The 60,985-nt window shown below is 35.3% G+C and overlaps 2 protein-coding genes and 2 non-coding genes across 4 annotated transcripts; 3 read left to right on the plus strand and 1 right to left on the minus strand.

The window, feature by feature from the left end:
- Positions 1-2,324: 2,324 nt before the first annotated feature.
- Positions 2,325-37,800, minus strand: LOC115442262 (organic cation/carnitine transporter 7). The gene is made up of 12 exons (XM_030167273.2): positions 37,723-37,800; positions 25,337-25,466; positions 12,313-12,474; positions 10,041-10,203; positions 8,960-9,081; positions 6,341-6,585; positions 5,643-5,794; positions 4,096-4,225; positions 3,801-3,935; positions 3,294-3,439; positions 2,794-2,921; positions 2,325-2,422 (listed from the first exon to the last, which is right to left on the minus strand). Exons 2-12 carry the CDS (start codon positions 25,386-25,388, stop codon positions 2,355-2,357), a joined length of 1,503 nt encoding a protein of 500 aa, XP_030023133.1. The 5' UTR covers positions 25,389-25,466; positions 37,723-37,800; the 3' UTR covers positions 2,325-2,354.
- Positions 37,801-43,284: 5,484 nt separating this feature from the next.
- On the plus strand, positions 43,285-59,508 carry LOC115442261 (chorion peroxidase). The gene is made up of 15 exons (XM_030167271.2): positions 43,285-43,483; positions 47,912-48,079; positions 49,302-49,477; positions 49,831-49,969; positions 51,379-51,525; positions 51,983-52,156; positions 52,413-52,609; positions 52,872-53,058; positions 53,587-53,784; positions 54,185-54,329; positions 54,662-54,821; positions 55,527-55,685; positions 56,838-57,042; positions 57,891-58,005; positions 59,256-59,508. Exons 1-15 carry the CDS (start codon positions 43,384-43,386, stop codon positions 59,323-59,325), a joined length of 2,340 nt encoding a protein of 779 aa, XP_030023131.1. The 5' UTR covers positions 43,285-43,383; the 3' UTR covers positions 59,326-59,508.
- Positions 53,150-53,222, plus strand: Trnak-cuu. Its single transcript has one exon. It is a non-coding gene; the product is annotated as a tRNA-Lys (tRNA).
- On the plus strand, positions 53,309-53,381 carry Trnak-cuu. The gene has a single exon. It is a non-coding gene; the product is annotated as a tRNA-Lys (tRNA).
- Positions 59,509-60,985: the final 1,477 nt, after the last annotated feature.

Raw genomic sequence — 60,985 nt, forward strand, 5'->3', positions numbered from 1 at the left:
TGTAACTACTGCACATAATGAGACGTAACATCTCATGTCTCAGCATGGCGAGCGCAGTGAAATACCAAATAATATTTTGTAGTTCAAGGTGTTGGATGGTTTTTTGCTGATTATGGGCGGTCGGATCGCTTACCATCAGGTGAACGGCAAGCTCGTCTCGTCATTCAAAGCAATAAAAAAACACGATTCTTATAACTATTACATTAATTAGGTCTTGGGTAATAAAAGACCGTGCTGAAAATAAATAATCCAAAATATTATCTATCACATCATTATGTTTTTTCTGCAAGAAAAAAGGTTTTTTTAAGGCGAATAGTATGTAAACATTTTTCGAAATTTTGTGATATATATATGTTACAAAAACGACAATAGAATAACGAAACCAAAATAAATATGATATGAAATAAAAAACAAAAATACCTACATTGTATGTATTATACCTTTATTTATACTTATTAAATTTATATTAAATTATTATGAGTCGTTTCATTTGCTTAAGTTTATTTAACCCCAATTTAATTCGGAATTCAAACAAAATACACGCGTACTCAAAATAGTCATTTAATTCACATTTAAATTAAAAAGTAAGTCTATATTTACAAATTATTTATCTTAATTTATTATTTATCTAATGGCGTATTTTAATTAATTACAACAATAATTAGAGATTATAATTATTCTATACACTTACCCCCTTATTCATAGATGTTATTTATCTAAGGACGGAGCATTGCTGTGATAACAAGTCTGTTTCTCAGCTTCGTTTATCTGACGGATTGCTGTTTGTTTAGCTTTGTCTATCTGACAGCCAAATAGATTCAAGTTGTATCTCAATATTAGCCAATCACAACAGCCCTATGTCTACGCACTGCGAAGGCTGCCATGCCGTCACCACTGAGAAACAGACTTGTTATCACAGCAATGCTCCGTCCTTAGATAAATAACGTCTATGCATAATGGGGTTAAAGTTTACATTTATTTTCTATAAGTAGTGAAGTTATTCAAATTATAATAATGTTGATTGTAATGACAATGACATTTGTATTCTTTAATGAATACAACAAAATATTATATTAAACAATCTAATATAAAAAAAAGTATGAACGATAAATTTATAGCTTTGTGATCACAAGATTTGAAATATATAGATTTATTAATAAAAAATAAAAAGATACATTTTTGAAAAATATTGTTTTAATAAATACCTAATATAAATATATTATAAATGCAATTGTTGATTCAGCAATGATAGATCTAGGACAGGTCATTTAAACTATGCAATGTTCAGATCTAGACATAACATTAGATCTAGATTTCTATAAAGCTAAACGTCACAGAATAATATACTATCGAGGTATATTACCATACTGTCATTGAAATATGGGAGAAAGTCGTCAACATAAAACATTGATGTCTCAGTTATTTAAAGCGCAATTTAAACCCTGCGATTAAATAATAATAATATCAGCCCTGTATTATATACTTGCCCACTGCTGAGCACGGGCCTCCTCTACTACTGAGAGGGATGCGATTAAAAAGTCGCCAAAAGACAGATTTTAAACTGTCGATTGTAAATTTTACAAGTTCTTGTTTTAATATAATGGACATAAGACTCACTGTAAATGAATAATGAAGAAAGTTTTTTTTTTATGCGGGCACGGAAAATTGACTCCACTGCACCTGATGGTAAGTGGAGTGGGGTCCAATAGAATGTCGACTGACGAGAGATGATTACCCCTTGACAGTCGACACAATTATGCCGGCCTTTTGAACCGGATATACACAGGATGATCCTGGAACGCGACACTTACGTGGGCCAATATGGCGGGTTTTGACACCTTGAGTACGGTGATCGCTATATGGTGAGATATAAAATATATCCTACCAACTGCAAATAATAACTTCTGGTTTAGATATTTGGCCGAGTATACACGAATAGCCACGAACATAAATGTGTGAACAGCTTATTTGGGTGTACTCGTAATTCACAATACATAGTCATATTCATGCACGTATTAAAATATCGTGTTACTACTACCATCTATCAGAAGTTGATAGTAACAGTGTGACATTTTAAAAGTGTTTAGTGAAGTCATATACGTCTTTTGGAACACTTTTAATGCGAATAGTCTTATAAAATTGCAACTAGAAAGTGTAACAAATACTTCTTATAAATACGAAATATGGCTTATAGAACAGAATAAAATATCTCCTCAATCCATTGTAAAGTTAAACAATTCTTGCGAATTACTAGTGATCTTTTGGTTACCCAGGCTATTTAAAATAACAAATTGGTGTCTCAGAGATCACACGGTTTTTGTTTGTTCAATTTGATGTACTAAGGCAATACTAGACTATATTTTAGTCTTTTGATTGAAGAGACTTGGATCAGCTGGTAGAAGTAGACCGATGACACCACCAGCTGAAAAAATTTAGTATAAATTTTAGTATTTTTATCTGGTTAATTATTTCCGAAACAATCTTTACTTCATCTTTGTTAAATTTAATATTTTTTTTTATTGTTTGATAAGATTACGTTATTTTTCAATGTGTCTGTAGGTGGAAGATATTAATTGTGCAGTTTTTATGTAACTACTCCGTAGTTTTCTACGGAATAATAAAACAAATCACAAAGGCAAGCGTTAGATTGCATGCATCATTATCAGCATCGACTGGTAGACACAAGATTTTTCTAAAATCATTGATGAATTATCCAGCTACTGAAAATCTACTACTGTCTACCTCTGGAGTAACTTCTATATTAAATAAATTGCTTTACCACATAAAACTTACCAATAGTGACTCCGCCGAATATGTAGAAGGCAGCTTCACAGTTGTTTTCTATTAAGTTCTTGAGAACATTGATGCCGAGTATAGTACTACCTCGTCCCAGCATCACCATTAGGCACACGGCCTTTGCCCTGAAAACACAAATTATCGTGAAGGTACCAAAAGCAGTCCATTACTATATCAGACTGTTCCATTGTTGTCAAATTTATTGGTTCTATGAAATGTATTGATGATCATGCTTGTAATCTAGAATTGTTTCTAATAACAATTAGCTGAATTGAAACAAAAGTATCAGACATCACTCCGTTTAATAACTCTCAAAATCCTTCTTGAAAATCAGCTATAATTCTGAGATGATTGTAGACGGTAACGGTAGATGATAATAATATTTTCAGGTAACATATATTTGACCTTATTACTGCTTAAAACTAAGCAGAAAATAACTAAACACGATACTGTTTTTGTGTAATCGAGTCGAGCCCAAAATGTAGAACGGTACTTACTTGACATAAGTAGGGTAGAGGTCAACAGCGAAAGCGGAGAGGAAGCCGAAGTTGATGACGTCAGTGAGAAGCATGATGAACAGGACAGCGCTGAGAGGCCAGATAGAGCTCACGTTGATCAGGATACCTGCCAATCCTGATAGAATCTGAAATAGAATAAAGAAACATTGAGTCATGTGCCAGGTGATTGGTTTCTCTTAAACAAGAGTTCGTCCTGATTATTTACTGCACAGTTTATTGCATCAGTTTGGTCTTTCTGTGCTGCCAAGTGGCAGAGTGCTAGTATTGTTGTAATAAGATTACAGGATACTCATATCAGTGTTTCTACAGAGTTTTATGAGTCAAAATATTTAGGATGAAAAGCCTAGTTCAGTAATACAAAGCGTTGTAATCCAACGCTCTAGAAAGCGTTATTGCTATACGAATTATTTGTTGGAGTAACAGACAATGGCAAAAAAGGAATTTCTATTTTCTTCAATATTTAATTGTAAATATTAGCTACCTTACCTGGATGCCTATGAACAGCCGCCGTTTTCCGATAAAGTTAATGACTCCGCTAGCCACAGCGTTCAGAACCGCTAGCATGATGCTGATCCCAAACACCATCGTCATCGCAGTTCGGTTCATCGTACAGGCGGTGTTCTGGAAGTAAATCATCGCGACTATTATTAGTAAAAGTTTTGTTAGACCTTAAATCGAACAAAAAACTACCCAATTCGTCATAATTGCTATTAGATGACTGAAGGAAAATTCAAAATAGAATTTGATATATAGCTGGTATTCTTTGTAGAGTGATGTTTACCTCTTCAGTTTGCGTGGAATTCCTAGCCAGCCTGATCATTTCGCACATAGTCATTTCAGTGAATCCTTTTTCCACCGACGACATGAAGGCGTCAACCATGAATGGCAGCCAGACAATGAACGAGTTGATGCTGGAAATAAAATGATTATTATAACCTGTTTACTCTGCGAGAGAAAAGCCGAGATAAAGTCCCATAATAATATTATGATAAGGACCAGTGATGTGATATTGGCTATTGATTATTATGCAAACAATTTAGCAACTGAGAGTATACTATACTCAAAGAGAAACATTTTTGCCCACTTTAATCACGCGATATAATTCGGGTGATATTCCAAGGGGGCTACAGATATTCAAGAATAAAAAGATTTAGGCTTAATATGAATACCTAATGAATCTACCTATATGCTTTCCAGCGATAAGCCTCCTAGGGATTTTAATTAGTCAGTAATAAATCCTTTCCGCAGCATGCATAAAAAAGTAGGATGATCATGCCTTAATTCTGATCACTTTGTTGGGGTATATGGACACAGGAAGGGTAATTAATCAGCATGTCCTGAAAGTGCAGCATATGCCGACCGTCTTACCATCAAATTAAGAGATGATTTTATGGAAAAAATATTAAAACAAAATATATCACGCGATGCGGTAACGTTCACTATATAAATAATGCGCACAAATTATTTGTTCTTTATTTCGAACGTCATTGTAGTAAACGGCTATCTACATCAGGCGGTAAACAGCATGAATCAAACACAGATTCGCAAATAAAGAATCGGGTGGGCATCGCGTGATTTTTGTGTAGTTGGTAACTAGTTTAATTACAGCGCAACCAAAATACTGAACACTAGCTTTTACCCGCGGCTGAAACGTCCCCTGAAAAAGCTTATTCAGGATAAAAAGTATAGCACTTAGGAGTAATGTAGCTTCCTATTAGTGAAAAAAAAAACAAAATCAGTTTAGTAGTTTCTGAGATTACCGAGTTTAAACAAATAAACAAACTTTATTTATTAGTACTTTTTACTAAGTACCTTTTCGCTTGTATTGAGGCAGACTATCATCTAACAGGATTATTAAAAATCGAAGCTTAGACAGTGGTGTCTAATAGAATGTCGAATGACGAGAAATGATCACGCCTTGGCAGTCGACACAATTATGCCGGCCTGTTGGAACCGGATGTACGCAGGCTAATCCCGGAACGCAACACACGTGGGCCACCATGGCGCGTGTAAACACCTTTTTATAATACCATTAGATTTCTCAGGACCAAAGACATTTAACAGTATAGTTGGTTGATAGATCTATTTGGTTAGGGCCTAGAAAAAATCTGGAACTATTTTTTTATTTAATATTTTCCCGGGGAAAAAACGCGTTATCGCTACCGTCACTTGGGGGCTGAGTGGAACGGATATGTTGGTTTCATCGGTCTTACAGCCCAATATCGACACACAGGAGTATTGCAAGGCCTAGAAAATATCTTGACCTAGAGTTGGATATTAAAACAATCGTTCTATTGAGATATCTGCTTTCTTTCCTGCGTTTCTCACCAAGTGAAGACTAAGATGAACATGAATCCTAGGAGTAAGGTGTTCTTCAGTAGAGGAGGTTTGAACATCGGGAAGATCTGTGCCGCAAGAGTTGCCAAGAAGCCTTTGGAAGTTGTTGACGCGTTGTCCTCGTCGAGTACCACTGAGCTAACCTAAAAATAATGAAAATTAATTTGATGTTTAAGCTAAGAAGTCAATGAATATTCATCGGTGATAATTATAAACAATAAATATTATGATCATATGTGGTAAAAAAAGGCTTCTTAATGCGAAATGGCGATCGTCATGTATAGTTTAGACACATTTTCGGTTTAAGTTGAGGAACATAATATTGCGTTGTCAGTTTATAATAATAGTTTTATAAAATCGTGTTATTAATAGAACAAAGAAACGGTTACAATAATGTAACGCTTAAACGCTCACTTCACGCATTTATCTCCGAATGGGTATGGCAGAGGCGCAACCAGGTTACCCACTTTTCGCCAAGTGTGCTCCATCCCATGATGTGATAGGGGGCACAAATTTCAGATTTCGGGCAGATATTGAGCAGAAAAACCCAAATATCAGTTTGCCCGACCCGGGATTCGAACCCAGGACCTCAGAGCGCTGGCGTACCGCGGATGCAGTAGAACTATGCCACCGAGGCAGTTTACTACTAGATAGTTTAATTGCAAACTACTGCCATAAATGGCACCAACCTGATACAGATCACCACTTTTTCCGCTGTTCATTTCAAAGATTCCCTTCAATATTTCTAGGGCTTTCTTGTCTTCGCCTTTACTTAGCAAGTATTTAGGACTTTCATAGGCACAGACGACTCCAAAAGCGTTCAGGAGACACGGCAAGCAGAAGATCAAGTTCAGAAGACGCCAGGAGTTGAAGTGGATGTCCAGGTAAGGAATGTAGAATGCGAACTTCATAGGTAATATTGGTATTGATAGAACTGGAAAGAAAATAAATGCATATTAGTATAATTAATATTTTTTCTGATTGTCGTCATTAGCATTGTATAGTTTGAGTCGGTGGTGTACAGCTGGTCTTTTGTTCCAATTATTGTAGTAAGTATAGAATCAATTAGCATCATAATAAGTATTATAATCCTACTAGTCGTGTATAATTATAATTTTGTATCTATAGACTGATACTAAATAGCTAAACAATAATATTGCTACAAAATAAGTTAGCGTTATAGGCCATTGATGTTATTTTTGTCTGAGGTTAATTACTTCTACTTGGTTAATACCAAGGCATAATTGCCTTTCGCTTTGTTACGAAGGAAATGAAACTTTCCGTTCCATACTCGTCATTATAACTCATACAAGCTAGATGTAGAACTGGAATACCATACAGAATTATAGCGAAACGTACTTGCTACTATAGGGGAAGCTGACATTTTCCTTGGTCAGCAATGGAGATAAATTAAACAGACAGATAAGGAGAAATGTGAGGTAAAAAATATTCAATTCGTTTAAGCAGAGCGAGAGAAATCACTCATAGAAACGTAATTGATTAAAATTGTTAAGTTTTTATCATAAAAATTTACGTGAAGCAAATAGTTTGTTTCAAACCAGATCAGCTAGATACGTTGTAAAGATGTCTATTCTATTCTCCTTCTACAGTTTTTTCTTATTTGTTCATTCAAGTAGTCCGAATGACTTAACGCTAGAAATGGCACTTCTATACATTGTTTAGTTTTTTGAAATCGTTAACTATGATGGAAAGTCATCTTGTCTTTTCTTCTGAGTTAAATTTAGCGGCAGACGGCAAAACTAAGAACTCTCAAACTTTGACGGGGTTCATCGTTATTATCAGCCGCAGGATGTCCACTGCTGAACATGGTCCCCCCCCAAAGATTTCCAGATCGACCTATTGGTGCACATGTCCACACTATCCACATTTCGTGGATGGTTAAGAGTTGTAAAGTTTTGAGCGTGTTTTAAAGCTTAAATGTCAATAGCGTCGTGTTTCAGAAATGGTATGTTAATGATAAAGAAAAAAGATTATGTCCAGACAAAATTTAGTAACTAAACAATAAAAACACATGATACTCTTTAAATATTCAGTACTATATACTTTTATGGAGCAATCATAAATCATAACTTATTTCTTATCTTAATAATATTATAAATGTAAATGTTTGCCAGAAATAAAAACAGTAACCGCTGAACGATTTTCGATGCAGGTTGGCACACGGAGGAACCATTTCCTGGATTAATATATAGGCTAATTTATAACCCGGTAATTTGTAAGAATGGGAAGAATTTGAATTTTTAATCTGATTTTTAAATAGATGTCGTTGGTGTCGTATAGATGGCGCTATGCGTTACAGTGATTGGGACCCTATACTGGGAAAGGCTTTATACGCGGTCAAAGCCGCGAGCAAACACCTGTGATGAATATATTTGTTTTATAAAATATATTACACTATCTAAGTTCAATATTGATACAAAGCTACGATGAAAGAATGAAGGAAAATAATATAATATGAAATGCAAAGTAACCAGTGGAAATGTTTATCTGATCGTAAATCAAAAGAAAGGTCTCATAAAGGTTTATGAAAGATTAATTTATGTATGCATTTATACTGCAAATATTTAATATATAGATAAATATTTTATATTACGTTACAACGAGTTACTGGGGCAGTAGGAGAGACTATTGTTCGTATTTAGATAATGTAAAAAACTATGGTGAGTAAAGGCAAAGGAAATGATCTCGTGTATGGAAACCTGTCCGTCAAAATGCGTAAAATTACGGTGGCGCCACGGTAGCAAGTGGTTAAATTTGGAACATAACGGCAAAAGTTTAATGAGTAGGATAATGAATTAAACAAGAAAATGGCTTCCGTTTTGAGTTAGTTGAGGTTGCTAATAAACCACATTGGTGATTCCGTTTGCAACCGCAAACTTCATGTCACACCCTCATGCTACCTACGCTAGCGCTATTGCCATAAGTAATAAAGATATAGGAATTGGCGACATATTCGCTTTGTTACTTTTGTGTTGGTGTTGCTCAGTCTATTCTTTATGAATCGGAATTCAAATAATTTATAACATTTAGGGTTCAAATAAATCACTTTATTTCATTTAATATCTGTATAGTAAGTTGTGTTAAGATGTCACTTCTCTTACAATCATTTAAGACAACTGATTCAGAGGGCTTTATTTTGGCAATTAAATTAGAAGGTATTTTTAGAGCTTATACCCATTTTTGTTTATCCTTATAACGGGTTATATTTAAAATTTACGGTCCACGTTTCTTCACATCATATTACATATTGTGTATATGGGTATAAAGGTAGTTGAAGATGTACTTACTCGCCATGATTCCAGTGCAGGACAGGAACGCACTGGTGGTCAGTAACAGCAGTGTACTTCTCCTGGATGCTGGTGTGCATTCGCTGAGTAGCGCGAGGGCGATTGCCGATGACCCTGACACTCTGAAAAGGTTTAATTAGGTTTTCATGGACAGCAGATATTTGGATTATGTTTTTTCTTTACGACTGTAGTGGAATAATATCTATTGTTTTTAGAACTATGTTACTTTTATTCTATTTGTACAGTTGTTTCCTCAATAAACAGCAAACGTTTACGAATTTGGTATTTTCGTTATACTATTATTGATATGCGGCACATTTCTATTTGTTTACATACCGACACATATATCAATTAACTTTCCGTTTTTTGTTGTTATGCGTGGGTAGTAATGACTAATGACATCATCATACATATTATAAAACAAAGTTCGCTTTTTTTGCCTGTATTTTATCGATTTTCTCAAAATCCACTAAACGGATTTTTATGAAACTTGGTATGGAGATAGTTTAAGACCCTGGAAAGGTTTTCTTTCTATCCCGCGAAAATATATAGTGGGACTTTTATCCTGGACAACTCTTTCACGCAGATGAAGCCGCGAGCTGAAGCTAGTATAATTATAAACAGATTCCTAACAGACTAAAATTAATAATATCAGCCCTATATTATATACTGTCCCACTGTCGGGCACGGGCCTTCTCTACTACCGAGAGGGAATAGGCCTTAGTCCACCACGCTGGCCTAGTGCGGGTTGGTAGACTTCACACACCCTCGAAAATTCCTAATAGAGAATTTGTCAGACATGCAGGTTTCCTTCACCGTTAAAGCAAGCGATAATTCACAAAGAATACACACATATTTTTTTAGAAAAGTCAGAGGTGCATGTCCTTGGGATTTGAACCTGCGGACATTCGTCTCGGCAGTCCGATCGACAACCAACTAGGCTATCGCCGCTTAATACAATTGATTTATGTAAAAGTCTAATTATTTACGTTCAGCTCGCGGAATGATTAGATTAGATTATGCGGAATGAAAGAGTAAAGAAACAGAGTTCAGTGGTTTTAAGTCTGATCGTGATACTTACGCGGCAGAAGATAAGAACTTGAGGATGCTCAGGACTATCCAGTTGGGAGATAGTGCTGCTGCAGCTCCAGCCACGAAACCAATGGTCATAGAGACGCACAGGATCTTCCTCCTGCCCCTGGTGTCAGCCAGGTATCCCCAAATATGTGATGTGGTTATTACACCTGTAATTTATTGATGTTTTATATATTATTCTTTCATTGCCAGGGTAACTACTGGACATAATGAGACTTAACATCTCATGTCTCAGTTGAATACCAAACAATATTTTGTAATTCAAGGTGTTGAATGGTGTTTCTACTGTTTATAGGCGGTCGTATCGCTTACCATCAGGCGAACGGTAAGCTCGTCTCCTCATTCAAAGGAATACATAAAATATTTATTTGCATTTTCGTCCATAGTAGTATACGAGCTGTGGATTAGCAGGTCCTGCCCTCTAGGTTCGTCGAGCTTCATTGATCGGTGTCATTAAATGCGTGCCACTGCTGATCTGTTCTTACAGGAATTGTAGCTGTGGGTGTGAGGGCGAGAAAGTCTCTCGCAGGTCCTATATTTTAAATACGGGCAAGGCAAAGTAATCCCACGGCATCTGATGGTAATTGGAGTGGGGTCCAGATAGGGTATCGACTGACAAGAGACTGAATCCTCGTCAGTCGACATAATTATGCCGACCTGTTTTAAATCGGGTTTACACAGCCTAAACCCGGAACGCGGCATATTTATGTGCGCCATTATAGGAGGTTTTAGGTCTTATTTTAGTAGAGATATTTAAATGTTCGTACACAACAAATAACAAAAATAAAGTTTAGTACATAACACATTGTATTGTGTAAAATGGCCACTGGCCAACAAAATCGGTGATATACAGAGTTCATTGACTTTGTAAATATTTTTAGTTAGTAAATATAATTCATACTTTATATTATAAAAGCGAATATAGCTATGTTTGTCTACGTTCTCACGACTGAACTAATGAACTGATTTTGATGAAATTTGGTATAAAGATCGATTGAGAACTTCGGGAAGATCACTTTTATCTCGGGATAATATGTAACGGGATATATCCTGGAAAACTAAAGGACGCGGGAAGACTTGCAAGCAAGAGTTAGTAACATATATTTTTTTGGGAAATGTTCTATGCTTGTGTCTATTAACATTTTCAAATTCTAAATCCCAATTCTCGTCTCGAAGGTCTATTTGCTATTCTTGAGTTAACGTTAAGAGTTCTTAGTCACATATGGCCACGATTGTATCTTGGACATTGTCATTATTTCAGACTATAAATTCATTTAAGAATACTTTTTATTTCACGTTTCCATTTTCCCGCAATCGGGTTTCATTTTTAACTATTTTTTTATTGTTATGAAACTATCAGGACAGAAATTATGAAGGAAGCAAATACACTGCTCAAATCATAACATTAGTCTTTACCGTAAGTCGGAAACTTCACTTACAGTTTAGTTTTGACGGATTACTCTACACTGGCGCGTGTAAAACAATGAATACAAGCTTACTAAATAGTGTTAATATCAAAATCAACCATGTATATCCTACTGCGTAACCATATCTACATATTTGGGGTACGTCATAATTAATTTGTTTATTTTATAATTTTCGTGTTATTGTTAATGGTCGGATGTTGACACAAAGTGTTTTTTGTTTTAAACAACTTTAAGTTTTTGTTTGTTTATTTCCTTATTTTTTTTTACATCAGGGTGCGTTTGGGTAAAATCGGATCTTTTCGGCGTGTTAAACAGTTTGCGAATATTTTTTATCAAGAATTCTATAGAAGTAATCATCATTAATAATTAATTTGGCTATGGTTTATTAATATATCTAATATAAAGTGTTTTTTTTTAATACATGTCGTTCCTATACAATTGTTTTTTTATTGCTTTGAATGACGAGACGAGCTTGCCATTCGCTTGATGGTAAGCGATACGACCGCTCATAAATAGTAGAAACACCATCCAAAACCTTGAATTACAAAGTATTATTTAGTATTCCACTGCGCTCGCCATCCTGAGACATGAGATGTTAAATCATGTTATGTCCAGTAGTTACACTGGCTACAATGTCCTTCAAACCAGAACACAACAGTGACTACACACTGCTGCTTGGCGGCAGAAGTAGACATTGCGGTGGTACCTACCCAGGCGGACTCTCACATATAAGAGACCTACCACCAGTATGTTGTTCCTATATATATTTTTGTTTTCTTATAGTGTTAACTATTGTAGGAAGGTTGACTACGACTCTTGGTGTAACATTACCTATTAAAGGCAGTCCAGCCATTAGCCCCTGCTGGGTGCTGGTAGTGTCCAGCTCGCAGACGCTGGCTGGCACCAGGTAGGATACGGAGTATATCTCGAACACCATCGCGACGATCACGCTGCTGCACAGCATGAACATCAGCAGGTTGAATTTGCTGAAGCCTGTGGAGGAATCATCATCATTAGTCGCAAGATGTCCACTATTGAACATGGGCCTCTAAAGATTTCCCGATCAACCTATTGGAATAGGTACATAAATTAATCAAATTGTGTGTTTTTGATTTTTGTTGGAAAATTTGAGGGTAAGATTATATGAGGCTGTGAATGCTACTAAAGTTTGAACATGACGTTTTAATCGTTCTTTCTGCTTGTATGTTTGTTTGAATGCAAGTCATTTTGACACTTTTGTTAGTAAGCAGAGAACTCAGACGGTGTAGTCTATGTTTTCTTACATAGTATTTTAAAAGGGCCCAGTCACGAGTATATCTAATGAAATGAACAATTGATTATTGTAATACTAGTTTTTGCCTGCGTTACCATCCTCGTGAGAAAGTTTTTTATGAAATCATTTTCACGGGATAAAAAACCTATAGCACTCAAAATTAATCTGGCTTCCTGTTACTGAAAAAATATTCAAAATCGGTGTAGTAATACTTGAGAATAGCGCGTTCAAACAAACACTCTTCAGCTTTCTAATATTAGTATTGTTAGGAAATGAAGTGATTATGATAAAATAAAAAGAACTATCACTGACTACAGAAATACTTTCACTAATATTTAACCAACCAACCGACTTATAGGACTTGTCAATGACCAACTTCTTCGGTCTGACGCTCAGTGTTTTTATACAAATACCGTCACAAGAAATTTTCGTCCTAACTGTATAGATTTATAGACTACTAGCTGACCCGACAGACGTTGTCCCGTCTTAACTATGAATTTGCAGCGCGCATTCTGTCAATCGCTGACAGTTATTTCAAACAATTGACAGTTATATAAAATTAATATTTTCGTTAAGTTTTCTTAAATTTTCTAACTTTCCGCGCAATTTTTTGAATTTTTCCTTTCATAAGATCCTTCTCCTGACATTAACAAACACAACAAAAAAAATAGTGAAATCGGTCCAGCCGTTCACGCGTGATGGCGTGACCAAGGGAAATAGGGATTCATTTTTATATATATAGATAAACAGAGTATTCTAGACAACGGCTCTGAGCTGGCGTGATTTAGCTTTTACTTTGTTTTTTTATGTCATCCTCTGCTCTGTGAATACCAAGTGGGTGAGCGGCGCATCTTATATGCAATCATTGAACTTGGGCCAGGTTTTTGGCGCCAAATATTTAAGGTTATATTATTGCTCGTATTTGCTCGTGGATTCGATCGTAAATAAAAGTCATAATGTGCACTTTTCCCAGACAAAAAGAAGCCTATTAGTTAATCTATACTTTTTTTAAAAAGCTGAAGAGTTTGATTGAACACGCTTATCTTAGCAACTGTTAAACGATTTTGAATTTCTTTTTTTCTAATAGATAGCTACATTACGCTTGAGTGCTATAGGCTACTTTTATCCCAGGAAAACTTTTAACGCGAGCGGCGCAGTAGGCAAAGTCAAATATTATAAACCTACAGCCGTTTATCTACTCTACCTTCTAACGTACATACAGACATCTTCGCAATATTTAGATGTATGTTAATAGTAAGATTATGATGTTTTATCAATTTTAATATTGAGAATTACATTGATGGTAGGTCTCTTCTAGTGACCATTGCTGTCTCTCTTCAACCGACATTATAACTTTGTATGCTTAAAGAGCCCTGTTGTTGATTTAATATTTAGATTACGACACCATGACATAGTTTTAATTATCCTTTAATCTAAACATGTCATAAAACAAAGTCCCCAAAAACTGTCTGTCTGTGTGATTTTCTAAAAATGTACTGAACGGATTTTTGTATTGTTTTTACTAAAAGATAGTGCAATTCTTGAGGAAGTTTTAGATTAATAGTACAGGTCGCGTGGTTATAAAAAATCTCGTGGGTCGGGATTTACGCGGGAAAACTTTGCTACACAATGATTACCACGTGAGCGAAGCCGCGGGCACAGCTAGTCGATAATAATTTACTCTCATGGATTCATTCAGTTGTACATAATTTGTATGCAAAGCTAAAAATAAACGTAAAGCAATAATGCAAATACGCATAAATGAAACTGGAATTTTCGTTTTATTAATGTACTTAATTACCAAGTTGCATGTGCATACGAATGACCCGCAGATGTGTTAGGGCTGCCTTAGCTTCGAAATCAGTGGTCATATTGCATCAAGAGTCCAGTTAGACTAGTAGGCAAAGTATATCATATCGGGGTCAAGAAGGTATCAACGCTAAATTTTTTAGAAAATATGTTATGGTTGTCAATCATAATGTACATGTTGTTATGGCATAAGTATATAAAAAAAATCACATTATAGTTAAGAGGCCCTATTCCGTCTACGGGTCAGATTCGTCTTTTACCGATTATGGGAATTCAAGAAGAACAGCTTTGGTAGCTGTATCACTAAATAGGGCATTTTTTTACTCTTCTACCTAAATTGCAAATTGCAAAAAGATGGATATGTACCCACAGACGGAATACTACAAATTATATTAGGTAACAAAAGGTAATACTATTTTTTACTTTGTTGATCCGTGAGCATTCCGTTGTCATGTCTGTCATTAAAATAAAACTCTTTTTTAATTGTATCGCATTTTTTAAATTATGATTTTCTGTCAACGTTCTTAAGACTTTGCAGCATTTGGGGGGAGTCCCCCAATTATCATGAGGGTTGCTAAAATCCGAAAAATTCTTTTATACAATATCTAACATTCAAACATAGGAGATCATTATGATGTCTGACATATATTTATTTATTTACACACGCACTACTCGAACGCGTTGTACGCGCCAGCCTTAATAATCAACCCATATTTATGATATTTCCTCCGATAATATTACTATTGAATTAGAATTTGGTATACAACAAAATATATGATCAATAGACTAAGACATTACTATCATCTATGGCGTTAATCTGGCCTTGTAATAAAATAATAAAATTCCTCCGTCGTTAATAAACTTGGCAACCCTAAGTACAGCATTGAAAAACTGCATTGAACAGATAAGCACCTATATAAAGGAAACCTTAACGAAACTGTGTCATCAGCTTATATAAACAGGAAAAATTATTCAAATTTTATTCCTTTCTGCCTATTAAGGCGATGCTGGTGACCTTTAGTTACCGTCACCCATGGGCTAAGCTACGGTTGTAATGGGTGACAGTGTCATGCAGTGCTTTTAGCGTTTAGCATAAAGCATAAAGTTCTGTGTTTGTAATGGGTGACAGTACCAGTCAGTACTTCAGCACAAAGTTCTGTGTCATGTTTTATTTACAACACGTCTGGTTCTTTCCTATTACGTAAATAACTTGCATATTCAATTAGTTGTTTAAGAAACAGCAAATGTAAAATACTGAATTTGGTAAACCAGATAAAAAATATTCTCAATCATTATAATATTAGATTCAAATTAGATTTTACAATTTGAATTTTTGAATCAGAAATGGTTCAAATCAAAATACTATGTTATGTATGGTTATATGTAAATAAGGTATTATATTTATTATATGCACAAAATTAGAGTCCGATTAAGTTATTAATGCGTATAAATGCTGGTCAGGCCTATAAATTTTCTTTCCTTCCTTTTTTAAATATCGACACACACACGCATATACTCACGCACCCACTCACGCACCCGCGCACACGCGCATACGTGCACGCATCCAATTCCTTTAGGAAGGTGAATGTTTATGGGTCATGGTGATCACTTATGATAAGGTGATCTACCTAAAAAGCAAGAAAGCCATTAGTTTTTCTGATTAAAACATGTAATTATCATTCTATAATATATTCATGTCACCAAGCTATAAACGTGTTCCAACACGTGATTTGGTGCAACGAACGCCAATGACACCGGCCTCACGTTTTTGAGATATTTGTAAAAGTAATCCAAAAATGCTTATCAAGTTAATACAATCTGGCTTGTAGCATATTTGGACATCTTCTGGACTATATGAAGCGAGAGCTACTTGCACTATGCCTTAAACGTTAATTGCAAAAGTTATATTTTCATTTCCGTAACTGACTAGTGACTTACTAGTATTTGATGCCTAAAATTGTGAAAAGTATTAGATGGTTGTATGTTTGAAGGAAATGCCAAAACTGCTTAACGGATTTGGATTAAGTTTAGCACAGATAAAACTTGTCCTGAATTAACATATAATTATAGGCAACATTTTGTAAAAATTAAGAAGGTTTATTAACGGCTTAGCGGCTCCAGTGCACCTGAAAACTCCCGGAAAACTCCTTCATGCAAGCGAAGCTTCGAGAAAAAACTAGTCTTCAATAAAAAAATCTATAAACCTTTCTATTAGCAAATTTCGAACACGCGACCAGATGATGGTCGAAGCGCTGTCAGATCATTTAGCAAATAAATTTTTCCTTTTAGAACTGGTTGGCGGTGAGATAAATTTGTAAAGATTGGGCGATGGACGTCCTCCGATGACCTTTACATCTTCATCAAATTTGATTTCTGCGGTTATAGTAATAAATGTTATTTATGAACGACAAGTTTGCTTGAGATTTCGCCGTGAAAATAATTTTAGTCAAGGACATGGTCTCTGTGGCTAATTAATTTCAAATCAAAACAATGGTAACAATTCGTCACAGTAATTCATTAAGGCGGGGTTCTGAATTCATTCAGTCTACAACTAGCATAGGACTATAATATTTTTAGTAATATTGGACAACATTATATTTAAACTGCGTTCTTACCCACATTCCCATATCAGCTTTGAGTCGAATCTCAAGTAGGCGTTTAATGTATTAAAGTAAACTTAGCTGTCACTTAAGAGCTTGTTCTCAGCTGAGTCGGGGCTGTTAATTAAACAAGACTCAGTTTTTTTTATTGCATTGAATGACGAGATCAGCTTGCCGTTCGCCTGATGGTAAGCGATACGACCGCCCATAAACAGTAGAAACACCGCCCAACACTTTAAATTACAAAGTATTGTTTGGTATTCTACTGCGCTCGCCATCCTGTGACATGAGGTGTTAAGTCTTATTATGTCCAGTAATTACACTGGCTACAATGTCCTTCAAACGGGAACACAACAGTAACTACACACTGCTGCTTGGCGACAGATATAGACATAGAGGTGGTACCTACCCAGACGGTCTCTCACGTATGAGAGATCTACCACCAGTAAACGGTTGTCAAAATCCATTACATATTGTGACTTAAGATATCATTGAGCTGATTTTAACATGGGTTTACTAAACAGTGACTGTCTTAAGATGCCGTCTTTAATTTGACAGCGTCTCAATTAATATCTCACTAGACAGAAACTGAATAGTATCTATTAACACCGTTTTTAGTCACTGCGTCTATTCTTAGGGACTACTGATTCGAATTGAAAAATTCTAAAATGTTAGATAGCCCATTTATCAAGGAAGGCTTTAGGCTATTAAACATCACGCTATGATCAATAGGAGTGGAGCATTCATGAAAATTAAATTATATATGTCATTCATACAATATAATAATGTCAAAATGTGTACATCAACACAATTTATTTAATAATTTGAAATAAAAGGTAAGTAAAATTTGCATGAACATAAAAATAACTCCTGTATTGCAACCAGCAGTGACCAGACGGCTAACTTGCTCATTAACTCGCTCATTGCAGCCCACCTATTACGGACCGGTGTGGCGCCTCCAAACCAGTATCGACATTATGTTTTTCTACATAAATTCTTAGATTGCTTAGAGAAATTTTATGCTGTGTGAAGGGATATTCTTGGCGCAAATGGTAACAAGAAGATCTTTGATCTTTCTTGTCTTACATTATTACGGTTGAAGCCGCCAATGATCGCGGTGTATTGCTGTCTCGTAGATGTTAAAATCAATATTACATAAAAAGGTCATAATATTAAAATATCAGCAATTTTTTATAAAATGTACAATGATAACTTATGTAAATTCCGATTATATTATTTCAAACAAGCGCGGTTGAACTTCAATTTTTTAATGGAGGTAGCGCTATGACCAATAGGAGTAGAGCAGTAATAAAAAATGTTGCAAAAATGAGGAAAATTGATTGCTTTTGAGAGCTTCCGTTGCCTGCGTTGGGTAAATGGTTAAAGTTACGGAACAAATTTGTATGACGGAATTGTTCCTTTTGAATAGTTATGAAAAATATATTATAAAATAAAGTTCTCCACTGCAGCTGTAGCACAATAGAATCGAAAACTACCGATCGTATTTGAATGAAATTTAGTGGGAAATAGTTGAAACCCTGGGACAGACGTATGCTACTTACCATCCTGGAAGATATATAGCGGGTCTTTTATATCGGAAATCTTTTTCACGCGGGCGAAGGTGCGAGCAAAAGCTAGTAATATATAAATAGTTTTTTGTGAATAATGTAAAAAATATTTAAAATATGGAAGAACATAAAAATGAAATTATTCCGCATGTGAGAATCTTTAAACATAAATAACATCTTTGTTTATCACGTAGGCGATTAAAGTTGCACTTATGATATAAGAAATACCGTATAATAATATACCAGTTATAAGAATAGTTATTATTACTAAAATACACTTAAATCTATAATCCAACTACATAAATTTTAAATTAGGGATAAAATTATTTTAAAAAAGCACGGGGTAAGGGGAAATAAACAGATAACGCGTCGCGATCCTCGCCGGTGAGGACGATATGAGCCCTAGCCTAGCTACCCAGCCAGCTTTTTACTAGATACCTCAGTGATGACTACCCGAAGAATAAAGGAAGGATGAAACTCCTTACTTGGAGGAAGTCCCGCTATGCGTTTTCGGGCTGGAATAGCTTAGATATTAATCTAAGACTTGGTCTATCTGTTTGACAAATTTTATCCTTAACCATGCAGCAATTTTCATGCTTACTTTTTCGCACATAAAAATAATATTAACCAGAACTTTGATTGAATTACTGCATTGTATTCCACAGCGATCGTCATCCTGAGACATAAGTCTTGTAATATACAATGAAATCTTTTAATTATTTCGCGCGTATATTTCCACCTGCATGTCAATAATATGGCGTAACATTTTAACGTGTTTTGTGACCTCTCAAGGTCTTTAAAAAAGGAGGCTACGTAAAAACGTTTCTGCTATCAACTAGTTTTTATTATTACACTTTATATAATTAAAAAAATGATTGTACTAGAATGTTTTTTCCAGTTTTTTGTTGCAACTACTTGAAATGTGCAGGGAGTAAGTCTTGGATGCAGTTCATCAGGGTGGATAGAATTGCATTGTCTATTTTTACCGTTAAACAATTTGTAAGCGTTGTTGGGTTTGTAGCTGTAGATGATAGTACAATAAAGTATTTTGTAATCCGGAATCATTGATGGCGCTTCGCAAGAAATATAGGAAAGAAAACTTAGTATTACAAGATTTTATCGCGCTTAGAAATGTACATTTTTTTATATTCGTTTTGAATGTTCGTAATATTTAAGTGTCTAAAAATAAACGGAACATTTCAATGGGTGTAAAACATAATTCATTAATAGTTTTGTTTCATGATTGTGATTTATAATATGAATGTGATTGGTGTGTAGTCCATAAACTTAGCAATTAGTTTATTTATTGCATTATTTAGATGATCAAAGATGTGTTACTAAAAGGACTGTAAAAAAGTCATTAAAATACGTTTTATATTATGCTTTAAGATTTAGCTTTTAAGGTATTTAACACCGTTCTGTCAAAAATTTTATAAGCCGACACTTGCCAGGGTACCAAACGTATTAAGTTAAAAATAATACACTTCTAAGACTGTTGTAGTAAATATTCGGTTACTACAATGCTACGTCTGCCTGAAGTCAATCTTCGAGCGATCCAAATCCGGTCAAAACGTGTCAGAAAAACTTGAATGAATGAATCCCCCTAGTCGAATTTCGGCCACGGCGGCCAATCTTAACAGAGATCAGTCAGGTATGCAGGAGATATGATAGTGCACAATTGTGTGCGTTATACAAAGTAGTCTACGTTCCTTCACTCTCATAATCTCATAGTAGGTGAAAGATCAGGTACAGGACCAATATCTTTGAGTGTTTTCTGACACAGAGTGGCATTACACCGCCAACTTCCTGACTCCTTCCTGCGACTGATTAATTGTTAAGATGGAAACACTCAGTCCCAATTATTTTTAGCACGACCTGGGTTGCGAATCCAGGATCTCAGCGCGATGGCCGTACTCGCTACGTACATAAAGGTTTTCCGACGTGTGAATTGTATCCAGCAGCTAAGTCTCCAGCTCATATACGCCACTAAACAAACAGCATTATAACAAAAAAATAAAAGATTTGAATTATAAAGTGTTATGTATAAATAAGGTGTTGACAAAATACGTAGAATAATATTTACTTTTACTTCATTCTTTATTTACGCCGCGGTGGCGTAGTTGTGTTACGGTACTAGTCCAGTGCTCAGGTCGCGGGTTCGATCCCCAGGTCGGGTAGTAATGTTTTTTCTATTTAGTATCAGCCCAAAGTTTACAATTTATGTCCGATATAATTATCATATCATGGGACGGAATACGCGCGACGAAAATTGGGTGCATTAGTTGCGGGGGTTTCCAATTCGCCGCATTACGAAGACTTTACAGCCTTCATTTGTCATAATATAATAACTGCGATGAAATCCCATAAATTGTTTTATTTCAATATCAAACATTCGCGTAAACATAAGAAATCATTGTGACAATCATATTCTAAGTCAGTTGCAAGTTTTTTTTGTAGTTAATTTGACGGTTTTGGTTATAACTGAGGAAATTGTTATCGCATTTCGTGTAATGTCGAAAATTTATAATAACTAGATATGCGTAGTGACATGAAATGAACTGCTCTAAACTTTTTTTTTCTCTTCTCACTTTATCATGTAGTCTTTACCGTGAACTGATTGAATAGAGCAACACCAGAGTTTCTTGCCCGTTCTTCTCTGGTGAAAACTGCTTTCCGAACTGGTGGTAGAGTTAATATTGACGGAATCTAAATAATGTATAACATTTTACACATTCAAATAAATCATTTCATTTCATTTCATGGAGGATGAAGAGGTGTAAAAACATGTCTTGAAAATAATTGCAGGATTAACATTAATTTTATTTTATTTTTATATGTCTCATTTTTTTGTTTTCTATTAGCGTTAACGATTATAAAAAGCAAAGACATTAAACTATATTAAGTAGTTATAGGCCGGACAACAGGGCCAAATTTTTGCTTCAAAAGTTATTAGCAAATGGTAATAAGTCGCTGTCTTATTTAAATTTTCGGATGACAAGATGTCACTCACACAAAATACTATATTTACAGAAAATAATATTCGCATTAAAAACGTGCAAATCATGGAAAAAATAAGAAGTATTTTACATTGCTGTTTTACTTTTTCACTGTAGATTGAGTAACCAGCGCATGAGTGCAAAATTTTTGTATAAAAATCTTCCCAATGTCTATTTATTTATTAAATAAGGTACACCAACAGCATACATATCCTTAAATCTAAAATAAAAAAGTATTGCGTGTTGACAATTGGCTGATATGCATGCCACTTACAGGTATACACAACGTTCACAAAGTAAATATAATGTGACTAACAAACATGAATACTTAGGAGGAATAAAATTAAAATTTTATAACAACTTAAACACAATAAGAACTTATAAATAAATAATAAACATTAAACAAAGATATTAACATGTGTCCATCATTACAATGTCCGCTCTGTATAATCTTATAAGTCTTTGGTAAAAAAGCATTTTGGCTACGGCCTAGGGTTTTATTGCACAGTCCGGTTTCGAATCAGTCCAGCGCTATGGTCGTAATGTTTTATGTATTAATGAATCCCATAAGTAATATTCTGTAATTACGATTAAAGCATTCTATTCCTGGACTCATAAAGAATGTCGAGATATATAAATTACTTTAGTTTTTATCGCACGGTAATACTAGTGGCATAATGTGTCTGACTAGGGATGGGCTGTAATTATTAATGTCGATGTTTTGTAGTTGATGGTATTTAAATTGCTGTTATCGCAACTGGATGATGAGTGGAGTTGCTTCCCTGATATCAAACACTTGAAGAAATTTCAAAATTGCTATTAAAACAATAACAATTTGTTTGCAAGGTGCTTTGTGGTTCGAAACGTTTCTTTCATATCGAGATACCTATTACAATTTAAAATCATGACATAAAACAAATATCACGGATTTGTCCTTTTGTCTGCGAATAGGTAGGCAGAGGTGCAACCAGATCATCTACTTTCGCAAAATGTGTAAAGGAGATAATCTTTGGCCAAATAGGGTACAAATTCCAGATAAAAATCTGAACAGAAAAACCTAATATCACTTTGCCCGACCCGGGATTCGAAGTTGGGTCTTAGCGATATCGTACCGCGCACATATACAACTATTCCACCGAGCCAGTTAGAGTTAAAATCTTATTCCAAAGCTATTATTACATTGGCTGTAATATAATTTAAATTAAAGCGTTATTACTGCTGGAACACTAAAGGATGCAAAAAGCAACTTCCAAGATGAAGTTACAAAGATAAAAATAAATGACTACTTAGTAAAAATAGTAAGTATAATGTTTTATCGACACTTAGCGATATTCTTCCCATCACTATAAACTACAGGTACGAAGGGCCGGTGTTTTGCAATGTATCCAAAGTAGGGACCTGGTCAATGGACTGCATCTAACTCCGATTGCACTATCTGAAATCTCATTATCTCACTCTATCATCCAGAATGTTTAGCCGTCAGAAAGAGATGGGTTCATGTTTGACAGTCCTAACCAGCCTGGACAGGATTTATAAAATAAAACTATGAACAAATACAGGTTTTTAATCTATTTTTGTTATCATACGTGTATATGTTATGTCTTTTGTTAAATACTTTGTCATTGGATGTTTATTATTGTCATAATATGGAGATATTAAAATTTGATCAGTATATTTTTTACGATCCATGCATTGATATAACTTTAATTAAAACGAGAAAGTAGTAAAATTATATTGAATGTCTTTTCACTTAAAAAAACTTTGATAATACGAAACGTTATGTGTAAGCAGCATTAAATTGGTTTAGAAATAAAGAATTTATTTATATTTTAAATATTACCGCGAGGATTGAGAAAGGGCGGGTGCGTAGTCTTGCTATCTCGCTATCTCTCTTCGGCTACATGGTTATGTCTGGTGACGTCATGATGAACTACGTGCATCTCTTTCTCTTTATTTGACAGTTATTCTAAATATAATATCGAAAGCTATATTTCTATAAAATTCTCTGTTTAATAGATTTAAAATATTAAAAATACCACCTACTCAAAGTAATGTATGAAACAAAACATAGATATTACATTGCCATGTTAGATGGTTGTTGTTTAACAAGTTTTATTTGGGCGATGCCTAAGAACAATACTTTATTTAGCGAAGTATTTAATTTCGCAATATTAACATACGTTAAAGATCAAGGACACCAGTTAGTCTACAGTTTCCACTTACAGATCATAAACAATTTATTTTTTTATTTGCTCATCAGTTTTTGTCATCGCATATTGTTATGCAATCTGGTTTTTAGTTAACTACCAGATTGATTTATTATTTTATTTATAAAATAAAATGTTAGCTCATTTCAAATATACGATTTGGTATTAGCACAACAAATAAAATTTTCCTAAACTAGGCGTTACGTACGGCTCCATCTGACTAAAAACTTTTCTGAGCTAAAGTCCCTTTGTGTACCTAATTTTTTTCCATTAAACGAATGTCATTCTTTATTGTTTAGCTTATAGATAAATATGTTTCGCTTAGAAGTGAGAGGGGAGATGTGGATACGCTTTTTGATACGTAATTAGCCCCCTGTGTATCTTACTTTAGCAGAATAAAAATAGTGTATACCCTATACGCTGATATAGGATATGGTCTATCCGTGTGCTAAATTTCATCCATAACTGGTTTCTACATCTATTTCAAAAATCATTGAAACATCTTCCAAATTTTTTTGCATTTTTAGTAGATTGTAAAACTGCGATGAAAAACCGGAAAAAATGCGACCCCACATTAAAGTGGGGTAAAGGGAGAGAAATGACTAGTAACCAGTGCTAAAGGTCAATTGTCATTAATAAGGTCATCATTAGCATATTTTAATTTTATTTTTCAACTAGATTTGCTTGCGGCTCCTTCCGCGTGAAAAAATTTTTGTCGTGAAAATCATTTTACCGGAACAAAAAATAGCCTATAGCAGTCAGGGTTAATATAGCTTTCTATTAGTAAAAAATACTTCAAAACCGGTTTTGTTGTTCCCTAGATTAATGCGTTTAATCAAACAAACTCTTCAGCTTTATATTATGAGTATAGCCTATTTTTTTTTAAATATAGCTTATACAACTCAGGGAGTATAGATTAGTCTGTTTTTTGAAAAATCATAGCTTATAATAATAGTCAGGGATAAAGCAATATTGAAAGAATTTACAGAAATAAAATAACAACTCCAGAGACGTTCAAACAAACAGACAAAAACTACAAGATTATATTAGTGTAGATAAAAATAGCAGAGTATATTGACATCTGCGTGAATGTTGTAGGCCTTAGGAATATTCTGTTAAGTTCGATGACTATTTCGATAAATGGGGTTATTATTATTAACATTTATGTTTAGAAGCTATTAGCATAACAAAGGCAAAAAAATATAGTTAATTTAAAATGTTTACTAAAATTACTTTTGAATACATTGCTCAGTTATTTAAAATTTTTTGTTTAATTTATTTTTGAATCACATAAAGCTCAAGCATAAAAAAATACCACGCCAAGGTATAAATTTATACAGCCAATATGAAGTAAAAAGGTACAAATATATACAGCCAATATGAAATAAAAAAAAAAACTCACCCGTCATATTAAGGGCTTCCTCGAAAGGCACTTTGCTTATTTTCACCACCATTGTCACTGCACGGCTCACTGGTCGAGTACACAACACGCACTGGCACTCAGGCTCGCGAGCGCGCTCGACGCGGGAAAGCTGAAAAATTATCAATTGATAATGACGCGTGATCAGATGAGTCTATTGTATTTGATATGGAATTGCCCTTTAGAAGGGAAAATTGAGTGCACTAGTTGCGCCTCTGCTTACTTTCGGCGATTAAAAATAAGATGCCGGCCGGCCGGCAAGACGCGCGGATTCAATTACATTTATTCCACGCCAATATGTTTGATCTCGCGTTAGTAATAACTAAGTTCTCACGAATATATTATCAATTACTTGAATCACGATCGCATCATGCGAATGTTAATTAGGACATCTATTTAACAGACTGTTTGATTACGGATTCGTACTTTTTTTTTGCTTTGAATGACGAGACGAGCTGGCCGTTCGCCTGATGGTAAGCGATACGACCGCACATAAATAGTAGAAACACCATCCACCACCTTGAATTACAAAGTATTATTTGGCATTCCACTGCGCTCGCCATCCTGAGACATGAGATGTTAAGTCTTATTATGTCCAGTGGTTGCACTGGTTACAATGTCCTTCGAATCGGAATTCGCGCGAATTTGCGATGATCGTGTAGTCGCGTTGTATAAGAACGATGTCTAATATATAGGTTAAGGTAAAGGACTCGATTTATATTATGAAAAACCAGCTGATCATCATAATATATAGATGAATTCTAAACCCAACCAAGTTGTGTTTATTCGCATCAAAATCCCATAGATTTTGGGCTCAGTCTGGAGATAGAACAAGAAATCCTATTGATCAAAACATATACCTACTGCTGGAGATAAAAAGGTAAATAAATTTGTTCAAACTAGGTATAATTTAAACAAGCATTCGTTACTTGACATTTCCTGCCTTCGATGAGATAACACAAAAAATTGTGTATTGTAACACGAAAATACCAGTCATTAGATTATTTATTCCGCACAAGTATTACCTACAAGGTCTTGTTTGTAAATGGTATTAACATGTGATTTTATGTAATAACTAGTTGACCCGACAGACGTTGTCCCTTAACTATAAAGGACAATGCCCAAAACCAGGCTATCTTTGCGTCAGTCATGCGTCTTAACCAAATATTCACGAAAAATCATCATTTTAATTATTTCTTCATTTGTATTTATTTCAGTCATAAGCGAATGGGGGTTTAAAAGATATGAAAAAAAAGTTGTTTAATTGTTGCAAATGAAACACCGGATAATGTACTGCCAATATGGCGAATTGATACCAATTCATAACAAATTCCCTTTTTAAATGGAATAAAAAGTAAATATTATGTACAATAAATGTGCCCGTACTTGAATCTATAATATATGTATTAAATATATTATTCATCTCAAATATATTGTTATAAAATAATATATTTTACTTAATAATTATGACCAAACTCCAAATAGCGGGTAAAAAAGAGAAAATATTAATTGTTCCAAAAACAAACAAATAGCGACTTGTATTTGCATTGACAGAAATACAATAGTCGGCTAAAACATGTCTGGACTTTATTTTTAATTAATGAATATATGGGTACAGATTTTTATTACACTGGCAACATAAATAATAATAATAATAATAATTTAACTTTATTGCAACAAAAAGAACACAGAAATAATAACATTACGAAGTACATAAACAGTAATTGGCATATCTGAGTTTAAGCATTTCAATTATTGTCAGGGGTCCCCAAACTAGGCTATGCCTGTATCTTGGGATACCTATAATGAGAGTCAAAAACTCATGAGTAGCCGATAATGCAAATTACAGACAAATAAAAACAGTTATTCTAAAAAAATTATAATAATAATAAACAAACTAAAATCTACAAACTCTTTTATATAACAAAGAAGAAAGAATAAAAAAATATAATAAGTATCTCTATACAAACTTGGCAAACATAGGTACTTGGGTAATTATACAAATTCGAAATTTAAATGAAAAGAATGCATGAAGTTTCAAATAAGAAAGATACAAAAAAATAAAATAATAATAACATAATAATAATAACTTTCATTGGTATTTAAATGCCATGCCAGCCATGGTTGCCAAAGAAAAGAAATAACCAAAGGGAAACAAAATTTTTTTAGATAAAATGAGATCAATTTATATAAATTAAGTAAGTAAGTGAGTGGTGCCCCGCATCGGGTGCAGCAGCGGTAAAACAACAAGCAAAAAAAAAAAAAAAAAAAAAAAAAAAAAAACAGTTAAAACTTAATAATGACATTTTGACATTTTAGATTTGTTTGAATGTTAAATCATTAAAATATTTTAATATATTTTATCTTACTAAAGATCGGAGTGTATTTTAATGTTGAGTTGAAAAATCCTCTTTTAAAAAACATAGTGTATAGTGTGCGTTTCGAACTTTTAGACGGAAGGCTTTTAGTAAGCAACACAATGTCGTCTAGAGCCTAGATCCAGGACAGTTAATCGAGACGGCATATCCCGGCGGTGTATTGACTGCACCTTTGCGGCGCCACAGCAAAGACAAGTATATTCCTTGGACGAGCTGTCCAGTTTGTAAGTTATGTAGATTATTATTAACATACCCACATTGTCGGAAATATTTTGCCAAAGTTAAAGACAACAGTTTAACAATAATAATAATCTGAACATGTTTACTCAACTTCTACATTATATTTTAGGTTTCAAGGCTGAAATGAATTTATGCTGCCTGCTGGAGATCAGCTAATAGAGAGGTTTACAGACAACAACAACATGGCATGACCCGACCAGCGCTGCAAGAAGTCATTCACTCACTTCAGGAGTATATATAACCGTGCTGCGGCTATATTAAATTCTTGTTTTTATTTTGGGATGCCAAGAATATATATATACCTCTATTAAAAATATATATCTATATAAAAGTATGCATCGGATTTCGTATTTCTGGTTTTATTTTTTCTTTCCCTATGACAAATAACTATTAGCCTAATCAGACTGTGAAGTGAGTTCCTGGGTTCGATTTCCAGGCCAAGCAACATTTTATCTCGGTATTTTTAACATGAGTTGCCTGGGATCGGAATCCTCCAAATAGGGTTGGCGTCAGGCATGAGGCCGGCCATAAAAACTAAGCTGGATCAATTCTACAATATGTGTTGACGCCATATTAGAGTGAGATAATGGTAGGTGGAAATAAAAATTAGGTAATCCATTTAATAGAATAAGTCGTAAGTCAGAAAAACATATACACAAAAGGTCAGGTAACATATGTATGCTCCGTGAAAAAACTAATATTCCGCTATAATATGTTAGAAGTTTTATTGGAGTTTCCTCTTATCAGATATTTTAGGACCTATCAGTTGCTTATGAGGGCGATTAAAGCTAGGTGAAAAGACCGTCCACTAATCGCTTATAGCAATAACCAGTAGGTACTACAATATTGAGCTTAATCAGGCACATAGGTATTTTCTACCTTACATTATTGCAGTCCATACTTAACCTCAAAATAACCGCCCTATAAAAATTCTGATTACTCCGAACTCCCATCGAATATCTAATTGTTTTCAATTTGTATAAAAATTAGGATATATTCCCCATAGTTTTGTGAAGGTTTTGTACAGACGCAAGCATAGCCCAACTCTCATACAAAAATGGGCATTCTCCTTTGCAGCGCGCATTCTGTCAATCGCCGACAATTATTTCAAACAATTGACAGTTATATAAAATTAATATTTTCGTTAAGTTTTCTTAAATTTTCTAATTTTCCGCGCAATTTTTTGAATTTTTTCTTTCATAAGAACCTTCTCCTGACCATAACAAACACAACAAAAAAAAATAATGAAATTGGTCCAGCCGCTCACACGTGATGACGTGACCAAGGGAAATACGGATTCATTTTTATATATATAGATTGCTATTAGAAGTTATCAAGCTACGTTCAATACTACGACCCTTCTTGTGCGCTTGGTCTCCACACCGAATGCACGGGGGGACATTTGCCGCGGCTCTAGGCACACAGTCCAGTGTTTATACCTCATGCTTGCCAATTCGCATTGAGACCTATTAGGACTCGCGAACTTTCCTGGCCTGCTCACCTCCTAAGAGGTTTTCTCATCCTTCCCCCACTCTTCCTTCCCAGCTATCCCCTCCCAACTTTCCTCCAGGACCGCAGTCGCTTTGCCGGGATTCCAGTACCCCATTCGCAGTTTCCCACCGGTGTTGGTAAAAAAAGAAACTAGGACCCCAACTATCAACGATTCGCGATACCTCACCAATAGACTAGATAAAGAATTGATCTAGGTAGCGTCACGAGATAATTTCTACAGTCCTTTGGTGTCCGCGTCGAGACTCATTTCAAACGAAATTATTTATGAATAAAAAAGTACAGTTACGAAGTAATTAATATAACGTTTTTGGCAAGGAAGCTACATTGGCTTGCGTTAAAAAATAAATTTCTCCTTTTATAATTAATCGATGTTTCTCCCAAACGTATTTGGTGAAAGTAGTCGACTATAGAGAATTAACAAAAAAGGCGCCACTGCGGCGCCGAGTGCGCATGTAAGTATACTAGCTTTTGCCCGTGGCATTGCTTGTGTGAAAGTCTTTGTTTGCGGATAGGATATATTTTACATCCGCCCGGATAGCGACCTCTAAATAGGTGTGAAAACCCGCCATAGTGAATAACGTAAGTGTGTCGCGTTCAGGGATCGGCCTGTGTATATCCTGTTCCAACAGGCCGGCATACCTGTGTCGAGTATAATAATAATAATATTAGCCCTGTATTATATACTGTCCCACTGCTGGGCACGGGCTTCCTCTACTACTGAGAGGGATTAGGCTTTAGTCCACCACGTTGGCCTAGTGCGGATTGGTAGACTTCACACGCCTTAAAAATTCCTATAGAGAACTCAGATGTGCAGGTTTCCTCACGATGTTTTCCTTCACCGTTAAAGCGAACGATAATTCATAAAGAATACACACATGATTTTAGAAAAGTCAGAGGTGTGTGCCCTTGGGTTTTGAACCTGCGGACATTCGTCTTAGCAGTCCGTTCCACACCCAACTAGGCTATCGCCGCTTGTCGTGTCGAGTATCGAGAAGTAATTATCTCTTATCAGTCGACATTCTAGTCACTCAACTTACCATCAGGGGAAGTAGGGTCACTGCCGGTCACTTATAAAAAAATAATAATGCTATCAAATAATGTATGATTTTCGGAATCAGTAGAGTACTTCCAAAGATTATTTCACAATATAAAAACTGGACAAGTGCGAATTGGAGTTACATACCGAAGGTTCTCTACAAACTTATAGGTAAGTACATAAGTACATATTTTCCTGTTTTCAAATTTTATCTTTGAAATGCACTGTAAGACATTACCTCTTGGCAAATTTCATGATTCTAGGCCAACGGGACGTATTTTATATATTTTGATTCTTGTAAAATCGCAAAATATGAGAAAATATGTGACATAAACAATCATATCCTTTGATCGCGTTGACTTAAAACTTTGATTTTTTCACTGAGAACGTAGACCGGACTACAACCGACCCTGAGCAAAAGGGTTTTTACAGACAGACGGATAGTAGATTTATAATGGTTTCTTTTGAGGTACGGAACCCCAAAAGTAACCAATTTTAGAACGTGTTAAACGAAAATATACGCGTAGACACAAATGTACAGTTAAAGGTAAAAATTAATTAATCATTTGGTATTTATAATTATCGTAATTACTAAGCCGGTATCGATGCGGTTTTAATGTTTTTGATGTAACAAGGAAAGTTTTATGCGTAATTAATCAATAATTAAAATATTTTAGGTGCCGTTATTTGAACATATTAAAGGATAGTAGTATTACTATTTTTCGGATTTTATCGCGGTATTAATATTTTAGTGTTCTTCCGACGTTTCAAAGACTTGCAGCCTTCGTGATCACTCTTACGTAGTATATTATTTACTCTATGGTGTTCACGGGGGGGACTGAGGTGTTGTTTATCCGCAAAGTCAAAGTTATAATATCTACCTACATTTTACAAATATACAATTTATAATTTTTTTAGCTGTTGGTGGTCCGATTTACGCAAAAAATCTCTCTTCGGGAGAAAACTAAAATATTAAAACCGCGACAAAATAAAAAAATAGTTTAATATTAATGTCTAACATTCGCGTAAACATAAGAAATCACCATTATTTATTTATCAATTCATAATATTAACAAAAATATAAGTTACTGCCATTTTATATTTAACAGGCGTTTATTCATTATGTCCGCTTCCAAAAAGCGTCGTATTAAACTATTGAGTTCGATTAGTAGTTTCCGAAATTAGTGAGTTGAAACAAACATAAATTCAAATTGATAGTGTAGATTAGCTTTAAACCGTCGCGTCGTTAGAAATTTCGATAAAAATTCAAACTCAAACAATGATTGCTTGGTATTAAAATTAGTGCTATATATGAGATATGGCGGTTTGCAATATGGCGGATTGCTTTGGCCGATTTACGTTTTAGGCCGCATATAAAGGTGTAGGTGTACGAATGACGTCTCTGCCTTAGTCCTCGCGGATAAACGCCTTAATATATGTATTAGCCAACACTAGAAATTATGAAATGGTATCCATGTAGAGTTGTTATTGTCTTCGATGGGGAAATTTGAGTGATCACCTATTATGGCATTTTTGCAACATCCGCGAACTTTATATGGCGTTCTGTCAAAATATTAAGCAGTCTATTTTTCCCTATTAGATATAGAGAGGCGATTAACTTGTTATTACGTCTTTGCTTAAATACTATGCAGTTATTTGGATATTTGATTACGGTGGTGACATATTTATTTGAATAAGAAATCGATTAGTATTGTCGATTTTTGGATCTCTTATTTACTGACTACACTATACACAGCAGTAAAATTGACGCTTTGCATTGATTTATTTATAGATGATGTTCTGCCGGTAAACAGTATTTTGGATTGAAGGACCCATTTTTATTGGAGACCATAGTTTTATATAAGACTTTTAGGTTGGCGACAGTGCAATCTACAGTGTGAAACAGTGCTTTCTTATTTTAAATTCTGGGAGGTAGTGAAATGAAATAATTTATTTGAACATGTAAAATATGTTATGATTTATTTTAATTCTGTCCATATTACTCTACTATCAGTTCGGAAGGAAGTTTTCACCGAAGAAGGGACAAGAAACTCTAGTGTAAGTATAATTAATGATGGATTAGACATAATACAAACAAACATACGGGTCAAATACAGATTTTCCTTTTTTGATTTCGGTTAAAAATAAACAATCAATGATCGTCTTCATGTAATTATTTAAGATTAAAAAAAGGTGATCTATTCACTGGTTTTCCTTTTGTCATTTGTTACTTAAGCATAAAAAAGGAGAATGCACAATGTAGTTTTGTGATTCCGTATCCAAATGGGAGGTATAACGGAGCCTTGTATCCGAGCATTATGGAAAGTTCTAAGAGAATTTTGAACTAACTTAAAAATTTGGACTACGAATCTACAGAACATATTCTAAATTATTGTCACAAAAACAGGTACTAATTACGAACTAAATATTAATTCTGTTAGGAGCATTGACGTATATTCTATAGACACGAACTTCCATATAAACTATTGGTTCAAAATCTGATCCAAAATGGCAACCAAAACGTCACTGTTATAACCTATTTATTCACTTGAACAACAAATAATTTTACATATTTGACTAATATTTTTTATTCAAATCAACTTGTCAACTTCACTCCATAGCAAAGCGGGAGACAAAGAACTATGAAGGCATTTTAACCGTAAGGATAGGGATTTTTACAACTCGATAAGCCAGTTATAATGCACCAGGGATAAAATTTAAAGAAATATAAAAACACAGTATTTACGGAACCTTAGAAGTTCATGTCGCGTTCGTACGTCGACCGTTTTTTTATTATTTATATCGCCTAGGTTCCTAGTTGCCTAATGCGTTCCATGTTACTAAGACTTGTGATCTGTGTTATTTTTAAAGCTGCAAAGGTCAAATGAACATTATTGATTTGATGATAATTAAATATTAATAGTTTACCTACTACAATCATTCTTAATTAGTGCATTGTGTTTATTGTAGCACGTATTTTCTAATAAATTTTGATTGGGTTTAGATCCCAGTGAAAATGTTTGAAAAAAATTACAACTTCTAAGTAATGGCGAAACAATATCTTAGGAGGGTTTCCGGCGATATCTTGTGTTAATTGCAGGACACGTTGGAAAGGTCAATATATGCCAGATACCTACAGCTAACTTCGATATGTTAATTCCTCCAACGGTTCCCAATAATAAAACTGCTCCAGCGTTTGTCAGGAAATATTTAATTGTAATGCACTTATACATATATTTTACATAAATTGCCAATTACGCTTAAGAATTAGCTGCACCCAACATCTATTCATCTTACGTCTAGACAGCAAATGCCTCTCAATTTTTTAAACCTTACATGAGGAAAATAACAAAACTAAAACTCTGAAACTATTTCTCAGGGATTTGGAAAGTGGACTGCTCCGGTGGCGTAGTTGTACTGCGTGCGCGGTACGGTAGCGTTTTGAGATCCAGGCTTCGAATCCCGGTTAGGGCAAAGTGATATTTGGGTTTTTCTGCTCAGTATCAGCTCGGAGTCTGGAATTGTACCCGATGTGGCGATGGGCTCGCCATCGCTCGGGACGGAACACACTTGGCGAATGGTGGGTGCCCTGGTTGCGCCTCTGCATGCCCCTTCAGGGATAAATGCGTGATGTGTGTGTGAAAAGTAGTACTTATCAGGCGGTATTCTCACTCATTATTTAAATTAAAACGAAGATATTTTTTTCCAGCAATAGGTAGAATTGAATTTAAACCTGGGGCCAATAAAGAACCAGTTATTACTGTTTACAGGTAGAGACGGTTGGCTGTATCGTTTATATTATACATTTGTATGCTGTATGCGCTGTGCCTCCGTGCGTCATCAAGCGGTACCTAATTTTGAACTGGTACCAAGAGGTCATTCGCAAAATTAAGGGTTTGTGTCTTTGCTCGGCATCTTTGAGGATTTTTGTGAGAAATATGAAAGCCTGCAGTAGCGAACGGCCATTTTTTTATTTATTATTTTTTTGCGTACCTTTGTAAGTATTTATTTCCAAAAAAAATTATGTATACTTACTAATTATACCACATATCTTTGTACTGCCGTGTACCTATGACTATCAGCCATCTGGTCCAGAGACAATGGTCAAATAAAGATTTTTCTTTTCTCTCTTTCTTTCAATATAACCAGAATCCTACGCGGTTTCCCTTTCATTACTTATGTAAAATTTGATTATAATTTAAGGAGTTGCAAACCGCATTTATGCATATTATTAATACTTTATATTGTCTCGGGTTCCCATTCAGAAAATGTAATTCTTTGCCACCGATAGCCTCTGTCCTTTCATAAGGGTTCAGGATTGTTATGTATATTCTGCTGGTTGCAAGATATATTTTATATCCGCCCGGATAGCGACCACCGTACACAAGGTGTTAAACCCACTATAGTAGCTCACGTAAGTGTGTCGTGTTTCGAGATCCGTCTGTGTATATTCGGTTCCAACAGGCCGGCATAATTGTGTCAAGTGTTGAGGGGTGATCATCTCTCGTCAGTCGACATTCTATTGGACTCCACTCCACTTTCTATCAGCTATAGTCGGGTCACTTTGTCGTGCCAGAAAAAAAACTATTTAAAACGCAATTATCAATGGTTTGCGTAACAGACGGAAAAGTATTATTGCTTTTATAATATTATGAATATGTCAGATTGCTATAAGACTTTTACAAAACAGATGTTGTGTGAAACATTCAGTCCTACTTATAAACTTGTTTTTGCGTTAAGATGTGGTTAAGGATTGCTTAAATAGCTGTCAAAATCACCGGTTTCCTAGTTTAAACCTTATTCAGAGGCAAGATGTTTTTGACTTACAGCTGATCAGGTAAATTTGTAATTTAACTAAGCATAGCTTTGCCAATTTTTTATTAGTAAGACTGATTATGTTTAGCGATTTCTCATCAATAGCAAATGTTCTTTACGATCGTTAACTTATTTTGCGTCTAGTGTCCCTGCTAGTGTGCATATATAAAATAATACATAGCGAAGACGATACTCGATATAAAATTACAAAAACCAATAAGGAATTAATGTTTGATTTATAGTCAATTAGGATTTTAATCAGAATTTATGTTAATGAAGGAATTTGCGTGAGAATTTGACATTTCGCGAAGCTTGTTCCAACTCTATACTTTATGGTTTGATTATCTTTATGTGAATGTTTTAAATACTGTATAATGAGTAATAATACCAATTAATATCAATGATTGTCTCGGTGGCGTAGTTGTATTACTGGTGGTATGTCTCTCATATGTGCGAGTCCGCCTGGGTAGGTACCACCGCAATGTTTATTTTTGCCGCCAAGCAGCAGTGTGTAGTCAGTGTTGTGTTCCGGTTTGAAGGACATTGTAGCCAGTGTAACTGCTGGATATAATGAGACTTAACATCTCTTGTCTCAGGATGGCAAGCGCAGTGGAATACCAAACAATACTTTGTAATTCAAGGTGTTTGATGGTGTTTCTGCTGTTAATGGGTGGTCGTAACGCTTACCATAAGGCGAACGGCAAGCTCGTCTCGTCATTCAAAGGAAAAAAAAGTTGTTTTACGTGCGTGGCTAGTGTACGCACGTAAACGTGTACTAGAAGGCTCTGAGTGGCTCGAAATTGTTTTTTTGGCTCGTATTCTTCATGTGATGGGATGGAATAAAAGCGACAAGTGAGTGCCCCTACGGGGATAAAAGCATGATGTGTGTATGAATCATGTGATTTTTTCTAGTTCAATCCTTGAGACCGGTTGAATTATATTGGGGGTTTCTGTTCAGTATCTGCCTGGAGTCTAGAATTGTGCCCACTAAATGTCACCACAGTTGCTCTCTTATAAAAGAACTAACATAACTAGTGCAAAGGTATATTCTGCTTACCCATTAACAGAATATACTCATGATGCTATGCTTATGTCTTTGTTCGAGGTAGGCAATTGCGATGTAAGAATAAGTTTATTCTCGATGGGGCCCATTTAAAATGACATCTTATAGTTGCCAAAAATAGGTTAGATAACTTACGGGCTGGTTAGTGGGATTCTGGAATGGCCCGCCCATTCCAGAATCCCACAGAAACAATACTAGGATGATTCGGGAATCGAGATTATTTTCATCCCATTGTGATATGTGTAATATCTTTAATATTTAGAGGTTAATTATGTATTTGTTTTATTACGCGACCTTTCTACGAACAGTCGTTTTTTTTGCCTATTAGAAGAGGTCAATGTAGTCTTTGGAGTTAATAAGAGCAATTCAAGACATTTACATTTTTTAATTTGTTTAAATATTCGACTGGTCAAACAATTTAATAGGGTCTTATCGTTACTAAAACTTAATAGTGTTTTCGCGTAAGATTTGTGAATAGTTGTCGAAGAAAACCGAAACTATAACTGAGACATTAACATAATAATACTAATAACATTATTGTATTATATACTGTCTCACTGCTGGGAACAGGCTACCTCTATTATAGAGAGGGATTAGGCCTTTGTCTACCATGCTGGCCCAGTACGGATTGGCTTCGTATACCCATAAAATTCTTAGAGAATTTTTCAGGTATGCAGGTTTCCTCACGATGTTTTCCTTCACCGTTTAAGCTAGCGATAATTCATAAAGAATATTCGCATAATTTTAGAAAAGTCGGAGGTGCGTGCCTTTGCGTTTTGGACCTGTGGACAGTTGTCATAGCAGTCCGTTCAACCAACTAGACTATCGCCGCTTCGTTATACTGACATATTTTGATGTTCTTTTATACTTGTATGTTATGTCTTTTGAAACAAAGAATACATGAAGAACACCAAACTTTTCATGATTTCTGCTTATTGGCATGTTATTAAAATATAAATACAGTCTCTAAATAAATTTGTCTAGTTATTCTCATTACGAAACATTTTATAATGGCGGAAATTTTATGGGTTAGTAAGGAATTAATCAGAGAGTATCAAAGATCGAAAAAGCAGTTTTCGCAGACAGTCATGAAAAAATTCTATTCACAATATTAATTTTAAAAAAACATTTTATAATATCAAATATAAGGGCCGATTTTGCAATCGTCAGATAATTTTCCATTTAATCAATTATAATATGATCGAAATGAGCAGTCAAGCAATCAATCTATTTTATCTATACAATTGCGATTTTTAAATCGTTTGTGATTTCCACGAATAACTTATCTGGTGATTGAAAATCAGCCCTAAGTAGCAATACGTACGTCATATATTTTATTGGTCACACACAACACAGACACGATGCTTCAAACTCACTCGCAAGACTGCGAAGCGGGCCCAAATCTTCGAGTAGTAGTGGGGTTCCTTTAACGAAATAACTGTCTTCTCAAAGGGTAATAGAGCTGATTATTGATTAAACGACTCTATTTGCCGTTGGAATAATATTGGACCAGATTACGCCGAAGTTTGCGAACCGGTTACTTGGAATGTATTCGCCTTTTTTGTCAAGAAATATTTGAAATAGATTTTATATTAATTCTAATATAAATAATTTAGGTACTTAGCCCTGAGAGGTTTATGAATCAATTTTACTTGAACCAAAGATTTTGTTACAAATAGTCTTGACCGTAATTTCATTACAATCATAAACGTATCGTTCTTAAGCTAAAGGAATGAGGATTTGGAACGGAACATCGTTGTTTAGTCAGCCAGATCTCGCACTTTCTATATGAAACGGAATAAGCAGTCACTCCAGTTTTCTGGTAAAATAATAATAATATCAGCCCTGTATTATATACTGTCCCACTGTTGGGCACAGGCCTCTATTACTATTGAAAGCGGTTAAGCCTTAGTCCACCACGCTGGCCTAGTGCGAGTTGGTAGACTTCACCCACCCTCGAAAATTCTTATAGAGAATTTCTCAGGTATGCAGGTTTCCTCACGATGTTTTCCTTCACCGTTATAGCAAGCGATAATTCACAAAGATTACACACATAATTTTTTAGAAAATTTAGAGGTGTGTGCCCTTGAGATTTGAACCTGCGGACATTCGTCTCGGCAGTCCGTTCCACAACCAACTAGGCTATCGCCGCTTTTTTTTCTTTTCTGATAGTGGTAACAAACCAGTCGTACCGAACAATAGCCCGGCTACAGAACTCTGCAGACAATTACGTCTTGCCCGTAGTTCTACCACATTATTTAGGTTTTAGTTTAATTATTTGGGATAACTTACAGCAGTAACAATAAGCGTAGATGACTTAGATGGGTGTGGAACGGTCTATTTACTTATACAGCCATCAAAGCTGTCCTTTTAATATAATGTATATAATTGCAAAAAGATGTATACGCCTTAGTAGACGATTTTTTTAATATAGGCACGGCTGAGTGACTTCACTGCATCTGTTGGTGAATCGAGTGGGATCAAATATAATATCAACTGACAAGAGATGATTACCCCTCGAGATTCGATACAATTATGCCGGCCTGTTGGAACCAGACATACACAGGCTGATCCCGGAACAGGACACACTCACGAGGGCTATTATGGCGGGTTTTAATACCTTGTGTACGGTGGTCGCTATCCGGGCGGATATAAAATATATCCTACCACCAGTAAAAACAGTATAGGGCCTCTTAACTATATTAAACGTAGATCAAGTAGGTTGGTTGTTTAATGACACCAACATATTGGTAACGTTTGCCAAACAAATCAGTATTACGTGCATTTAACTGGTGTAACTAGTTACAAGTATGCCACAGATTGTGGTTATTTGTTTATTACGTTTTCGCTTATATTTAATGAACTTTTTACATGTAAATAAGGTTGATAACGTTCATAGTTATTTCTCCTAGTGGCGATTCCTTTAACTATTTGCGTAGTATGCGAAAGAGCTGGTGGTTTCTGTTCAATTCTCGAGATTGGATATTTGTTGAATATCTGCTCTTAGTCTGGTATTGGCTAGCCCGAAACATGATCTAATATAACTGACAAAACAGCGTGATTACACTGCCGACACTTAGAAAAAAAGCGTGATGCTAAGTTTGTAAACGAGTATTTTTTTTTTCTTTTTATTGCTTTGAATGACGAAACGAGCCTGCCGTTCGCCTGATGGTAAGCGATACGACCGCCCTTAAAGAGCAGAAACACCATCCAACACCTTGAATTACAAAGTATTGTTTGGTTTTCTACTGCGCTCGCCATCCTGACATGAGATGTTAAGTCTTATTATGTCCAGTATTTACACTGGCTACAATGTCCTTCAAACCGGAAAACAGCAGTGACTACACACTGCTACTTGGCGGCAGAAATTGCTGTGGTACCACATTTGAGAGACCTACCACCAGTAAACTGGTTTGTATCAGTATAGACTGGAATATTATTTTCAGAATGTCGCGCTTGGTATGCTATGACTGTCCACAAACCTTTTCTAAATTGAACTTCGAGACTTTAATAAAAACATGTGATATAAATGTATATCGTAAATTGTTGGGTGAAAGATTTATTGCACAATTTACGAATGGAAAATACGTCTTTGTTTGGTTTCAGCCAACCAAGTCAACTTAGGTTTTAGTTGAAGATTAAGTAGTTAGTCAGATGGCATGGTAAGTTTCCCTATTAGTTGCATTAAAGGATTCATATTTTTATCATCTATTCGGGCAGGAACACGACACATTAGTTGCATATAAAGGATGTTATTCATCGTACTATCATCTATTCGGCTAACAACAACAATGTAATAAGGCAACAATGTGCAATCAGCACTTCGTTTTCATAAAATTGTAATTGATCTGACAGGTTGGTCCAACTAATTGTTAATTTAATTTTTTAGGATTCCCTCTTATATTTCCGCACATGCCCGAAAATTTCGGACATATAGCAACCCTAGCTAGAACCATCTCTTTATTTTAAATACGCGTATTTTTATTTTATTTTATTTTATTTTAAGTATTTATTTGGGATAAAAAACAATTGCACAGTAAATTATATAAAAGTGAAGTTACATATATATCGGAGATAATTGTACAACTAACTACATTATCCACAGTTTATATATTCATATTAACGGCTATTGGGATTACGTGAACACAGTTAAACATAAAATTCTAAAAAAAACAGTTACAATATTTGCAATTCGAAATTGCAACTAATAAGTATGAAAGAGTTTTGGCGTATTTTTGGAAGAAATGATAGATCATAGAAGGTATTGTCCATTTTGCTAAATCTAGGGCAGTAGGCTGTGTTCTAAAACCTATATTTGAGATATAATGTATCGGGGTCTTTGTACTTGAATATGCAAATGATCGGTCAAGTATTTGCTCGCGTTTTCGATCCTAATTTCTCTTATTGATGTGCGTAGAATTATAATTCATGTGGTCTGTTACCAACAACATTGAAGTTAACAGTCAATTTTGATGTGAGCGTCTATCTCATTTCATCCATGCATAATATTTGGAAGTGAATATTTGAAAACTAAAACTACGTCATGTTCAAAAAATATTTGCTAGAATGTCACCTTGTGATTTCCAATCGGCTTTTGGTGTTAAAAAGTATTGGCAGGAATGTTAAGTAATTTTTAATTTCCAATCCAAGTTAGGTGTTCTCGATGTTTCTAGGCTGTGAAGGTCACTTAAAACACATCATCACGTCTTTTACCCTTTCTTGAGATTCGCGACAAAATTCGGCGAAATTACCCCTTGACCGTCGTAACAATTATGTCCGCCTGCTGGAACCGGATATACACAGGCTGATCCTGGAACGCGACACACTTACGTGGACCACTATGGTGGGTTTTAATACCTTGTGTACGGTGGTCGCTATCCGGGCGAATATATAATATACTACCACCAGCATAATGCCTGTTATATAGCATGTTCTAGAATGTAAATATTTGCTTATCAAAGCCAAGTGTAGTGCCAGCATAATGTCCAGGAAGCGAAGATATATACGCATTCAAACACACATATTACACTAACAAGTATCATTAACAAACATCATTGAAATAAAACTATTGCGGACTCCGACCCGTGACCACGATAGCTGCAGTCTTCGAAACATTGCGAGAAAATCACAATATATTACCGCAATAAAATTCGTAAAATAGTTTTATTTTAATGTCCAACATTCGCGTAAACATAAGAAATCATTAAACACATCATTATTTAAAAATAACACCTTGGTCCGCTTGCTACGGTTATAATTTTTTTCTTTTTGCGATGCGAAATTGCCGGGACTAAAGCGGTATATTTAATTACTTTACAACATAATTTACTGCCTCATTTTATTAATGTCGGTGTCGGATTGATTTTAATATTTAAGTGGCAAAAATATATAAATTATTTGGAGTTACAAATAAATTCATGCGAATTACAAATAAATGTGTTTACGCCAACTGAAAACATGAAGGCGCATGATCGATTTTGTTAAATTAATTAAAAGAAGGAAAACATCGAGAGAAAATACGAATATATGAGAATCGTTTACAATTTTTTTATAGCTTTGTATGACAAGACAAGCATGCCGTTCGCCCGATGGTAAGCGATACGACCGCCTATTAACAGTAGAAATACCATCCAAAACCTTGTATGACAATGACAAGTATTGTTTTGTATTCCACTGCGTTTGCCATCCTGAGACATGAGATGGAAAGTTTTATTATGTATGGTAGTTACACTGACTACAATTTTCTTCAAACCGAAACACTACCATAACTACACACTGCTGCTTGACGGCAGAAATAAACATTGCGGTGGTACCCAAGCAGACTCTCACATTTGAGAGGCCTACCACAAGTATGTTTTATTATAGCGTTAACTGGCTAAAGATAAAAAATGAGCCTTAATGATCAAAAAGCATTTGAAATAAAATACAATATGCTTTATTTAAAATATGAAAAGATTAAATACATGTATTTCAAATATGTGACATATCTAGTAGACGGTACGGAAAACTATAAATAAAGACAAGTCATTTAGTATGATTTAAAAAATCTAAATAAAACCATAAATCATCTTTTGAGTGCATGCCTAATTGCTTTATCGTGTTTTTAGTGTTTACGATGTTCGAAGCCAAAGAGTTCTCTGTTATTTTATAGAAAAACCATTGGAAAGATTGTCATTAAAAAATTTGCGCATGCGATGCAATGGTTACACAATCTATCGTAAAATACCAATACACTAATGTAAAATACTACATTATGTCTCTAATATCATGATTTGCACGTTTTTAATACGCTTATTAGCATATTTTCTGGAAATATATTATTTTTGTATCAATACCTGGTTCTATTAATACCTAAGGACGCTGTGACATCTTGTCACACGAACATTTCTAACAAGACAATGACTTATTGGTAAAAATTTTAGAGCACTAATTTGGTCCTGACCGGTCAATAACTATACTGTTTAATGTCTGGTCGAGGCAAATCAAATCTATAAATATTTGCATAGTTTACAACTTTTCGAAAAACGCATATTTGCCATTCTGTTACCTATGTTGTGCAGTGATGAGTCGGCTGTAAAATACGCAGCTGCGGGTTCGATGAGGTTAGTTTGAGAATAAATTATGTAATAAATGTATGCGATTTTTATTGGATATTCCAATCCGAAATCAAGTGTATGTACTTAATAAATCCACGAGTAATTTTACTTCGTTCATTTTTCTGTTGACCAATTACATTATGTGAAACGATTACATTAAAAAAATGCATACTTATAACTTAGTCGAAAAAGTTTATTATATTTGTCATGTTATCAATTTTTTCCCATCTACCTTCAAAATTTTAATATTCTCTGTACTTCATTATTACTTCAATCTACCCTCATTTTCATAATCCTTATGTCTTATGCCTGTATTTAATTTCCATTGAGCCGGCAGAGGTTGCAAGCAAAATGTGTTAATTTATAATATTCGTAAATAAGTGGCCAATATGATAGATTTTAATATAATATTACTATATATGGTGTTAGTTTGTCCGTTAGGGGTTTTTTGCCATGGAATGAAGAACTATGGGCCACATGGTGAAACAGGTGAGGTTATTTTCATATAAGTATTTCTATAATATACGGGATATCTAAAATAGATGAACGCAGTGTAATACCATGCAGTGATTTGTTATTCAAATATTTGGATCTTTTCACTAGATAAGGGTGTTTTGTCCTGTGTATTTTTTTATTAAATAATTAGAAATATTCCAACGCCATTGTATGCGAAATGGTAACTATAGACAATTTAGTTAAGATCATTCTAGAAATAATTTTATAAGCAAGGCAAATTCACTACCAGGCGATATATATATTACGAGGATATAGTTTAATACCATGCCATGATTAATGTGATCGACACGCCTTAATTATATAATCACAAAATTTTACCAGTGGATTTGCTATTAAGATATATAAAGTAGAAATACTTCCTGAAGTCCTTTACTTGTCAAGGCAATTCTTGTTATAACAAAGCGAAATTCTATTCAGAATATTTTTCAAAATTTGCATCGACCCCACATACACAAGTGGAAGTAAATCTTCAAGCTGGTTAATAATATACAATGTATTAATAGATTTCTAACCAAGATCTTAGACTGCTAGTTCTCTCTAATCTAGGCCACAAATATTAACTTAACCCAGTTATTCAAGTACGTATAATTACTAAAAATGATTCACGTATTGCGTTGAAATAAATACATACTTACTTAGAATTATTTATAGTTCCTCACGCAATATTACAATGCAAGGGATCGTGACCTTCGACATGAGAAATCATAGTGGCATTTTGATCATTAAGATGGTTTAAGCAGGTGATTTTGACAGAATGGTAAATTGATTTCTTCGTATTAAAAAAGAAAAGACTTGGTTATCATTATGAGACAGAACTACCAGCGTAAAATGATAGAAATTAAAGAAAGGTATATTATCGGGATAATAACAGCATAACATGTACAATAAAAGGAGAAAAAAACAAAATATATAAAGAAATATAACATGACTTTCGTCCAAGGAACAAATCGTCGAACGACGTCATACTGACCAATACTGCTTGGTACTCCAACCTCGTGGCCTCGGAGGTGAACTTCGGTCGGCAACAAGAATTCGCACACGGCTGGCACAAGATCCGTAACAGCTCGCCGACAAGGGAGACTACGTCGGCAGACTTGGAGACGAGATAGGTCAGCAAACCCCAGAAGGGGACAAAGGACGAAGAGTAATAACTTGTAGGTAGACCGAAGAACGGGCGCAGCGGAGTGCATGCTGCCTAGCAGTCGCAAAATCCCCGCGGGCGTCCCCTGAGATTAGGCGCCATATAATTACAAGATTGGTTGGGCCATGAATTAGTGGTGTAATTTGACCAATGAAGAGTGTGATCATTACTTATGCCTTTGTTTAATTCCGTAGGGATTTAGTTGGGTTTAAACGAACAAATTTGACCTCTGTGTGTTAACCGGCAATGTGATTGACATGGTGATAAATTAGAAATGCCAGTAAATCCACTTTCACTTCAGTTACTTCTGATTAACTGCCTCGGTGGCGTAGTTGTAATAACACTGCAGTGTTGAGTACGGGATTCGATTCCCTAGTCGGGCAAAGTGATATTGGATTTTAAGTTCAGTATCAGTCTTGAATTTCTGCCTGATGTGGCGATAGGTTCGCCCCCTATCACATCATGGGACAGAATACAAACAGCGGAAGATAAGTGCACCAGATGCACCTCTACCTATCCTTTTGGGGATAAAAGGTGTGAGTGTATTACTTCCAATTTAAATGTATGCATCAATATATTCTATTTATTTGTACAATTGTTTCAGACTGCAACCAACTATTATATTAATGTATTATATTATACTCAGTACATTATCTAGAAGTATATTACGTCAATGACATACGCTTTCTGTACATATTATTATATTTGCCTTTTGAAGGGAAGGAAAGAATAAAATGTGAACAAAATATAACTCTTTAAGTAATATTGTCTTTAAAATATTATTTTTTTTGGACTTAGTACCAATTTTAATGGAAGTTGCGGAAAATGTAAAGAACACTTCGATGTATTTTCAAAGTAGTAAGGCTTTGTTTAAATTAAAGCAATATCAACACATTTCCACAATCATTTGCATAAATAAAATTAGGATTTTTACCAAAATATCATAAACCTAATTAAAAAGATAATCATATTATAACACACGTCATTTACTTTCATATCCTTAATTTACATCTTTACATTAAAATTGACATAAAACTATTTTGCGGACTTTATCGCGGTTTTGACATTATAATTTCCTCCCGACGTTCCGAAGACTGCAGTCTTGGTTTTATTTCACTGTCCAAAATTCACGTTAACATAAGAATCATACTTACATTTGAATGCTTTTAGTCCTAACTGTGCTGTCAGCAAATATGTAAATTGAAGTTTGATTACATTGTAAACTAGCTTTTGCTCGCAGCTTCGCCCGCGCGATGGAGTTTTCCGGGATATTTTTTTTCCGACTTAATTGATATATTTCGTTATATTATGACCAAATTACAGAAAATCATTATAAATTGTAGCCTATGTGTTATTCTGATGTATAACTAATATTACTGAAAAGTTTCATCCAAATCCGTTCAGTAGTTTTTTCGTGAAAGAGGAACAAACATTCATCCAGCCTCACTAACTTTCGCATTTATAATATTACTAGGACGATAACCCTAGTAAATTAAATAACAGACGCTACTATAATAGTTAGTAGTAACTAAAGACTTCAATTAGTATTAATTAGGATTTTTGACAATAACATAAAGGCCAAAGTAATGCGTATATCCACACGACCTTGCCTCAGGATTCGCAATAGCCTCTTATTTGTATATATTTGTTTAGTCGTATTTGGAGAATGATGTCATTATGTGACGTCATAACATGTTTTGAAACTTGATTGGTTTATATAAGTGAATACTAATGTTAATATGTATGAGAATGATATTTGTAACAGCAATGGCCAAAGGATTTATTGATAGCTGGTTCGCTTTACTCTGGGTGGTGAATTTTTGAGTCTGTGTACAAACCAATGTTTATTTTATTTGGGATTGCGGATCCTCAAGGTGCTATCTCCAGCAGAATGGCGCGCTAGTCATATTTTTAGAAGCTATTTACTTGAAATTTCTAGAATATCGAAAACAATAAAAAACATTTTCTACAATATGTTTTCTTAACTTTGGTAGTTTAAGTCTTTTTATAATGTGGATATTGTGTCATTAATTTCACAATAAAAATGCCACTAAAATTGTTGATTCCGTGCATCTTCCGTGCATTTATTTTACAACCTACACTATTAACTAGCAAACTTATTATGGAATATTTTATTAGCTAAATATTTTCAAAAATATTTAAAATTATTGTGTTAAAGAAATTATTCATGGTCTTTGTAAATTCCCGTTGTAACCCGTGCGCTAAAAATGGATGGGACGAATGTTCAAGGCCGCTTGCTTGGGGGAAGGTCTTAATAGAATCAACTTTCTTTGGATGTCAGAATAACTATTTCATCGTAACATTACTTAATGACTAATATTATAAACTAGTTTTTGACCCTGACTTCGCCCGCGTAAAGGAGTTTTCCGGGATAAAAGTACCGCTATAACCTTCCCGGGGTCTTAAGCTATCTCTATACCAAATTTCATAAAAATCCGTCCAGTATATTTTGAGAACATCGATAACATACAGACAGACAGTAAAGAGGACTTTGTTTTGTAATATGTATAGATAAATAATTAAGTTGTCGGACTTCCTACGTTAAGCGACGCGTACTTAGAGAAAAAATACTGCCGATAAACCTATAACCTACCTCTGTCTATCATGTTTTATCAGACTTTTAAGTGTTTTTTCGTGATGTGTTATGTCTAAACTCAATACCAAGTATTGCCAGCCTTTATTGTTTATACCTGTGGGGGTTGACTCTGTTACCTATTTCTTCTAATTATATATATTATGTAGGCGACAGGCTCAGTGACGTGTATTGAGTGCGCGATTCGATACCGCCCTGTTGTGTGTATAGGTGAAGGTGTAACATCGTGGTTATATAGATATTTTTTTGTTAGAATAAATTCTTGTGTGACTCATTTTTCTTGTTTTATATATACTACGTTTATTATAAGTATTTTTAGGGCTAAAATACAAAACATTCCGTCATCTACATTTATATCTCTAAAAAATATCAACAGCATATTATAAGTAACTTGCGTCCAATCATCACGAGAATTGATTTCGACAATTTTTAGGGTTAAAAATTAAAATACGGAGTGGTCTTCATCTCTACCTAGTGAGATGTTGTGAGATTTGGCTCCCCCCTCTCCCTGTCTAAATACCTCACGTAATTAAGAGACGCCCCTTAACCCAAGTTTCCAACAGATTTAGCTGTTCACCGGCACAATCAAGTTTCCACCAGCTAAATCTTTCATCAGCTCAACCGACATCTACTCCATCTGTTCCAGACCACGTCCACACGAAGGAGACACCATGTGACGTGTGTCCGAGGTACGGGCGTTGCGTACCGAAGGTCCAGTGCCCAGCCCACGTGAGACCAGCGTCGTACAACCCCTCATGTCATCTCGACGGAGACCACATTGGCGTTTGCTGCTTCACAGGGTCTGGCCATGCTGGTAAGTTGAAGATGATAATAGTATAACAATATCAGTTCTGTATTATTTTTTGGCCCAATGTTGGGCACGGGCCTCGTCTACTGCTGAGCCTTAGTCAACCACACTGTCATAATGCGGGTTGGCAAACTTTACATACCTTCGAAATTCTTATGAAGAACTTCTCAGGTATACAGGTTCCCTCACGATGTGTTCTTTCTCCATTAAAGAAAGCAAGGAGAAGCCGATGTGGACTGGCTGTCATGGAGATGAACGCAGTAAGATTTAATGAGATATGCTGCGACTAACAGCACGTCTACATTTAGTACAATATTAGTAATTAGTTTTTTTGAGCTACTGGCTGTACAGGTTACGGACTGGTAGATCTTGGGTTCGATATTCAGGTCAGGAAATACTCTGGTTTGCTAGCTATGGCTAGAGGGTTACAGGTTGTTAAGATTAGGAAGTCATCCCGTCATTAAACCTAAGCCAAGGTTTATCTGTACTGTACTGTACGTTTTACATATTATATTCCGATGGTTCTTCTAAAATGTTCTAGAAAATCACGCATGCGCGTGAAATAGAGTGCTGTGTTGATACTTGGAGTAGGATAAGCGCAAGTTGGAAATTACAGTATCAGTAAAATTATAAAAATCCTTCATACCACAAAGTAAAAATACAATATTATTCGTTATTGTTTATCGTTTAGCGTAAGTATAGTGGCATACTACCAATAACCGGCATTGCAGTCTTTACGATTGTGAATAAGGTTAATTCTTTTGTCAAGGCGCTTGTGTTATGGAAAATAATATTAAATATTCTGTCACTATAATAAAACAGAAGTTTTATATCAAATACTGAGTAGTTTTCTACTATTTATGGGTCTTATATTCTAAGTTTCACAAATTAATTCAAGATGCGGTGAACAAAAACCGGTCGAGATAAATAATCTGTTCTAAATACAGTACATTGTGTGATAACCACGATCCTCAGTGATGAGGGACCAACTACACAGAGAGAGATATTCTAAGATATTGGTACACTTGATTATATTGAACTGTTTGAATGGTCTTTATAACCTGAGATCGTTGTCTATAGACCTTTGTGAAATCGTAAACGCAAATAGAAAATAAAAACAATGTATCAGTATGTCATATGCTAACGATAAGTCTCTCGTATCTATGTAATGTTATCGTTAACGGTAGTAAAAAGTATCTTGGCTACGGTCCCTGGTCTCAAATTCTAGCGGAATCTGAGCGCACCTCCCGCGCTTCCGTCTCGATCAACGTGGATGACGTCAAGATATCCCACAACCGCTCCCGGCACAAGCTGAAGGAGTGGCTCGCGAGGTCCGAGAAGCTTCTCGAAAGATCTAGCGATACTGTTGTTAATACTTCTGCGCCTAGTTTTGGACATCATTTGGTAAGTTATTTATTAATGCTACTTATTTTCATTATACAGGATCAATTTGACATATTGTTACTAAATGAAACCACACACTCGTCTTCACCTTTGCTGACACTGTGCTAAAAATAATCCATTAATACAACAAATATATTTTCACCAAAAATTTTGGTTTTAGTTTTATTATACTCTGACTGTTTAAGGAATCAAACCAAAATTCTTGTGATCGCGACTTTGCATTCTAAACGCAAATCTCGCTGGTTTTTTACAAGACAGTGATACCATCTAGGTCGAGCCGGTGTACTACGTGACAATAACACTGCAATAATGTTCAAAAATATCTAGCGAAATACTAATCTCTTTAATTTCAGTCCATGGTAACGTACGATAAAAGAGCAGATAGTCTGGGACGTGGTGCTCTGATGAATCTCTTCGCTGCGCAAGAGTTGAGGGCTCGTGATGCGCTATCGGAAGAACAGCTGTCTTTGGGATTTGCTGAGCACACTGATGGTAGGTTTTAGTAAAATTACGTTATTACCAGCAGGGTATGAAATCTTGGAGTCATAATTATATTTCATATTCCATTTTTTGTCACATAAATTTTTATATAAGCTATTGAAATATTTTTTGCTACGATTATTTGTCAATAGTGCTGATCTAGAATCTTGTCACCACTGCCGTTACCAGGGCAACCACTTTTAACCATTTGTGTTTCGTCCCATGATATAGGCGGCGAGCTTATCGCCATAGAGGACAGATTTTATATTCTGGACTGATACTGAGCAGAAAAAACCCAATATGACTTTGCTTCACCTGCATTTTGCCGCGGGAACTGTGAACGGTGGTTGTATCCCTTACGCAATACAACTACTCTAACGAGACAGTCATGTAATGAAACTAAAAATAAATTACAAACAATGTGATAAGATAATTCTGGCAATGACTTTTCTACAATATGGGCAATGATTACTAGATGTGATGTTACATAATATTTATTTGTAAAGCAGAAATAACTGAGAATCACGAGGATGTGACGTTTGTTGATATTCTGTTATTTATTTATGTACATGCTTAGTCACAAAAATAAAAGAGAAAAATACATAAATAACTGAAGCTAGTGGTTCTTAAGGCTAAATCAAATATGAGATCAGCTGCCTCTAAACTAAGCAAAATCTTGAGAGACAGATTGCAGAATACTTTTTAGGATATTAGTAATTTTTTAGTTTTGAAATTCGTAAGTTTGTTTGTAGTAGGTAATTTCAGCTTTTGAACCGATTGAAGAAATTATTTTGCTAAACTAACTAAAGTAAAGTGCAGTAAAGCCAGTTTTACAAAACCTTTATATTAGATTTTTATCATGTACTAGACCTCCACGAATAATTCAAGACCAAGATAAGATAAATCCGTTCAGCCGTTCTCGAGTTTTAGCGAGACTAACGAACAGCAATTCATTTTTATATATATAGATTCCAATATTTACTGTCCAGTCTGATAGACAATAAAGTTTATAAATGTTAATATTACTGTTGATTCAATATTGACTCCCAACTTTACGTGGCAATGCTGATTGTATAGAGACAAAATAATTTCAGTTCCCAAGAACAATCTGTAAGGTTTGTACCAGAAACCTAACAATTTTTTTTTGTTCTCGCGGAGAAAATGCCTTATGACTACCGCCCAGCCTTCGTGGGGGGCGACTGAGCGTTTATGTTGGAGTCACCGTGCCTTACGACCCAGCGTTGCGCCGCCCGGATTTGATGTTGTCCTTCGGGCGACCGTCAGGCCGAGTCCTTAACCTATATACAACGCACGGCATACGAACTAAAACTCCGTGGTGGCGCTCTTCGCCGCATTAGGGACGACTGCGGGCTTCCTCCGACGGAAATGTCTAAGCCTAAACTAATTTAAAATTCATTCAGGTCCCTTCTGCCCTCCAACGCCATCGTGTCCCACGCCTCCCAGTCAATTCCGATCCTTAGGAGGAGAATGTAATAACCCTTCGATTCCGAGCTGGGGTGCTGTGAACACCGGGTTTGAGAGGCTTCTACCACCAGCCTATAATGATGGTAAATTAATTTTGGTCAATTACGATTATACGTTTTTAAATATTTGTTATGTTTGTCTATTGTAACCAAACTGGAACTGGTCCTTGGTGTATTGATTATACTAACACACTTAACGTTTTGTTTTTAGACTCAGAGGTGCGGGCATTTATTGAAACAAATCGGAATGGAAATTCTAACATAGCTTTCTTGTTTAAAATGGTTATAATGAAGAGTATTTGTATTATATATACATTTTCATATTTATGTAGTGAAAATTTCCTTATCCTACGACAGAGGCCAGTGAATAATGATTTTGGGATACATTTTTATCTAGAAAAAATATTTAAATTGAATTTAATACGCCATAGGCAATTTCCTGGTTCACTTGCCAAGCCCTCAGCTATTGTATAATTTATATAGTACTACATATATACGTTAATTAACTTCAAAATGACGTTAATAATTTAATTTTCTTCAGGTGTGTGGGAAATGCGAAGATCCACCATAGGTATCACATTGCCAAGTGGAAGGGCAGTCAGTATTGCCCTGGTTCTAGAAGGGAGCCATCCCAGCCCCACTCACAATCTTATGTTCATGCAATTCGGACAGTTCGTCGCCCATGACATAAGTGCTGGAGTGGTCTTTGGTATTGGTGAGTGCAGATTTAAGAAGTTTTTTGGCAAATAAATTAATTAGCTGAGGGTTTTCTAGAATGTTCTTGAGAGATCTTAGCTCGAAATTTTTTAAAGATTTGATATTAAAAGCGAAATAATACGCCATTTCGCTTGTTACTCTGAGAAATAAGAAGTGAAGTCTGGTGGCCTAGAAGGCGGCAGATAAGAGGCAGTTTTAGACCAAACTTTATCACTTAGTATAAATTATTAAAAACTTTTGTTCTTTTTATTAAGGTAATGGTAGTGCTATCTCCTGCTGCGTAGGCGACGGGGAAGGCTTCCTTCCCCTGGAGCTACAGCACTGGGCTTGCGCACCTATTGCGACAGACCCTCAGGATCCGTTCTTCGGCCACTTCCGCCATACCTGCCTGAACTTCGTGCGCGCGCAGCTGGCGCCTGCCAGTGATTGCTCGGTTGGATATGCTAAGCAGGTAAGCAAAATTTTTGTAAAACTGTGTTTGATTGAATAGTGGTTCCTAAACCTAACTGCAAAGTTTTTGATGGACAATATTCTTTTGTAATTATCACTAAATAGTATTTTCATTCGCATAAATGTGAATTTAGGAAATACAAATTATATAAGCAGCAACTAAGACGTTATTAAAAACATTGAAATTCCACCAAAAATATTATCTTGGTTTGTATTTATTGCTTTTTTATCCATATTTTTGAAAACTGGATTCTCGATTCCAGATGAATGGTGCGACACACTACCCAGACCTATCCCATCTGTACGGCAGCTCCCCAGAGAAATTTGGATCTCTTAGAGGTCCAGGTGGCTTACTGAATACCTTCAACGATTATGGGAGGGAACTTCCTCCCTTAACTGTGAGGGAAGAGTGCCTCACTGCGAAAGATGGCGCTGCGTGTTTTGAATCAGGTAAGTAATATACCATATTCACTAAATCAGTCTGAAATTCTATGTTAACCAATTTTAAACGGTGTCTTTTAGTTTAGCAAATTACTCATCAGCCCGGCTAGCTCAGTCGGTAGAGCATGAGACTCTTAATCTCAGGGTCGTGGGTTCGAGCCCCACGTTGGGCGAATATATTTTTATCGATAAATGCATTTTAGTTGTTATATTTAAATAAATTACTGTATGATATAGTAACACGCTTAAGCTATCGCAAGCCCGGCTAGCTCAGTCGGTAGAGCATGAGACTCTTAATCTCAGGTTCGTTGGTTTGAGCCCTATGTTGGGCGATTGTTTTTAATTTGCATAATAATGTTTTCCAAGAAAACTGAAACTTTGTAATTTGGCAGTGTTCGAAGACCATTAATATTAGCTTCGTCTTATTATTTTCACGCGTTTAAGAATCCTTTCTCGTAGTACATATTAGTAGTGGTGACAACATAGCCATGTAACCTTTCTTGTTGTTAATATTTTACCCTTAAACCTACTTTTCAGGAGACAACCACGGCAACCAGCTGATCTCTCTCACTGTGCTCCACACGATTTGGACTCGAGAACACAACAGGATAGCTCGTGTCTTAACTAAGCTTAACCCTGGATGGAATGAGGAACTAGTCTTCTTGGAGACCAGGAGAATAGTCCAGGCGGAGTACCAGCACATCATTTTCAATGAATGGCTTCCTTTGCTCTTGGGTATGCATTTTTTATTCATTAAAGATTTGGAGAAAGTACAAACCAACTTGGAGGTTTTTTATTATTGACACAGAAGGCTGTCGAAGAACCAACTTGTAGTAAGTGATTACTGCTGTCCATGGTTTTTGGCAAAGCTAAGTTGATGTAAAGTACAACCATGTATTTTAGATAAAATACACGGTTGTACTTAAAAATATTCCTTCCCGTAGTCAATGTATTTTTTTTGTATGATTTGCAATTATTGTTGGGTTTGGTTGTTTTAAAGTTTTAAAATCTCTAGGTCTGAATAATGGGCTGTAGAAAAAATAAACAGAATGGCATCACGCAGGCTTTGAACTTGTCGAAGAACATTACACTACAATGAAACTCATGGTTATTCAATTCCCTTTAAAATTTTAAGGTCCAGAAATAGTCCAGATGTTCAAGCTGGCTCCTTCAGCGGGCTACTCCTCCACATACGACCCTTTGGTGAATCCATCCCTGACAGCGGAGTTCGCTGCAGCTGCCATGAGGTTTGGACACTCCATCGTCGACGGGAAGATTCAGTAAGTTTTTATATTTGACCGGTGAACTAGGATATATTTAAAAAATCATCAAAGAAGTATTTCAAACAGGGAAGATAAGAATTTGGTTATGGTTCGCGTAAGGCTTTTCATCATATAAATCCTACAGGGTATGTTTATTTTTCATATATAACAAAATAGCCTAATGACCCACCCGTAAACTGCCTCAGCGTAAATAATCATGCCATTTGATTCGTTATTTCCTAAAGCCAAACAAACCAACAAACATAGGTTTAAATTTATAATATTAACAGGATTGCTAGGTACCTACTCTATTATAGCCAACAGCGTAAGAAAAAGTTTTCTCATCACAGGATCCAAAGTCCCCATTCTCACGACGTGTACGAAACAATATCAATCCCCGAAGTTATGTTTCAACCGTCGAGGATGCGCTTGCGTCGATTCTTGGACCAGCTTCTCAACGGTCTGAGCTGGCAACCGATGCAGAATGTCGATCCGTTTCTTACTGAAGGGGTAAGTAAATAACAGTTAATTAGGTGACACTCAATTGGTTTCTTTAGCTATTTCGTTAAAGCTACTGTCAACTATTCGGCTTTAGATACAAATTCATATTTATTTCAAATTCAAACATACTGGGTATACAGTATTTGCTTGTAGCCGTGGTGGTCTTAACTGACGCGAGGCCCCAGGCGAAAGCAAAAAAAGAAGTTCCCCTGTTTTAAAGTCGTCGGAAAGATCGTAAAAAAGGTTTTCCAAGACACTGCGCGTTGCCCCTGCAAGCATGAGGTCCCAAGCGGTTGCCTAGTTCGCTGCCCCCCCAGAGGCACCGAAGCTTAAAAGCGCTTGCATCCGGGGCTGCCATAGAAAAATATATAAATTTATGATATCAATGCGAGATTAGTTGATATATTATTAGTTCAAAAATTAAATGGTATAAGTCTGCTGCCGACATTTTGTGTTGTGTTTCTTGAAGATGGGTGACAGTATTTAGTAGCTTGATAATTCCATAAAATCAGAGTTGATTTTTATGTTGCATTTTTATGTTTTAATTGGAATTGGATAAACATTTGAGATATTTGATAAGCGATTAAGGATAAAAGCAATTCATTTAGAGCTGTTTTTATTGGAGTATAAAAGCATATATAATCAAGGGTAAAATCTTTATATAAATTTTAAACAGACAAAATAGTAATGAGAAATAAATATAATTTTTTTTAGCTAACATCATACCTGTTTCGTGGAGGCAACCCGTATGGCATAGACCTGGCGGCCATAAATATCCAGAGAGGGAGGGACTACGGCCTCCGCTCATACAACGACTACAGGCGACTGTGTGGTTTGCCCCCCTTCGTGGATTTTAGCCAGTTTCCGCCCAGGGTAAGGGTGTTTAAATTTAGTTGTATGCAGTAGACTTGATTTTGGTGTTTTGTTTGGCTTTTAATAACATTTTTATTGCCTAAACCAGTGAGTAGTCATGTTTCTTATTTACAGTAATTTACATTTTAAAATAACAATAACTTTAAGAAGCGGCAATAGCCCAGTTGGTTGTGGAACGGACTGTCGAGACTAATGTCCGAAGGTTCAAATCCTAAGGGCACACACCTCTGACTTTTCTTAAAAGTTATGTGTGTATTCTTTGTGAATTATCGCTTGCTTTAACGGTGAGGGAAAACATCGTGAGGAAACCTGCATATCTGAGAAATTCTCTACTAGGAATTTTCGAGGGTGTGTGAAGTCTATCAACCCACACTAGGCTAGCGTGGTGGACTAAGGACTATTCCCTCTCAGTAGTAGAGGAGGCCCGTGCCCAACAGTGGAACAGTATGATGTAATACAGAGCTGATATTATTATTACATTTTAAAATATTGCATTCGACAGCATTTAATTTTTTTCTTTGTTTATGGAGTTTTATCGTATGTTACGACTGCGTTCCAGACCGCAATCACTACATTGATATAATGTATCATGTAATAATATATAATGTATCACGGGTATTAACTAAGCCTAGGTCCACACGGCATTGTCTTGCACCTTTTTTGCAGTGTTCGATTTTAAAATACAATGAATCGGTTGTTCACACGGTAGATTTTCATATGTGTCACTGCAAACTGAACTTTAAAGTTCATTTGATTTGCTTAACAAGTCCGTCGAGTACCTATACGTATAAATGATGTTATTTTTTGCATTGTTAGCGCGTGAATGGTTCTATGAAAACTTATATGCCTATATTTATTCGTTACGACGTATATTGAAAAATAACGTGCCAGGTAATGTTGTGTGAAGTCAGGCTATGACAAACTTCCGGACCCACAACATCTCCACTTCACACAAATATCTGAGGATGAACAAACACTTGTTTTATAATAAACGCAAGACAAGCTGAGATTATTACATTTACGGTACATTATCGCTTTTGCAAAATCGCTTCAAAAAACATATTTCGTTCATATCAAACAACGTAAAACTTTTAGAAAGGCTTTCATCAAATTACTGTAATAATTTACAATGTTATACTTATTTCCGTTTAGGCCGCCCAGCGCTTAGCCTCGGTCTACAACAGCCCCAAGGACATAGACTTGTGGGTTGGGGGGCTGCTAGAAGAACCAGTAGATGGTGGAATATTAGGTCCAACCTTCGCTCACATCATAGCTGACCAGTTCTCAAGGTTGAAGATAGGAGATCGGTATTTTTATGAGTACGGATCTGATGTTAACCCTGGAGCGTTTACGTCAAGTAAGTCAAGGCAACAGCAGACATAAGCCTCTGTTGTATAGGATATACCACAACATATGGCAGCGACAAAACAATTGACAGTCGCATCAACTAAACTGTTAACTATATAAACAGTATTTTTTTATAGGTGCACGCCAAAGTGACCTTACTGTAGCTGATGGTAAGTGGAGTGGGGTCCAATAGAATGTCGATTAACAGAGATGGTTACCCCTCGGCAGTCGACACAATAGGGTTTTTGACTTAGAAATCATTGAAATCTGATGAAAAATTCACAAGTCATAAGCCATGAAAAATTGGTAGTAGGGGTGAGTGTCAAAAAACGGAAAAGAGAAGAAATACTTGCGTGTGTCGTCAGCCGGCATTACGATGCGTGCGAAAGAAAGAGATGGAGCGATATCCCTACTCCACGTCCACTCCTGCTCGTAGCAATATTTGAAAATTGAAGTGCTGCCTCATTTCTTATCGAATTTTAATGCTGTTCTCATAGACGGATTTCTCCTTTGTATTAATTACTATTACATATTAAAAAATGCATAAAATCAAACATAGTCAAATATCCTATTTTGCCGGCATATTGGAACCGGATATACACAGGCTGATCCCGGAACGCAACACACTTGGACTACTATGGCGGGTTTTAACAACTTGTACAGTAGTCGCTATCCGGGCGAATATAAATATATCCTATCACCAACAATAATGTTATGTTGTTGCCTCAACTAAATTTGTAAACTAATCAACTGTGTATTTAAAGCAATAGCTATGAATTCGAATAAAATATTTTAAGTGAGACTCTTGTACTTCCACCAAATCGTTGACATTATAAATGAATCGTTCTTTCTCATTAGGTCAACTAGCAGAGATAAAGAAGGTGACTTTATCACGCATTATTTGTGACAACAGAGATGGGATAGAGCTCATGGCGCAACCACCAGACGCGTTATTAAGGGCTGACCTGCCAGGGTAAGTAATGCATAAAGTAGTAATCGAAAAACAAACTAAAGCTCTAGGTATTTAGAATTGTTTTTAAACGTTAGCAACAACGTTGGTTCTTTATGCTTTTTAGTTTACTGACTATTTTATGGTCTTAGCAGATATGGATGGAATGTTGAAATCGTTGTAGACGAAACAAATGACGAGTAGAAAAGCTACAAATCTCAAAGACGATGAAATAGACATATTTTAAAAACAGATTATAATATCATTTTGATACATCCAAATTAAAATATAATTTCCGCATGTTGCACTTTGATTGCGGTCAACATTATCAAGTAGTGAATGATTAAGGTCTATTTCCTGTCTGGGTTTCTCGGGCAATGTGTCTGCAAATGTAGGTTGAGTAGTCTGAACACACTTATTATAAGCATAAACAAATATTATAAATAGAAACGTATTACTCGCCATTTTTATTTATGTTTGCAAAGCAGAACCAGTCGTAAGTGTGACTTTAGTTAATTGACAGTTGCAGATTAGTATTTTATGGTTAGCCTCATGACTAATAAAAAGGCCCAACACTTTGTATTACAAAACATTAAATGCCACTACTACGTCAGTCATCCTGAGAAATTTGCTAAGTATTACAAAGCTCTCAGTCTATAACATTGGTGTGAATGACCTTTAAAATCAAAATATACTCGCTCACTGTTGTTTGATGTCAGAATTTGATAGAGCGATGGTATATAGTAAGGTATGCTAGTAGACATTAGCGCAATTACGTTTTTTCTTAAAACCGATCGTCCACCGCCAACTAAACTAAGTTAGTTTAGCTTAGCTCGCGGATTGAGCCAGTTTTTCATACATCCACTGCAAACTGCGCCAGCTAAGCTGCGTAAAATAGACCAATTAAGTCCAAATAACTCAGTTGTGCAGGCGAATTCGTTACTACGTGAGCCAAACTAAGCGTCTCGCCCTCCCTTATGTGCCTTCTGGCGCCTGTCACTAGTGTTTCAAGTGTTTGTACAGAGAATGATCTTGCGCAGTGTTATCCTCTGAACTCTTGTCATAGCTTTTCATTTCTTCCGTCACGTCTGATTATACCAGCGTTCTAGGCCAAACTGACCATCACGTAGTTTTACCTTATTCTTCGGTGGACCGACAACGTATTTAATAAATTTGCTTAGTTCATTGAACTTCGTTTTCGCGTAGTGTAGTTCGCGGTAGACGATCGGCTTTATTGTAAACTTTTTTTTGCAAAATGTATGTTTTTTTTTCAGTAACGCACCAGTCCCTTGTGAAAGTACGCTCATACCGGCAATGAATCTTATTAAATTTAAGGAACAGTGAATTTTTTAAATATTAATTAGAATTAATATTTTGAACTCCAATGGAATTGAATTAAGAACCTAATTTAAGTTAAATATATCATAAATTGTAATGAAATTGCTGCCAACTAAGTGACTGTAGTTACGTTATATATTATTTCGGAAGTTTGGATGAACAAATTAAATAAATTTACAAATACCATAATTCTTTTTTATACTTATTTGATACCTAATCAGATACCCTTGTTTCTGTTAGTAATTACATCCTTCTCATTTTGGATATTATGGATTTTTTTCAATGTCGTTATTGTTTGTTATGTGAAGTATTCGATTGATATGTTAACGTAAAATTCAGTAGAATTTCTATTTTCTTTCTGTTTTTCCTCCTTTCTTCTTCCTAATCTTTTTATTAATTAAGATAAAAATTATCAACAAGCCTCAACATCTTCTGTTGATTTTACAATCATTGATTTTGTCGCAAAAATAATCACTTGTACCCGATGATTTTGCATGCGTTTTATTTTTTGTGACAAAATAATGTTTTGTGATTTTACTTGGATTGTCATCATCGTTGATTTAGTTCTACACAAATCACGTGACGTCACTATGATTGCGTTGTATTGTCTCATACTGATTTTGATTTATTTTATGACGTCATTGATTCCCATTGGTGCCCGAACAATGGGAATCGGGGACGTACCCGTGACGTCACGGGAGTTGTTTCTAACTAACTACTCAGGTAAATTACTCTTTTACTTTACATTAATAATGTAAATAGTGGTTGATTGAACTGTATTTTAAAGTAAAGGAGTGGTTTCAATTGTTTATTAAATGGCTTGTAAGATTGATAATTTTGATTTTTCTTTGTTTTCGTTATTTCTATTGAGTTTTACTGTTGACAGGGTAAGGGAATGTACCTGATTTGATGATTTTTTCCCATAAAAAATTTATGAATCGGGAGTATTTAATGGTTATACGATATTCGAGAAAAGTCTATTACACCGATTTATTTAGGATGTGATGTATATGTTTATTTAAATTTAATCTGTATTATAGAAGCTTTTCTATTACAATTTATGTTTATATTAGTTATTACTTCAATACGATTCGACAAAACTTAGTGCGTCAGACTAAATAAAATATGGTACACACAGTACATGTGTCCTATTCTCTCATATTATAGAATTTTTCGCTCGTCATATATGCTCGCTATAAAAGAAATAAATCAGCCATCTAGATTTTTAAAGGAACACTAGTGAAGTATGAAAACAGCGCCACGTAGTATGTAAGGTTGGAACTAAATTGTAAGGAGTTCATAATATTTAATTCTCTGAATATGTAAGTGAAATTATGTCATAGAAAAATTATTTGTAAGTATTTAACTATGGTCACAGATGCAATATGTAAAACGGGCACAGGAACGTGTTAATATAAGTCAATATTATTATTTTTACTCGATATATGTAACAATTTTAGCCGTTTTTTGTCCCAGCTACATTTTACAGTTTGATGGAAGCGTAGTTAAGTACAGGAACAGAACAGAACATGTAATTTTATTATTTTAAACAGAATACTCATTAATTATTTACCTTTCAATCAACATACCAATGATTTTATTTAAATAGCTTTAAAATGATTTAAATGCATGCGCGTCTTCGGTGAGAATAAAATTTTATGAAATT

Source organism: Manduca sexta, chromosome 21 (assembly GCF_014839805.1).
Source record: "Manduca sexta isolate Smith_Timp_Sample1 chromosome 21, JHU_Msex_v1.0, whole genome shotgun sequence".
NCBI lineage: Eukaryota > Metazoa > Arthropoda > Insecta > Lepidoptera > Sphingidae > Manduca > Manduca sexta.

Excerpts from the sequence above, each read along its gene's own strand:
- LOC115442261 (XM_030167271.2), top strand. The coding sequence starts at position 43,384 with ATGATAGATTTTAATATAATATTACTATATATGGTGTTAGTTTGTCCG. Across the intron at positions 49,970-51,378 it reads ATTTGCTGAGCACACTGATG|GTCCCTTCTGCCCTCCAACG; the intron begins GTAGGTTTTAGT and ends AAATTCATTCAG. Across the intron at positions 52,610-52,871 it reads CGGTTGGATATGCTAAGCAG|ATGAATGGTGCGACACACTA; the intron begins GTAAGCAAAATT and ends TCTCGATTCCAG.
- LOC115442262 (XM_030167273.2), bottom strand. The coding sequence starts at position 25,388 with ATGGTGGTGAAAATAAGCAAAGTGCCTTTCGAGGAAGCCCTTAATATG. Across the intron at positions 12,475-25,336 it reads GGAAGCCCTTAATATGACGG|GCTTCAGCAAATTCAACCTG; the intron begins GTGAGTTTTTTT and ends ATTCCTCCACAG. Across the intron at positions 2,423-2,793 it reads ATTCGGCGGAGTCACTATTG|CTGGTGGTGTCATCGGTCTA; the intron begins GTAAGTTTTATG and ends AAATTTTTTCAG.